General features: G+C 38.7%; 3 protein-coding genes and 1 pseudogene across 9 annotated transcripts in view; 3 read left to right on the top strand and 1 right to left on the bottom strand.

Annotated features, from left to right (window-relative positions):
- Positions 1-11,721, top strand: part of PTCD3 (pentatricopeptide repeat domain 3) — a 28,736-nt gene extending 17,015 nt beyond the window's left edge. The window contains exons 11-24 of the mRNA XM_012644242.1: positions 177-237; positions 526-611; positions 1,280-1,424; positions 2,307-2,357; positions 4,471-4,560; positions 4,862-4,890; positions 5,735-5,841; positions 6,603-6,681; positions 6,779-6,869; positions 7,335-7,420; positions 8,037-8,185; positions 9,789-9,830; positions 10,271-10,429; positions 11,090-11,721. Of these exons, the coding sequence (XP_012499696.1) occupies positions 177-237; positions 526-611; positions 1,280-1,424; positions 2,307-2,357; positions 4,471-4,560; positions 4,862-4,890; positions 5,735-5,841; positions 6,603-6,681; positions 6,779-6,869; positions 7,335-7,420; positions 8,037-8,185; positions 9,789-9,830; positions 10,271-10,429; positions 11,090-11,168 (1,254 nt within the window). The 3' untranslated portion in view covers positions 11,169-11,721. The remainder of the gene's footprint in view (positions 1-176; positions 238-525; positions 612-1,279; positions 1,425-2,306; positions 2,358-4,470; positions 4,561-4,861; positions 4,891-5,734; positions 5,842-6,602; positions 6,682-6,778; positions 6,870-7,334; positions 7,421-8,036; positions 8,186-9,788; positions 9,831-10,270; positions 10,430-11,089) is intronic.
- A 6,010-nt stretch (positions 11,722-17,731) lies between these two features.
- IMMT (inner membrane protein, mitochondrial) lies at positions 17,732-64,602 on the bottom strand. Of its 7 annotated transcripts, none has more exons than XM_012644226.1 (15): positions 64,297-64,602; positions 50,123-50,196; positions 49,120-49,309; positions 43,880-43,991; positions 41,522-41,659; positions 41,058-41,153; positions 36,297-36,433; positions 32,133-32,236; positions 30,755-30,890; positions 30,101-30,230; positions 26,098-26,112; positions 24,262-24,485; positions 21,428-21,559; positions 20,019-20,148; positions 17,732-18,671 (listed from the first exon to the last, which is right to left on the bottom strand). In XM_012644226.1, the coding sequence occupies exons 1-15, from the start codon at positions 64,339-64,341 to the stop codon at positions 18,058-18,060; spliced, it is 2,277 nt and encodes a 758-aa protein (XP_012499680.1). In that variant the 5' UTR covers positions 64,342-64,602; the 3' UTR covers positions 17,732-18,057. The 7 variants fall into 7 exon arrangements, with proteins under 7 accessions (XP_012499680.1, XP_012499682.1, XP_012499683.1 ...); XM_012644228.1 differs by having other exon boundaries at positions 41,522-41,626; XM_012644229.1 differs by having other exon boundaries at positions 41,522-41,623.
- On the top strand, positions 50,897-64,045 carry LOC105810246 (annotated as a pseudogene).
- Positions 64,603-69,413: 4,811 nt separating the features above from the next.
- Positions 69,414-71,831, top strand: part of MRPL35 (mitochondrial ribosomal protein L35) — a 10,093-nt gene continuing 7,675 nt past the window's right edge. Inside the window, exon 1 of the mRNA XM_012644241.1 lies at positions 69,414-69,592. Within this exon, the coding sequence (XP_012499695.1) occupies positions 69,550-69,592 (43 nt within the window). The 5' untranslated portion in view covers positions 69,414-69,549. The remainder of the gene's footprint in view (positions 69,593-71,831) is intronic.

Genomic DNA, 71,831 nt, shown 5'->3' with positions numbered 1-71,831 from the left:
AAATATGTTCAGGTATTACCCAGTGTCCCCTGGGTAGAAGACCACTGCACTAGAGTATAAGCTTCACAAGAAAAGAGCCTGGTCTGTTTTGTTTACTGCTCTATTTCCAAACCCTAGAACAGTAGATATGCAAATACTTGAATGAATTTGATGATGCTTAATTTTTCCTTTTCCAGCACCGAGCTTATGAGCAGGCGTTAAACTTGTACACTGAATTATTAAACAACAGACTCCATGGTGAGTTTGTTTTGAGAACTTCCCTCCATCCCTCTCTCCTTTTCTTTCCTTCTCTGAAGAATCTGTAAAGTCTTTGGATCTTTCCTCAATCATTGGTCTACATTTTACTGTTTCCTGTGACATTGGTGACTGAAGCAGGAGGAAAGATTTAGAGAGGGGAGTTGTTTTCCAGTTTTGTGGAATGTGGTGATTAGCCAAGAGACATATAGGAATGACCACTTTGCCTTAAACTCAGCTATTTAGGGGTTAATCTTCAACCTCAAATTTTGTTATTTTACTCTTTTACAGCTGATGTATACACATTCAATGCATTGATTGAAGCAACAATATGGAGGATGGATGAGAATTTTGAGGAAAAATGGAATAGTACACTGGTAAGGAGAAACTCTCAGTTTATCTTTTAATAGGCCTTAAATGTCCTTTACCAGAAATACACTGGGGAAAGACAGCATTCATTGAGTATCTATCTATATGACAGTCACTGCATAGCAGTTACCTGTTAAACCACCCTTCCAGCAGCCTTATAGGTTAAGTAGCTGTGTCAGACACATGAAAAGAAAAAGTTACTTGACCCAGAGCATATAGCTAGAATTCTGGAAGACCTGGGTTGCTTTATTCATGTATTTCTCGTAACAATTTTTCTGTTACAAAAGTCACACATATTTATTGTGAAGTTCCTATCATGAAGTTCAAAAAATTGAAATTGCTGGATGGACTCTTGTCTGGTAACTTAGGAATAGAAACATGTTTTGTATCCTGGTCTAATGTTTTGCTTGAGTCTTTTCTTGGAAAGCTCTCATAGGTAGAGGAGTGAGGACAGTTGGACACCTTCATCAAGTAGGGTGGATGATTGATTTGGGGGCTTCTCTAAAAGGCAGAATCACTGGTCCTAATTAATAAGCAATTCTTAAAATAAAGATATAGTTACTAACCTGCTGTAGACATAGCAAGAAAGCTAAATCCTCTCTTTTTGTATGAAATACAGATTGTAGGGCAAACTGTCTACCCAGGCATAAAAACTGCTTGCTCTTGATTTAACTAGGAGCTACTGAAACAAATGGTTGCACAGAAGGTAAAACCAAATCTGCAGACTTTTAATACCATTCTGAAATGTCTCCGAAGATTTTATGTACTTGCAAGAGTGCCAGCCTTACGGACCTTACGTGAAATGAAAGCCGTCGGAATAGGTGAGGGTGCATCTTGGGGTCCTCACTGAAGACCCTTCTGACCAGACATTTCAGGGCCACATAAGCGAATGAGACATGTAAATTCTTTTGCTGTTTACATATGTTAGAAATTTCCTTTCCACATCTGGTAAACTTAATTACATCAACTTATTGTGGAAGCGCCTTTATCATCTTCATGTTCTTTACAGAAAATTAGAGTATTCTTTTAGTATTTTAGGCACATTTTAATGGGTCTTTTGATTATGAGAGTTGATCACTTCGAGTTACCTAGTTTTAAATTTCTTGACATTTTTCTAGCATAATTAGGTATTTGAACCCAAGCGTGTGCTTGTATGTTGTGTATTTTTAGCCTGAGCGAGACCCCCGTCTCTACAAAAAAATAGAAAAATTATCTGGGCATCGTGTTGCTCGCCTATAGGCCCAGCTACTTGGGAGGCTGAGGCAAGAGGATCCCTTGAGCCCAGGAGTTTGAGGTTGTGAGCTATGATGACACCACTGCACTCTTGCCCTGGCAACAGAGGGAGACCCTGTCTCAAAAAAAAAAAAAGGAAGTGAACTGTTGTATATTTTTCATTAATTATTTATCGAAGGTTGCTTTGGAAGTCAGTTCACTACAATATGCTTTACTGTTCTCAATGAAGAATCTTATTGGTAATAGGTATTTTGACTTTGTGAAAGTGATATAATCTTTATGATAATTTTTCACCTTTACATTAATTAGGTGAGCTAAAAAATATTTTTATTCAAAGGAATAGAAATGCATCTTTTGCTTAAATAGTAACATTAGTAGGTTTTTAATTCAGTGTGCCTCACTAAGCTATATTTTAGATTGCTGTGTTTTTACTTTATTTCTTATTCTTTCCATCTACCTGGTAATTTGAGAACCCTCGCTTGCAACATATCACCATATTATTCAGCTGTTTTATCAACAAGGTATGTATGGCCTTAAATTGTATTAATTTATGTAGAAAATTGACCACTTCCTTGAATTTATGTGATTAATTGTTGCAAGTTACTTTCTCTGCATATGAATTAAGAAAAGAGAATTCATAAATTAACATGTACAGCCTGAGCAAAAAGCTATACTCGAGAGTAGTAATCTTGTTTTTGATATAAAACTTGAGCTGGAAGGGAGAGGGTTATAAAATGTACTAGCAATTTTGGTGTACAAATAGGAATGGACAGAAGGTATTTCAGTTTGAAGTTCCTTTTGTTCTCCAGAGCTATGCCATTAGCCAATGGAATTTTACTTAATATGCGATTACCTAATGAAATTAAGTAAAATAGGCCAGGCGCAGTGGCTCATGCCTATAATCCCAGCACTTTGGGAGGCCAAGACGGGAGAATGGCTTGAGGCCAGGAGTTTGAGGTTATAGTGAGCTATGATCACACCACTGCACTCTAGTCTGTGTGATAGAATGAGACTCTTGTCTCTAAAAAATATTAAGTAAAAAAAAAAAAATTTTTTTTTTTTTTGTATTGGTGCTTAGTAACCACGTGGCTAGTGACTCCCATACTGAATGATGCAGATATAGAACATTTCCATCTTCTCAGAAAGTTAGTGGACAGTACCACTCTGGAGGAAGGTTGAATTAATTGTGAAGCCTTTTGGGAGGACCTTGAGGCTCCATTTGTCACCCACTTTTGTCAGTTCCAGTTAGAGCTGTGCTCTGTAGAATGGGCATTGGAGCAAGGCACACCTGAGCTGAAATTTCAGCTAGACCATATATTTACCAGCTGTGTCAAAGGGATTGGATACCTATCTGAGTAATCATATCAGGGTGTGGTGATTAAATAAATAACACAACAGTGGCTGGTACCATGCTTGGAAGGCATACGGTAGGCACTCAGAATCTGTTGGTTCTTACCTCTTTGCCCCCAGCCTATGAAAGTACCCTCGGGTTCAGAAGTGACAGTTCTCTTCATTCCTTCTCCTGATAGACTATAAGAACTATAGGTAGAAACTTGATTCTCTGGTTCGAAGGGCTAATTTTGCAGAATCCACATCCTCACCTATATAGGAAAGTTTTTTGTTTTGTTTTTTAATTATCTTTTTAGTGAAAAAACCAAACAGGTGACTGATTTTATCTTGGAAACAGATAAGCAGTTTCCATGATAACTAGATCCTTTAAAACTTTATGAGATTGTGGTGAAATTAGTATATCTGACCTCAAATTCTATTCCTTTCCTCATACTATCATGTATCACTTTGGTTCGGTGCTAACCAAAGTGAAAGGTACTTGTATTTCCTAAATAGTAGCCATGACCATGTGGACTAGGGTGGGGGAAGGAGTGTGGGTTTGTCTTATGTATGTAAATTGGCTGTCTGCCATAATAATTTCTAGGAATTTACCTGAAGGGGAGCACTTAAAATAACATAGAAATAATACATATAAACTAGAATATTATGTAACTAATAAAATCATTAGGAAGGTTAGCAAATGGAAACATGCTTGAGGAAATTGTGAAAATATATCTGTGCTATCATTATAACTATGTTATCACTTACATGTACAAAAGGTCAGGAAGGGAGTATAGATAAGTATTTGACTAGGAATAACATAGGTGAATGTAGGTGGATTTTCTGACCTGTTAGTGTTCAGCTCGTGTGATTTTTAAGAACTGCCCCCATCAATTCTCTGGTTTCCTTTTTCTTGGCCTTCTCATTCTGATTACGTTTAAAGGAACACAAGTGATTACTAGCAGAAAACATGTTTTTTTTCTAAGTATGATGCTTTGGTGAGGGTGTGTGTGTGTTGGTGTCTGCCTCCCACTCCAGTCAGAGTCTGGCTTGTGAAGAAATGAAGAAGGAAGGGACTGAGCACCTGCACAGAGACCTATGTTTGTCACAGATCTAACAGAATTGGATTCTGCAGGGTGCAGTGATTCCTTTCGCAAACATTGGCCCCCTGCCCAGCTCTGTGCCAGGCTTTAGGCTGGAGATGTAAGAAGGAGAAATGTGTCCCTTTGTACTACATGCTGTGAGTTTGGTGGTAGTACAGGAAGTAGATTCATGATAAAACACATTTACTTTCTTGTTCTGTAGAAGGCCCTTCAAAAGGATCATCCCTGATCATCTATGATATAATGAATGAATTAATGGGAAAAAAATTTTCTCCAAAGGACTTGGATGATGGTATGTTCAGAAATTGCTTGTGTTTTCCTCCTCTAAAGACAGGGCTGGTTTTCCTGAGTGCCAGTTATTTAGAGGCCTTGTGATGAGGGCAGGGTTTCCTTTTAGCTTAGTAATATTTGGGGTGATCATTCTGAGAAAGCCAAAATGTCTGGCACATTGGTGTATACTTCCTTTCTTGAGTGTCGATTCCCTTAGCTTTATCTTATACCTTAGCAGTTTTGTTGGATTTTTATTAATGTTACTGACTTGAAAATATATTTTATCCATAGTAACCAAAGGTCTTGTGAACTTTGATTTTCAGATTTGTTTTTTCAGTCAGCCATGAAAGTTGTAAGTACCATCTCTTACTTAACTTCTTTTTCCTTTTTTGGAAGAAGGTTACTATCCATTTCCAAAATTCATCTGTAATTGGAGAGTTCTCCTTGGTTCTTTCACTTCTTCTTAGTTCTGTTCATGTCTTTGCTTTTGTTTTCCTTCTTTCCCTAAAATCTATACTTTTTAATCATATAACATTCCTACCCTGTGTTTACTGTATATATTGCCTTTTTTCATGCCTCTGCTCAAATAAGCTTTCAGAGTATTTCATATTAGGAACTTTTAAAATTGATAGTGGTTTTTATTTCAGTTTTTTGTTTTATCATGCTCATTGTAGGAAAAATTTCAAGCAATTTTAAGGTGAAAAAAATTATCCTACTCCGTAAGGATAATTTAGTATGTATCCTCCCAGGTTTTTTTCTCTGGCTTCTCAAATGTATGTACACCCAGATACACTTCCATGGTGTTTTATTTGTTGACAGCAACCAGTATTTCATAGGAGGAAGGAACTATAATTTAACTCTTCTGTGAGTGGTTTTTAGTTACTTTATGGAGTTTTTGCTAGTGCAGTGGTGGTAGACAGAGCATTCCAGGTGTCTTTTGTGCGCTTGACCAGGTGTTTTTGTACAATTACTTTCTAAAGGTACAATTGCTAAATCAAAATAATTTTGTTAAAAATTTAAGAAAACTTGGTGTTTGTTTCCCCCCACCACCAATTTCTTGTAACTTATTTGCTGTCAACCAATAGTAAATTAAGTCAGCATTTTCACAAGGAACTTTACATTTTTTCTTTATGTAATGAACAGCTCTTTGGCTGACAAGGATATCACTGTGATACTTAATACTTGCAAATTTTCAGTGCTCATCTCTCAGAGATCTAGACCTTGCTTACCAAGTACATGGCCTTTTAAACACTGGAGACAACTGGAAATTGATTGGATCTGATCATCGTCGTAATTTCTATTAGTGAGTGTGTTGGAAATGTATCCTTTTGCATTAATTAGTAGAGTCTGCAAGTGGGAGGCTGTTGGTGGCCCTTTATAGCTCAAGTCTGGATTCAGGCAGCATTCCCATGATTTAATAGTTAACAGGTTAATTGAGCACTTAGAAATTAAAGCCGTGGTAAAACTGCTAGATTTGGAAGTCTAATTTGTATCCTTTGAGATTTTTTTCTTTGCAACACTTTAAAAATCTACGTATCTTTTTCCTTTATGGTCCTCTTATATTTTCAAATGGTTATAGCAGGGTGAGTCCCTAAAGATTTCATCCCAGCCCCTTGCTTTTATATTCAAAGATCAAAGTACTGGAGCCTAGAGAGGTTCCCTTAATGGATTTGCTTTTAGGCAGATAAAAACATGAACTTAAGGAGGTAATCCGTTAACAAGTGTGTGAGGATTGTTTTGTCTGTCTGTCCAAATCCTTGCTTCACACTGAATGTTTTTAAAATGAATACAATATTTAGTACCTGCTTGCCACGACCTAAGAGTGTACTGAGGCGGCAGTCATAAATGACCAGTTGGGGGTAAGATGGTATTAATTGGGAAGTTGAGCACAGGTTAGCAACTTCTGGTTCAAGCACTGGCCTGTGAAACTTTAATTGTTTGTAGATATTTTAAAGTTCTTTGTAACATATCATGTAACTAACTATGCTATAATTTCACTAATTATTTCTCCTCTTGTTACACGTAGGGATTTTAGACTAACTGTACTTTTTCTCTCCATGACAGCTCTAAGTTCTTCACTTTAATTTGTCTAATGGAACAAATTGATGTCACCTTGAAGTGGTATAAGGACCTGATACCTTCAGTAAGATGGTTCATTACTTGTCATTTATCATTGTAGATGAATTTGTGGGTATCTTTGCTGGTTAGTGCTTTAAAAATGTATTTCTTCTCTTAATCAGGTCTTCTTTCCCCACTCCCAAACATTGATAGATCTTCTCCAAGCACTGGATGTGGCCAATCGGCTAGAAATGATTCCTCAAATTTGGAAAGGTTAGGGTTTTTTTGTTTGTTTTTTTTTTTTTCTTTTTTTCTTCTACTGTGCAACAAACTAGGGCACAGAGGCCAGGCAATGGATCAGGGTCAGAGTTTGCTGAGGATGGGCCTGTCATAAATCCAAACCTGTCCATTGCAGAATCTAAATCTGAAAAAAACAATCATAATAACATTGAAAACTTCCAAGTACTATAAAACAGTGTCTTACAATATGGAGCAGTGTTTAATACTTGACTGGGAACCAGTTACTGGCATTGGCTTTCACTACTCTTACTTTTTCTTACTGTGAGTCATCCTGCCAGTTTTCTGGAATCCTGGATAAACCTGGAATAAATAATTTCAGCAACTAATTTTTGCCCACCAAAAAATAAGGTTGACAGCTGACATTGGGCAAAAGCCAGCCAAAAAGAGTATTGGTATTACATGGTAGTGATCACTCCTGTGTTCCTTTTTTGTTTCAAGATAGTAAAGAATATGGTCATACTTTTCGCACTGAACTGAGGCAAGAGATCCTGATTCTCATGGCAAGGGATAAACACCCACCACAGGTAGGTCTGTATTGAAACTCAAGTTTTGTTACTGTTATTAGATATATACTAACTCATATATCTTCTAATACTGAGATGCTTTAAGATTTGGGGGAGGGGGGGTAAGGGCAACATATGTAACCTAAACATCTGTACCCCCATAATATGCTGAAATAAAAAGAAAAAAGATTAGTTTCCTGGGTTTCATCTATCATTGTGGAGAGTTCTGCCACCCAAAACCAGATTTAAGTTATGAAACATCTAAACATATCTTGCTGTTAGCAGAATACCATTCCTAAAGTCACCCTCATTCCTGTAGTCCAAAGCAAGCAACATGAAATTAGCTTTTCTCTGTCTTCAGCTTACTTTTAAAAACAATTTCCAGCTAAAAAGAAAACCCATAGTTGAATTTGAAAGATGTGGCTAACTAATCAAATTATTTATCCCAGGACAGGGTCCTTTTTTCTTTTTACCATATTAGTTGTGTATTGTATATCACGTGAATACACACGTGATATATTCAAATGGTAAAATGGATGGCTCAAAAATTTTAATGGTCCTATGGTAGGTAGTCTCCCTGAACTGAAATTCTCATTAAACCAGTTAGGCAATTTTGCTGACTCTGAAACCCTCTCAGCTTCAGGTGGAGTTTGCTGACTGTGCTGCTGATATCAAATCTACATATGAACGCCAGGATGCCAGACAGGCTGCCCCGGATTGGCCTGCCATCCCTCTTAACTGTATAGCTGTCCTCTTTTTAAGGGCTGGGAGAACCCAGGAAGCCTGGTGAGTACAATACCACAAGTATAAATTAGGATCTAAACATTGGCTCTAAAACATTCACCCAGGTCGGTAGAGACTCTCCGATTTGGCTGTATGACATGTAGTTTATCAGGAGTCAAACTAGAATATATAACAGACACTTGATGGGAAATGCTAAAAAGCAAACTTTTAGAAGAAGACCAACATGCATAATGTACTTGAGAGAAGGTGTGGTTCCAATGAGCTGAGAATTCTCTTTCCATTTCTGACCTTTCTGCTTCCTGTGGGCAATTAAGTCACTTAACCTCATTTGTCCACTTACGTGGAACAATATGATCAAAAAAACGTTTTGAAAATGTTTTGGTCTTTTGGGTTATTGAAGCATCATTTTTGGGTGCTCCTCCTACTCTACCCCTCAGCTTAAAATGTAGGCTCTGTACTTGGATTTCTGGAAGCTTGTGTTTAAGTGCATTTATTAAACATGGCCTTGACTAGCACCCATCTTTGATTTGTGCCACTGTATTCTGCTTATGTTTTTATCAGCACTTTATTCACATGCTAATTTTTAGTGTTTTAGAATGGAGACCTTATGCATATTCATTTTTCCAGAAGTTGACAGAAGGATACTTTGGTAGGGGTAGTCACAGGTGGTTCTGTTGTATCCTGTGTTGTATATGTGTGGGCTGAATCAGTAAGTTGGGGGTACTTAAGCGTGGCTCCTTGTATGAGAAAGTATATGTGGCTATTAACTATCTTCAGCAAAAGATGAAGGCTTTCTGCCTCAACTTGTCTACAGGTGTGGCTCACACGCACACGACCTGTTAGCAGCTGTGCTGCTGCTGGTGACAGAAACATTTGACATTTGCATTTGTTTGTTAGCTTAGTTAACAAAGTGTGTGTTAGCTGGCACACACGTGCTATAATCAGGCTGTGATGATTGGCGCAGGGGTACGGACCTCAGCTGAGTCATGGGAGCTGAATGTATGTGTTTCTCCTTTGTCCTGCACGTGGCAGGCTGATGGTGAGCACTTACATGAGACTGTTGCCTCAATCTGAGCCTGCTCATCATAACGTAATTATGAGAGGGAAACGGACTATGCTCTGTTCCACGCCTCCCCCGACTGTACGTAGGATATATTCCCTCCCTGGGCGGACAGAGATGATCCTATATAAGAGGACAAATACAGGTTTGAGTATCCCTTATCTGAAATGCTTGGGACCAGAAGTGTTTTGGGTTTCAGAATATTTGCATTATACATACCAGTTCAGCATCCCTGGTCTAAAAATTTGGAATTGTGAAATTTTGAGCATCATGTTCATATTCAAAAGGTTTCAGATTGGGGAGCGTTTCGGATTTTCAGATTAGGGATACTCAACCAGTACCAGTAGTTCTCAACACTGGCAGTATATCAGATTTACCTGTGAAACTTGTAATATAGATATATGGAGTTTGTGGGGAGGGATTTTAAGCACCTGAGGTGATTGTGATGTACAGAGTTGGGAGCCAGTGAGGCCACCGATGTGTGTCTTCAGTAGCTAACAGGGCTAGGACAGCTACAGTTATCTGATTGCTTTGTTTTTCTATTAGTTAGTATTTATGATCTTTCTCCTGTCTCATCTTCAACAGGAAAATGTTGGGGCTTTTCAGAAAGCATAATAAGATCCCTAGGTAAGTTGAAATTAACAGCCCTGCTCCCACCCCTCCACCCCCACCCCCTGTGCAGCCTGGAAGTAGCTGCCATGGGTTTGACTCATTGTGGGTGATTGGAATTTCTTCACATACTTCAGCGACCACATTTGGGCAATCCTGTTTGTTTGTCAGTCTCTCCTACCATCCAGGGCATCCTGAGGTAAGCACTGTTTTTTATCAGTGCTCAATTATCAACACATAGGATATATGTTGAGTAGATCCTCAGTGACGGCATGTTGAATGAATGTTCATAATTCTTTGGCCCTTTAAAGTTAGACTTCATGTCTAACTTCATGCCTCCAAAGCTTCTATTAAGGATTTTATTACTGAATTTATACTGGATCTTGCCTTTAAATCTTTGACTGAAGGGGTTTAGGGGCTTAGTTGGAGAATGTTCACATTTTGCCCTTCTTCTACAGAAATGAGTTGCTGAATGAGTTTATGGACAGTGCAAAAGTGTCTAACAGTCCTGTGCAGGCCATTGAGGTGGTAAAGCTGGCAAGTGCCTTCAGCTTACCGATTTGTGAGGGCCTCATCCAGAGAGTAATGACTGACTTTGCAATCAACCAGGAACAAAAGTAAGTGGGTCTTGTGTCCTCACCATAGGGAAAGGTTATAAAATGGTACAGACCATTTGTCCATCTGCCCATTCATGTTTATAGCTTTCTGTCCCCTATATTTCCTAACAAAAAGTCAGAATGTAGTAGTTGAGTGACAATTTCATTTGTCATACAAGTCAGGGAAGCCTATCGATTTGGCTATTGGAACTTTTTCCTTTGTTGTTGTTGTTTGGTTTTTTGTAATTTTTTTTTGAGACAGAGTCTCACTCTGTCACCTTAGCTGGAATGCAGTGGCATCCTCATAGCTTGCTGCAACCTCAAACTCCTGCGCTGAAGGGATCCTCCTGCCTCAGCTTCCCAAGTAGCTGGGACTGCAGGCACATGCATGGCACCTGGCTAATTTTTCTATTTTCAATAGAGACGGGGTTTCACTCTTGCTCAGGCTGGTCTTGAAACTCCTGAGCTCAAGGGTTCCTCCTGCCTCGGCCTCCCGGAGTGCTAGGATTACAGGCGTGAGCTATCGCACCTGGGCTTCCTTTGTTCTTAATACAGTTTCATGCAGCTGCAGGGTCCCTTTTTCTATTTCAAAACGGATAGATTAGAGGTGAGTGTCATATACCAAGAACCCCAGCTTCCGGCTGATTTGCAGTGTAACCCTCCAGTTTCTTTTCCTTACAGGGAAGCCCTGGGCAACCTAACTGCACTGACCAGCGACAGTGATAGTGACAGTGACAGTGACATCAATGAAGACAAATGAAAGTGGGAAATTCAGGAGCAGTAATGGGTTCACCATAGCTGCTGGGATCACACTTGAGAACTGGGATGTTAATATTTAACACTGTTACAAAGAAATAAGAGGATACAGATTTGGTGAATTTGTTACTATGAAGTACACAGTTGATACAACACCAGTTTAGTTAGATTAAGCTCCTAACTTGCTACTTGCTAAACCATCTATTAACTGTAGCATTCGAGGCTTACCATTTAAGCGACAGCACTGTCCTTTTCATTTCTCAGACACGCAGTGAGGTCGGTAGCTCTTGTGGTCAGGATAAGCTCTGTATACCTCAGGTAGTGTTGGGTGACCTCATACTGCCATCAGCTTGCAGTTGCCCTCTCCCTGCCACTGGACTAAAGATTTTGTGGGCCTGATGTGCTGCTACATTGCTGGTCCTTCCTTCATCTGAAGAGACAGTCTCTAATTATAATTACATCATAATTGCTGTTGGGTCAATAGTGTCTAATTTCTGGGATATTTATATGTGAAATTATGCATCTTAAAATTAATTAAACAGGATAATGACAGTTTAGGCTGCACAACTCATAAAATGAAGACTGTAAATAAAATTTGTAATTAATGTACATGTGTGTTATTTCCATTATTTTAATATAGCCTTTGCCATAGTCTTCCAACTAAAACATTCCAGAGTTTTTTATCGCTCCCTCGTTTGTCTGTATGCTGGCACCTTCTTTAGTGGTCAAAATGAGGGCTAGTGATGACAAACCGATGTGGAAAGTCTGGACATCATTGTGTATTGCTGGGAATTAAGTTGGTCGAGAACTTCTACTTTTAGCATTTCTCTTACTACCATGACTTCTAAATGGTGCTGGAAGCCAGTAAGAACTTTCGAGGTCTGCAGGAGCATCCCCACCTTCATAAGGGCTTCCTCCACAGACTGCTCTGCACATACTTGACTCCCAGATTTACTGAGGCACCCTATGAGTTCTCCAGATCAGCAATTTCATCTTTACCCTGCCAGAGTGGACATTTATGAGATGCTGTAGTAACTGACACTTGTTAATGTTGTTCCCATCTGCATTTACCATTGTCATACATCCTTGGAAACCTAACTGGTTCACGTGTTCTAGAATGTCAGTTAAGGCATCTAATTGACGGATAAAAAAAAAATAAAATACCAGTATAGTAACTAGGTTCTTAAGCATCCACACATTGCTCCACATCAAAGCAAATTTGGGCTGGGCGCGGTTGCTCACCCCTGGAATTATAGCACTCTGGGAGGACAAGGTGGGAGGATCACTTGAGCTCAGGAGCTCAAGACCAGCCTGAGCAAGAGTTAAGACCCTGTCTGTACAAGAAATAGATTAGTGAGGTGTGGTGGTGCTCTCCTATAGTCCCAGCTACTTGGGAGGCTGAGGCAGGAGGATGGTTTGAGAACAAGAGCTTGATGTTGCAGTGAGCTATGATGATACCACTGCACTATAGCTGGGGCAAGACAGCAAGACCCTGTCTCAAAAAAAAGAAAAAAAATTCACAGAAGGACAAAGTGTAAATCCGTTATTAATCTTGGTTTACAAAGATAACCTGGTTGCCTGCAAGGTTAACCGGCCCCTTTCCTATTGCTCTCATTCATCAGTACTTGTAGATGCCCCACTTGGCCTTAGCTGTCAGTACAATCCTTAGACGCATAGTATGCCTCTTCCTATCAAGCCCTAACTCTGAGCCGTATCATGTTACTAGGCAGCTACAGTTGACCGGTAAAATCCGATGGTCAATGAGTTTGTGGTGGACTTTCAAAGTGGATTTGTAGCTCAGTGGTTTTGTGCTACAGATGTTCCAAACCCCCACTGAGCAAATAACTGCCTTGAGGTTCTGAGAAAAATTAAGGCCTACATACAGGCTAAGTCTCCAATTCCTCTATAAATGTTTATTTCATCACAGTCTAGCCTCTAGTATCAGTAAAAGATGTTTTTCTATGCCAAAGTCATAAACCTCTAAATTTTGCTTTTGGTCTCAGCTGTCCCCTCAATTTTATCACCTTACTCCAGGCCCAGCCCCAATAGTTTTTACCTCCTCTGATTCTCAACCCTCTGTTCATAAACCTGTGCACATGGATTTCCCTTATAAAGTTCTAAAGTTGACCTTTTTGCAGTGTTCCTTTTACTCCTGATTAGTCTGTATCTGCTATCCATCTACTTCCTCACTACTGCCTGCACATCCATACAATTCAAGTACTGCATCCCTAAAAGGCATTAACAAGTGGTTTCTTAGTGGTACAGAACTCCTTGTTTCTGAAGACCCACCCTCACAGAACAGTATCAGCAAACATTTCTCAGCTGAATGGGGAAAATTTACACAGGAAAAATATATATTTGTGATCTGAAACTCAACGTTTTTTTTTTTTCTTTGAGACACAGTCTCACTCTGTTGCCTGGACTACAATGCTATGGCGTCAGCCTAGCTCACAGCAACCTCAAACTCCTGGGCTCAGGTGATCCTCCTACCTCAGCCTCCCGAGTAGCTGGGACTACAGGCATGCGCCACCATGCCCGGCTAATTTTTTCTATTTTTAGTAGAGACAGGGTCTCGCTCTTAGGCTGGTCTTCAACTCCTGAGCTCAAGCAATCCTCCTGCCTCGGCCTCCCAGAGTGCTAGGATTACAGGCTTGAGCCACCACGCCTAGCCATCATTTCAACAATTTAAACAAAATGATACAAGGAGGAAAGGTATGAGTTATAACCCGATCCAATCAGAACCAGAATCAAGTGTTGAAAAGCCCTGTAGCATTAAAAGGGAATGTGCTGCTTTAATGACACCAGAGCTGACGGGCATTGGCATTAACACTAACAGGAAGCAACGTATGTCAGGAAATCTAAAAGGAGCCTTTTGTATAGTGGGAACTGAGGATAGCAAAACTATTTCTGAGTAACTTTTTAAAAAACAGGAGAAACCAGAGTACCAGAAAAGCAAATGGGAATAAGGACTCCCACGGAATGGCAAGGAGAAAAAGGAAGAGTCCTAATATGTGGAATAAATTCATTCAATGTTGCCTCAGAGTTAGATTACCAATGTGTAGAAATCAGAAACTCGGTTTTTGGTTCCACATATCACTGGACTCTAACAATAAATTGGACTTAAAGCTATCAAAGTATTCAAGCAAAAGGCTCGACAGCACTGAAAGATCCCAAATGTCTTTAGACTCCAACTCAAATCTGGCCCTAGGTACTTCTTAGTAAATGCTTAATGAATTTTAATGAATGCCACCTTCTATGCAAAGGCTTTGCTGATTTTGAAACCTTGCTCATCTGGTATCCTTAGCTGCTGTATAAATGCTATACCAAGCACTAGGCTTAGAGGAAAAGATGTTAGATTGTACTGTCACTGGCTTTATATAGGGTAGTGTTTGTCTTTCAAACTGCAGGGTTTGAAATCAGTTTTGGGCATGATAACAAGAATAAAACAGAGCATGTAAACACATCACAAGTAGTAGTGTCATATTTGTGATGTATTTTTATATTGCAACACAGATATGTGCATGTAGATACACATGCACAAGTGTACCAGAGCATGATGTAAACTTTTTACTGCCGTTCACGGTCAAAAAAGTTTGTAGGCTGGGCGCAGTGGCTCACGCCTGTAATCCTAGCACTCTGGGAGGCCAAGGCGGGTGGATCGCTCAAGGTCAGTTCAAGACCAGCCTGAGCAAGAGCGAGACCCCGTCTCTACTAAAAATAGAAAGAAATTATCTGGACAACTAAAAATATATATATAGAAAAAATTAGCCGGGCATGGTGGCGCATACCTGTAGTCCCAGCTACTCAGGAGGCTGAGGCAGGAGGACTGCTTGAGCCCAGGAGTTTGAGGTTGCTGTGAGCTAGGCTGACGCCACAGCACTCTAGCCAGGGCAACAGAGCCAGACTCTGTCTCAAAAAAAAAAAAAAAAGTTTGTAAAACACTAAAATAGGATATGCTATGAGACTGGGTCATTAGGAGCATGGGTGGGCAGGGCAGATTTTATAGAATCATTTAGATTTGACAGGCATTTTACCAGAGAAATATATGGTTTGGTTGATGTATGACAACATGGGATAATCAAAAGGTACAGAAAGTCTAGGCAGTAAGTCTTTAGCCTGACCTAGGAAGTAGCCTATTTAACAATGTCTACCTGTGGGTTTTATAGAGGACTCAGGACTGCTGGCAATCAAGGCCAAGAATATTTTTCAGAGTTGAGCAAGATGTAAGACTCCTGAAAACTAAGAATGTCCAAGAGGATACAGGTCACGACAGAACTTATTCCTTGAACAGCCTAAGCTTTGCCACTGGCACCAATGGAGTCTGTTCCCACAACAATGGCCCCTTCGCTGGCTCCTGCCTCACAGACCCTCCAGCAGCTCTTCAATGAAACCAACAAGCTAGTGAAGCCTTGTCACCTCTGCACACAGATAAGAGCCATAGTGGCCAGGTGACCCTCCTCCTTGCCCCTATCCTTCGCTTTCTCATGTTCCCAGCCAACCTCAGGGCCCCAGGATACAGCAAAGGCAAAGAAACCAGGGAAGTATAGGCATTTAGTTCAGGGGAAAGGTGAGCGCTGGACCTGATGAACATAATTTGCCTGACATTTAAGCCTTTTTATTTCCCTTCTGTGTTAACTCAAATGATCTGCTCTGCACTGAGTCAAGCAAGCTACTTTAAAACCAGTGGCACAACTCATTTGGGTCTTGGAGACTGCTTTTATCCAGAACCTGTTAGAGAATGCAGAGGGTTTAAATTATTAATAACACATACAAATACACAAGTAGTGTGCCTTTTAAAAAGGCTATTGAAAATTACATTTTAGTCTGTTACATTATTATGAAACTTTAAACAACATGAAAGCAACGATCAGTTTTCATGTTAAATCAGGACGCATGAATTTTAAAATGTTGAACACTGTCCTACAGCAATCAGGAAGAAGGCAGTAAGGTGATCCAATTTAAGGCCAAAACAGATTGAAAGCAGAACGTATGATTTTAACTTTACATGACCTTTATGGAAGTGGCAGTGGTGTGACTTAAGAGAAATATGCTGACGTGAAGCTGACCTGCCCTAACAGCTCAGAGCTCTACCTACCTTTCCCCAAACTTGGCCCTTTGGATTCCATCTCCTCATAGTGCTGAGAACTCAAGTGGTTACTGAGTGGCATCTCGCAAAGATTGAGTTTTACCAGGCAAGAGGAAGGAAAATAAAGGCCTTGGCTTTTCAAAATCACCCTGGTTCCTAATAAGCAATGGGGCAGGGGGCATCTGTTAAAGGAACTACTGAGATTTGAAAGCCTGTGGTCATTATTTTGATTGACAGAGCTAAAATAAACCACTCAGTAGTGTTTACTTCTTGTGAGCTCAGATAATCGCATTTGAAGGAAGTTACTTCAGGGCTCCAAGAGAAACAGATTTCTTTATAATCTATTATATTTTCCAAATCTCATGAATAAAATTAAAATAAAAAGCACTTCTAATTTGACAAATAGGTAAATTTAGCTTTACAAGTTAATGTATTTTTGCAATTTCATGCCATTCCAAAGGGGAAGAAAGCCTGAATTTAGAACAGCTCCATCATCTTCTAGTAAAAACTTAGTCGCCAGGCAGGTGCCCAGAGTGCCTCTACCTCCAGAGATGAAGGCCATTACATAAAGCACGTGTTCTAATCAGAAAAACTAGAGGTATTTTATTGAATTAAGAATCCACTTAGGAGGGAACATAGGGAATATTAACATCAACCTAGGCCAAAGATGGACCAATAATATCTCAAAATCAAAGAACAAGGTCAACGCTATAATGTAACTATCCAAATTTTGGGGCTGGCATACACTTGAAGATACATAAATTAGAGCCTGATCCCCTTCATGATTTGCATATGTGTTGCTTAGATAAAAGTGCCTACTCAATAATCTCTGTGAATATATAAACCCCCAACAAAAAACTGTAATTTTGAAAAAGAAATTGACTGTATTTTTATGTAGAGGTGCTGGTCTTCATGAAGTAAAAAACAAATCTAAAGGTAGTAATTGGTTAGTTTTTATCCAATATGGCAATTATCTTAATCTTTAGAAGGGTGAGCTGAGAAAGTTCTCTAGATTCTACGGCAATCTAGATCAAATACACTACGAAATTAGTTAACCCTTTCATTAAGATTCTAGGTACCCTACCCCCACTTTGAAGAGGTTCACAGTCCCAGGTACTAGAAAGAAGCAAGATGCATTACCAGTGGTTTAGAAATGTGTAAGTTATAGCCATTTGAGGGCTCTCGAATTAATTTGTGGGTAGAAATCGAAATTTTTTTTAATCACCAGACTCCTATATCCCCAATTATAAATACATTAGCATTTTGGCTTGTGCATTACCAGCAGGAATCAATTCACCAAAATCTTCAAAGCCAAGAGGCACGCCTTGGACTTGTGACCCAATTCACAGTCTGGAAATTTCACAGTCTGGAAATTCCATGTGGCCATAAGTTCGTACTTCTGCTATTGCTACTTCTCAAGGAAATTTTCTGCACACACAACAAACTAGACATGGTACTCTCTCGAAAGGGATAAGGTACTTAGTTTTCATCTTGTTGCTTTATTCAGTTTGCTCCAAGGGCAGAATCAATAGTAGTAGGGATCGGATCACAAACATTATTTTGATTGGCCTCACAAGCCTGATCAGTAAAACCTGAAAAACAGAAAATGTTACACAAGTTGCAAAGAAAGCACTTTTGGAGTTCACTGACATGATAGCAAGTGGAAAGAATATAAATGCAACAGGTGTTAACATTTAGAACAGTACTTGTAACCTGCTCATTTCTGGACAATTCTGGGACCCTTGTTGCAAACCCTGCTGATTTTCTTTGACATGAAATATGACTTTACAAAATTCTTCCCTAGACCTTACTCTTGCTGTACTTGAGTGGTTCCTATTCCTACAGCGCTGGCATACGCTGTCAGGATTTCCACTATCTGTTTAGTTTCTAGGGTCATTCGAGCTTCCTTCAGCCAGTCCTGTGTCACTCGTCTGGACTCCCCTTTTAGCTGATTGACAAACTTTGCTGCCAGCTCCAGATCACCATGCTCAATACAATAGGAGGCGTAGGACAATAATTTAAATGTGTTTATATCCTCAGGGGAGAGCTCCTCTGGTGGCTTCAGTTGCTGAGCTGGGAATAGAAGGAGGGACTGCAAGTAGGAGAGGAAGTATTGGTACAAGCTATTCCTGGTTTCATCGATCATTGCTACCCTTCGGGCCAGTTTTTGGACCACATAGAAACGGGCTCTAAGGGTCTCTTCACTGTATACCCCACGGGTCAGGGACTCTGGAGGGATAGCTGCAGTTAAAGCTTGGGTAAATTCATTATCAGAACAGTTGACTCTGATGGCCTCAACTGCACTACCCAGTGGAACAGTGGGCATATCTGCAGATGAGGTCTTCATGCTGTACTTTAAAGCCTCCACTGAAAGCCAGAGTTGGTGGGCTTTTCGGGCTTCCTCTTCGGCAACTGCATGACCTACAAAGAAAAAAGGCGAAGAAGAACATTTTTCTCTGCACCTGACTACTTACATCCACAGAACTAATGCACATTCAACGAGTTAAACCCACATATGTGGAAGATAAGGCCAGAGATGAGAGCCTCTTACAACCCCATCCCACCACTGTAATTTTTAGTATGTTCTTTCCTAGCTGCCCTCTTCATACGAGGCAGTAAGGCACAACACAATTTGATGAGGACTTATTTTTACTGAAGTCACGGAGAAAACTGGGAGGATGCATGTGCACAAGCACAACTAAGTCCCTCTTCCCTCTTCCTGTGACACCCAGGACAATGCAAAGTCAAACAGTACATAGAAGTCATTAACATCTGCATAGTATCTAATCCAGGTATTTTTATCTTTAGTAGTTGAGAAAGAAACATGTTATTTACATTAGGCTAAGACTTATGCTAGAGCCATCAGAAATTTCCTGCAAAGAAATGGGAAACTTCAAAGGATGATCTTGAAATTCCGTGAGTACTGAGTTTATTTTTATCATTTATATAACAAAAAAGGATTCCATAACATCCCAAAGAAACCCACTTTATCAACACCCTCATTGTCGAGACATTTCTTTTTCAATGTGGCACATGGAGGCCTCAGCATAACCACTGTTCATTTAGTGGGTGGGTTTGGCAAATCACTAGCTCTGGATAACCCTCCAGAGCCTCTGGAGGGCCAGTATGGGGCCACGTTGACCATTCCCTCCATTCAGGGCTCACAAGACATAGCCAAAGTGTGTTGTTGGGTAAACTGCCTTGTAAATACTCATCTCATGTTTGTCATATAAGGCTGTAGTCCCCAACACCCGGACTGTTAGGGACCAGGCTGCAGAGCTCTGTCGCCCCTCCCCCACCCCAATCCATGGAAAAATTTTTCCATGAAACTTAGGATCTGGGGTGCCACACAGCAGGAGGTAAACAGCAGGAGAGCAAAGTTTCATCTGTATTTACAGCTGCTCCCCATCGCTCACATCACTGCCTGAGCTCCGCCTTACCCCACAACCCCCCGAAACCATCCATGGAAAAATTCTCTTCCAATAAACCAGTCCCTGGTGCCAAAAAGGCTGGGGACTGCTGAATAAGATACAAAATTTCAGTTTATTTAGATTTAATTTTTAGATTTTAATTTCCTCTCACAACTGTCTATGTTCTAAACTCATTGAATCTGGGATCAATTTTCCAAAAAATAAATAAAATTTAGTAGAGTGACTTTAGTATATTTATGCCCTAACATCATTGCACATACCCCATTATCCTTGTATAATTATCCTAGTAAGCTGCAATGAATAAAATTATCTACAAGATAACATAGATTATGCTCACTCTGAACAGCCTGTTCAATTCCTCTCAGTCTGGCATAGGCAGTGTTTATATCCAGAGTAAAGTTGTCAACTTGCTCTTGACTGAGACGACGAAACTGTAATTCTTGTTCAGATAGTTTCTCAGCCAGGTCCTGAAATAAAACATAAATCGTGTACAAAAAAAGTGATGTTAGGCCGGGCATGGTGGCTCACGCCTGTAATCCTAGCCGAGGCAGGGGGATCGCTCAAGCTCAGGAGTTTGAGACCAGCCTGAGCAAGAGTGAGATCCTGTCTCTACTAAAAATAGAAAGAAATTATCTGGACAACTAAAAATATATATATAGAAAAAATTAGCCGGGCATGGTGGCGCATGCCTGTAGTCCCAGCTAGCTTGAGCCCAGGAGTTTGAGGTTGCTGTGAGCTAGGCTGAAGCCACGGCACTCTAGTCAGGGCAACACAGTGAGACTCTGTCTCAAAAAAAAAAAAAAAAAGTGATGTTACCTCAATGCAAGTCACTTAACTGAATACTAATCTTCTAACAAATCCTACCTCCTGAAGCAAAGAGGGCCATTAAAATCTCAAAATAGTTGTCACGAAACTCCTACATTATGTGTAAGGTTTAGAAATTTTTCTGACTTGTATTTGATGTATACTTGTCTACAAATTTACTGATGGGACCTAATATTAGAGGAAACAGACAGGAGAAGAGAGTAGGCTATTCAAGTCTGAAATAATGTCAATTTAAGGCAATAAATTAACCACATAGAAAACCTAAAGAAGAATTAAATTATATTCTATATCTTCTATTTAAGAGCTTATACATTCATTTTTCTCAGAAAAATATCCATCAAAGAGAATTTCAAATACCTTTTCATGTTGGCATAAATTTCAATTTTCTGGAAATTCTCCTTATTTAGAAAAACTCATTCCCGTTTTGCAAAACAAAATAATAAGTTAATATTATTATAAATGGTTTCCTGTGTAGAAACCAGTTACGATTAAAGATATCCTGATAATTTTCTATGATTTCAAAACTTAACTTCTCTGGAAGTTTCTTCAGTTATAAAATCTGAGCACTACCATTTATGTGTAAGAGTTTGTGGAGATAAACTAGGAGATTACATGTGTCAAGTATTACTGTCTGCATTCCTGAAATTCCCTTTATCAACCCTCCTTAAAACTTTGAAGACTCCGAATAACTAGAAAATATATATATATGAAACTCACATCTGGTCATAAACACACAGGTTTATGTAAAAAGGAGTAGTTTTGCAGCTATAAAAAAGCCCCACTCCAAGATTAGGTAACATTTGAAATCTTTCCCCATTCTTCAACGACTTCAGAATACATTAAAAGGAATGGAAAGCCTGATAATAATGTATGGGTGGGGAGAGGCTGAAGGGGAGTTGATGCTTTACAACAGGTCCTCACCTGCTCAAATTCATACTTCAGTTCCTGTTCTTGTACCCTAAGGACATCTCGTAAGTGATCAGTGTGGGCAGCTGCCTGCCGGCGAAGCTGGGTTCTCATTTCATTCTCCATGGCATCTCTGACTTCCTCTACCTGTGATAGCAAACACAGCAATGATTAGTTCTCAATTCTCCACATATTATTCTAGGAAAACTAAAGACTCTTATCAACAACAATAGCAGCTTCCATATCCTGAACCCTTACTTACAATGTGCCAGGTATGTGTACCCATCCTTTACTTCTACTTCTTAAATGAATCAGAAAGCTGAATATTGGAAGGCAATTCAAACAAGGTTACACAGCTGTGGCAAAAATCAGATTTCAAACAGGGGTCTCTGGCTCCCAAACTTGTATTTTCTCCACATCATCAGGCTGCCTCCCACATAAAACATACACTGCCACTCCTGAATCACACATTACTCCTGAGAAGTAACTAAATCCAGAATAGGGAGAAAAATAACTATTAATACGTAGACTTGGGATCAAGCATAGCTTCATCTGTATGACTCCGGGGAAATTATTTATCCTCTCAAGTTTCTATTTTCTCATCTGTGAAGAATAATGCCTACTTCGAAGAATCATTAAGAAAATTAGTAAGTAGCTGGTAGTTATTGAACATAATTTCTTCTAAACAAAGAAAACCGCTTATTTTTAACAAGAATTTAAATTCAACATGGGCCAACCAAATCAAACCAAAATTGTATCTTGCCTAACAATTAGCCATGGATCATATCACAAATTACTGAACAATGATTATCTGAAATTCAAAACTTATTTTTCCTTAGAAACAATACAATGACTCAATGAATCCATTCAGTTTGTGCATAAATATTTATAAAGTGTCAGCTCTGTGCCAGGTAGTGCCCACTAAATGTATGGATGCAACCGTGCTCAAGGCAGGAAAATTTCTTGCTCACACACTGTGTACATTTCGATGGAGCAAACAGTAAACAAGTAAATGAAAAGGACACCTCAGATTGTGATACTTGCTTCTAAGTATGAATTTGAGCAGGTGAGGACCTATCATAAAGCATCAACTCCCCTTCAACCTCCTTTTTACCTTACATTTAAAATAAATAGGGCAGGCTTGGTGCGGTGGCTCATGCCTGTAATCCTAGCACTCTGGGAGGCTAAGGTGGGAGGATCACTTGAGGTCAAGAGTTTGAGACCAGCCTCACCAAGGAGACCCCATCTCTGCTAAAAATAGAAAAAATCAGCCGGGTGTGGTGTCGTACACTTCTAGTCCCAGCTACTCAAGAGGCTGAGGCAGGAGGATCACTTGAGCCCAGGAGTTGGAGGTTGCAGTCAACTATGATGACACCACTGCACTCTAGCCAGAGCGACAGAGCAAGCCTCTGTCTACAAAAAAAAAAAAAAATATATAGGGCAATGTGACAGAGAGTAACACAGAGGCTCTACTTTAGATTGAAGGTATAGGAAAGGCCCTGCTGAGAAAGTAGTGTTTAAGCTTAGAAAGTGTAAGGTTTAAAGAGAGAAGACAAAACAATGTACCAGGCAGAGCAAGCATAAAGAAGCACAAAGGTCCCAGGGTGAAAGATGCAGTCAAGGCACAGAAAAAAATACTCGGGTGCTTGAAGCAATGAAATGAAGGGGAGCCTGGCTCACACCAGGTAGAGATTAAGAGGCCTTTTTGGTATTGGGTAAGAATTTGGATTTTATATTAAATGAAGTCAGTGGAGGATCTCCAGCAGCATAGTATCTGATTAGACCACTGTCTGTGTAAACAGACATGGAAAGAAGGGTATGAAAACGGAAATATGTTGAGATGATAGCTTAGACTAAGGTGGTGATAATGGAGAAAGAAAAGTGCACAGATTTGGGATTTATTCTGGATGCAGAACTGGTAGATCTATTGGTGAACTGGATGTGAGAGTTGATGGAGGATAACCAAGCATGTTTCTGGCTTGAACAACTGAGTAAACGGTGGTTTATTTAGAAAAAAAAAGTTGAGGGTCTTGAAGACAGGTTGGAGAGAATTAAGAAATTTGTTTTGAACATACTGAGAATGTAATGACTACTGAAAATCCAGCTGGAGATATCAAGTAGATAGGACTATGAGGCCAAAGCAGACGTCAGAGCTAGAGATACAAATTTATCAGATATAGATGTTATTTAAACTTCAAAGTTATAGGACTAGATAAGAGCACTTAGAGAAAGTTTAGTTGGAGAAAAGATTTTAGAACCAATGTCAGGCATACCAGTATTTGAGAGGCTAAGTAGAGAGGGAAGCTAAGGAGTGGCCAGCAAGGTGACAGAAAGACCAGAAGAGTGTGGTGTCTGGTAGCCTAGGGGAAAAAGAGCTTCAAGCAGGAAGAAGTGGTAAACTGTGCTGCTGAAAAGACACAAAGGTGGGATGAGTGGTGGGGTTCCTAAATCAGCCCACGGACACATATTTTACACATGATATGCCCAGAGAGAGGGCTAAAGAAGTTGTTTCATTCATTTTTAACCACTAACCACTTAATAACACTGGCAGAGAAAAATATACTCCGAATCCAACAAAGATTCTTTGATGAGCTAGATAATGCTGGATACCAGTATCTTACTACTTTCTTATACTTCTATATCTGCTCAACATAAAGGAACTCTCCTAGATCAATCCTTCACTAAAAGTTCTGACTGGGAGAATGAGAGTCTAAGCTCTCCTCTAAAGGTGGGTTGGCATGACTTACAGGCAGTATTTTAAAGTCAATGACTGTCAGTATGATCTCCAGAAGTAGACAATCAAATTAGATTAACTTAAAACATTAGGCAACAATTTTCATTTCTTCTACCTTTCTATCTTGTTCAGCTTGTATTTCACTTCTGTGATGTTCTAATGCTTTTGCCACTGCAGAATCAAATGCCCGCTTTTCTTCCAGCTTTTGTTTTTCCAAGGCTAATGTGATATGTTGCTTCTCTGTGGCCTTCTGCTCTGCTAGCTCTCTGTTTAGCTGATCAATGCGACGATGTGCATGAGCAATCAGGGAGTTCAGATCGTCAGTAGAGAGCTTGTCAGCTAAACAGAAAAACACATTAAAAAGTTAATGATTTCACCAAAATTATACATCACTATAAGGTAATTTGCTTCAAGTGATTATAATTTAACAGCTGTAAAAAAAAAAAAAAAAAAAAAAAAAGCAAAAAGTAGCTAACATGAAGAGATTTCGATTCTCCAATTCAATCAGAAGTTAGTATTTAGTGTCCAGCAACCAAGATATTTTCAATCCCAAGCAATGTACATTAGGTAAGCCTTCAGGTAATCAGTTCTTATTCAGGAATTCGCTTCAAATCTGAACCAATTATAAACTGGCTTTCTAATTTACCGTAAGTTTACCTCTAAAGACAAAGTTTATATATACAATCACTTTTGTATTTTCTTTGATGTATAACTTTGATTAGTCATAACAGGCATCCAATAACAGGCATCTCTTTTCTAAAACTCAAAAGCAAATTCAAATTCTCTTGCACTTTTCCTTAATAAGAATTTTTGTTCCTTTTCTTAAACACATATTATCTAGGATAGTGATCTGTAATTAGAGTTTTCATCATAATCAGAGAGCTTTTTAAAATACTTATGCCCAAAGATTCTCATTTAGGCTTAAACCCATTTATTTTTTGTTTTAAATCTCACAATCCAAAAGTGTTCCAAACATATACCATAGGTTAAGAATTATGGCTCAAAAAGCAAAATATAGAATGTGGAAAACTCTATATGACGACTCAATTCCTCAATAAATAAACTGAAAAGCAAAAAACAAAGAGGGGTAAGAGATTTCTTGAGCAAATTCAACATATGGAACATCTATGGATAGTGATTCAAATAAAACAACTGTTAAAAACTCATGAAAAGACAGGGGATATTTCAACACTGAATGGACATCTAAGGAATTGTTAAGTTTTAGGTGTGATAATGGTATAGTGAATGTTTTTAAAACATACTGAAAGTATTCACAAGTAAAAGGATATGTATATTTGGGGTCTGCTTCTATATCAGCTGAGGAAGATGGAAATAGATGAGATGAAAAAGGTCAATAACTGGTGAAGTTGGGTGATAGGTCCATAGAAGTTCATTATCGTTTTTTTCCTATCTTTTTAAGAAATAGGGTCTCACTCTGTAACCCAGGCTGGAGTACAGTGCCACAATCATACGTCACTTGCAACCTTGGACTCTTAGGCTCATGGGATCCTCCTGACCCTCCCAAGTAGCTGGGACTAAAATTTTTTTATAGAGACAGGGTTTCGTTACGTTGCCCAGGCTGATCTCAACCTCCTGGCCTCAAGCAATCCTCCTGCCTCAGTCTCCCAAAGTGCTAGGATTACAGGCATGAGCCACTACGTCCAGCCTTTCCTACTTTTTAAATGTTTGAAATTCTCCAAAGTTTAAAAAAAAATCCATATTATACACACCCCTCACATCTACAGGATTCCAATCACTTCATGAAACATGTTTGTTCATGAGATCACATGGATGCCAAAAGTATCAAATTCAGATTTATCACATGGGATATAATCCTATTTTATATTATTTACATGGTTTAGCATAAGAATCATAGGCACAACAAAAAGACTTCCGTCTTTTAAGACTCAAAACAAAAGCCTTTAAACACAAAATATACATAGTTACTCACCTAGGTCAGAAACACCTACAAAGGAAATAGAACAACGGTTTGAAAAAAAGAATGTATTACTTCAGTTACTGATCATTAAATAGGAACATCCAAAAGAAAACAAGAAGGAACCAAAAACTAGTACTAGGAAAAGCTTATTTGAATATTGGAGAGCAAAATAATAACACTTATTTCCTAAAATTTAAAGGGATTATAAAACAATATAAATCAAGGAAATTCTAACATTTTAAAAAATAAGAGAATCATTGATATTAAAAGTAGTTTTGGTTTTAAGGGACTTATCACTATTTTCATTAAAACTATAATTTTCTTTCATCCTCTCCCCTGTATATTAGTTGATAAACTATTTTGCTAAGTCACAGTCCTGACTGATTGTTCTCAGAACTAGGCTTCTCCTAACATTTTAAATACTTAATAAATTAATATTTTTTCTTTGGAAATTTTTAATGAACTCACATTAAATTTACATTTAACCTGTGCTAATTAAACTAAGAACTACGACTATCTGATCTGAGGGTAAGAAAGAAAAAAATAACATTCTGAATAGTTTGAATGATGCACCCCACCATGTTTACAAGTACCAGAGTGTGAACATTTGACAGGCGAGGGGACTCAGCCAGTCTCAGCTACTGCTTCTCAATATGAGTTTCTTAACTGTCCTGAGCTTTTTAATGACTCTCGGATTTAACAAGTTCAAAGACAGGTATTTTTCATCCAAAAGGGCTCTAAAATTTAACTGTTTAATCTGGAGTCCAACCAAAGAAAGAAGGATCTGTCCCAAAATGTTACAGGAAAGACTGGCAAAGTTGGACAAGGTGAGAGATATTAAGTCAGTCTCAACATGGCACATAAATATGTCTATACGTACTATAGTCTATAAGCAATAAAGGAACATGCCCTGGGAATACTGACAATCCACAACTTCCCCCTCATGCTCCAAACCTGCCCACATCCTGGGTTGCACCTTCCCAATGGCTCCCTACCTCCTTCCCCCACAGAAGTATCTACTCTCTCAATTTGGCATCTATTCTGTGAAGAGGGACTTATGTGAATTTAAAAAATAATAAATTTTTATTCGTGTGCACTTTTCGTTCCTGTGCTCTTTTCATTCCTTTTATACTTGACACATGTGCATCTTAAACAATATATGGTTTTGTTTTGCATGTTCTTAAACTTCATATAAGTGGTATCCTATTCTATGTGGTGTTCTGTAACTTTTTGTTTTTCTTAACACTTATGTGTGAGAGCTGTAGTTGTAGTTCGTTCATTTGCACTGCCATATTGTGAGAGACATTTAACTGTTTCCAATTTTTCTGCTCTCACTAACAGTGCTGCAGCACACATTTTTACATGAGTCTCTTTGAGTACCTGTGAGAATTCTTGAGCACATACCTAGGAGTTGAAATGTTGGATCAAGGCGTATATACTTCAACTTCCTCATGTACTGTAACTTATAGTTGAACAAACCAAGTGCTAATCGACTGCTTCCTAGTGTCTTTCCTATTCTTCATTTTCAGTGTCCCTGGCACACACACTAGGTGGCCCGTATCACTTCATCCTCAGATTACTCCAGTGGCTTTTAATCAGCCTCTTTGCCCTTTGGCACTTCTCAAAAAGCCAAAAGAGAGTCCATGCTACTGATACAAATCAGGCAGAGAACAGTGAGGTTAGTGGGTAAGAATGAAACCTGGCTCTACCCCAATCTTGGACACATTGCTTAACTTCTCTGTATCTCAGTTTTCTTACCTATAAAATGGGGATAATAATAAAACTTACCTCGTAAGGCTGTCGTGAACTTTAAATAAGTTAATACATGTGAAGCACTCGGAACACAGTGCCAGGCACAAAATAATGCTCGATAACATTAGCTATTATTATATGTTTGGCACCTTGCTCAGCTATAGAGAACACAGAAGGAGTATTGGACATAATGAATATTGCCAGTACATACAAACTCTAGGGAAATAAGAAGAGCAAAATAATTCATAACACAAATCAGTACTAACAAATTTCATAGGTCTTAAGTGCATTCTGATTTTAGAGGTGAGGACATCTATTGAGGGCTGGGGTAAGACTGGAATAATTACTATCTTCAGAAGTACACAAGGTATCAGTAATACTGGTTGACCCTACAGAGTTGACCCTACAGAGGAAAATCAAGTGGCTGTGGACAGGTGGAAGAAAAACTTCACCAAATGCCACTTGCACCTTTCAAATTTTGTATCATATGAATATATAATCTATTTAAAAAATTAATAAAAATTTAAGTGAAGGTTGCTCAAAGAAATAATTCAGAGATTGCATTGCAAGGGACTTTCACTTTCTCAACCCTGGCACTACTGACATGCTGGGCCAGATAATCCTTTGCTGTGAGGGGCTACTCTGTATACTATAGGATATTCAGGAGCATCTCTGGCCTCCACCCACCACATGATAGTAGCACTCTCCAGTTGTGGCAAACAAAAATGTCTCCAAGTACTGCCAAATGTCCTCTGGGGTAGGCAAAAATGCCCTTGGTTGAGAACTACTGCTTTAACATTTTCATGTTTTACAGTAGGTACTTCAGGCAAAAAGAAGAGAAAAAAAGTTAAAAACTTCAGAGTTGGCTTGGAAAAAATTATAGGATTTAGCCTACTGGGAAAACCAAAGACAGAATGCAAATTCTTAGGGTTGATGCCCATAACTGATTCTCCACAGGCAGAATCTGCTCTGTCCTTTCAACCTTATTTCGGCCAACCTAGACTCCCTATTATCATGTTTATGCCAAGGAGCTTACATCTAATGGAAAGAGAGAACACATACAAACAAATGAATAAGACTTTCAAAAAGATAAAATAAGGTAAAATGGTAGAGAATTTGTGGAGGAAGGTGGTCAGGGAAGGTCTCTGAGGTGGTTACATCTGGTTCAGTTGTAATCTAAATTCTGATGAGAAAAATGATGCAGATGTGGCTCATTTATCCTGCTCAAGGATAAACTGTCCACAATGCCCTTTTTGCTAGCTAATAGATATTCGGTTTAAACAACAATGTGCAACAAGATTCACTGTTCCCAGACTAAACTTTGTGTGTTTTTCTACTTTATCCTCTCTCTCACAAATCCTACTTTTTTGATAATAGTCTGATATCTTCCTTTTGAGTTAATTGCAATCAAAAAACAAAACATCTGAGTTATTTTTTGACAGCCTTGACTCCACTTCTTGTCTTTAAATTTCCCTAGTTGGCCATTGCACAAATAAAATTCCTGCATTGGTCTTTATTACCTTAGCTCCTTAGACCAGTCATGGCTCTATGATGCAACCCTGATACCTTCAGCACAGAGAGACCTATAACATGAGAAGTTTAGTTTTTAAGATGCTGGCATTGAAATAATATTTTAATTTTGCTGAGACTGCTCATCTCTGTGATTCTTAGTATTTTCACAGCACTTGAGAGAAATGTAACTACTTCCTGCAGTTACACTATATAACTGCTTCACTGTCCAAATTCTCTGCAGTCTGAGCTTTTGTAAATGGATAGCCAAAAGGCCAATTCCCTTCTCACGGCAGGGTCTCTAGGTGAATTCTCAACAGTGTTGCATTGTCACAGAGCAATCATAAGGTGTGCCTTAAATAATTCATTACAAATACTTTTAAAGTATCACAGGCTTTAAATAATTTTACATATATCATATATATATAAAATATTTCAATGGAGTCAAGGTTGTAATGCCACTCTCACTCATTTGGATTCCAAACTATTTTTTTGAGCAGCAGAGATCAGAATGGAATCATGGAATATAAAATTAAACAATGATTGGAACCTGTGTGGCTAAAACATGGGAGTACTGTCACAGGTGTGTCATGACTACGGTTAAAAGGAAATGCCAAAACAATGTACCATATACCAAAAGAGATATGGATGCCAGAGGGATTTGGACTAGATGAATGGAGTTGAAGCAAGTTTAGATTAGTTGATCAGTTCTTAAAAAACAAAAAAAGTGCCATTACTTCACAGTTGTACTTACTCATTCCTTTCCATCCAGGAAGGACTTCTGGAGTAATACTGTCCAGTTCTCGTTTAAAGTCATCCCGGGCTTGGACCACCAGCTCATGATACTGAGATACGACCTTAGCCTCAGACTGAGCTGCTTGGACCTTTGCAAATATAAAGAGTGTATCATAAAACTAAACACAAAGTAGCATAACCATTCCAAGAAACAGAAGTAACATTCCTTTATTTATGTTTGGTTGGGAATGCGTAAAAAATATATGCATAGAAATCTGAAGCTCAGAAAAGGAACATAAGCCTTGTCTTTGTTTCCTTCTAATTCCTATTCAAATGCCAGGGACAGGCTCTTTTCCACCCTACTGCATCCTTTTCCCCCTTTCTCTGGGTCATGGGAAATTACCCACACAGGTCACACAAATACAGACAAAAGATCTGCTTCAAAATGGAAATTTTCATAAGTGACAATAACCATGACCAAAATGTCACCTATTATAGAAAGTATCAACAAATCTGAGGCTAGTCTTTAAAAATAGTAACAGCTAATATTCTTTGCAGGGGAAAAGGAAGACAGATGGCAGGAATCTTACTATTTTCCTGAATTCTTAAAATTCTTTGACTAAAGGTTTATATTCAAAAATATAAAACATTGTAAAAGACCTAGGAAATGTACCTTTTTGACCACATTATCCAGATCAACTATCATGTTGTGAAGTTTCCCCTCTGCAGCAGTTATATGAGGTTTAGCCCCAGCAACCTCTTTTTTCTTTGCATTTTCAATCACACTTTTCATCTTCTCTAACTCTTCTCTGGAAACCAACAAAACAAAACAAAGATTTAGTATAATTCCTCACCAACTTTATTAAAGAGTTTTGAAGTCTGTACAATATACAATTGTTAAGTCAATGACTAAAACATAATTTGAAAAAAATTACTCGATGCTTTTTTATAGTCAATAAATGGAGAAACTTTTCTCACCAACAACTGAAAACCCCTTGGTCAGAATCTAGATTTAGTAGGTGAACCAGGGAAGATCCAGGCTTCAGAACAAAACAGATCTGAATTCAACTCCCAGATCAGCCTCTCATTTGCTGTAAGCTCTTGTGTAAGGATTAGAAGTAATTCATGAGAAATACCTGGCACAGTGTCTCCCATATCATGAGCACTCTATAAATAGCAGTTCTTGCAAGCATTAGGCTGACTCCCCTGCCAATGAGAGGGAGGGGAGGCAAAGGCACAGGAGAAGGCCAAGGACCTCACTAAGCAAATAAATGAGCCTTGGAGACTCCACAATTCAGAATGTTTCACAGGGCAGACAGACTGTGGTCTACCCATCACAAAACACAGAACTCAAAGAACCCTGGCACATAATCTAGTGATGTGAGCATAATGTCTTAAATCTCCTAAAAGAGATGTTGGTTTTATTAGAAGACATCTCTTTCTCTATCAATAGTAAATATTTTGTTAAAAAAGTCAGCAAAAGTTTGAATGACAAATAACTATTCCATCCTGTTAATGAGAATCTTTAGTCAAATGTAGGTTTCCATCACCAAGAGGTTGATCTCATACTTGGGTTTGCTTGCTTAATCCTAGTTTTAGCCAAATTCCAGAAATCAAGGTCAAAGTGGCATAAAACTAGACCTACTATTAATATTATACACTTACTACTTTGATAGTTAAGGCAAACAGATTATGACATACTTTCCAAATTCTGATAAAACTGCCCAAACCATGTCAGCAAAATCTTGAAATTATAACAGAATCTCAGTAAATCTATAGAGATACGTCACCTAAGCAATGATCCGAAGTAAAACTGATTTTTATGTAAGATCCTTTATATAAGTTTCTGCCAAATTTATTTTTGCTTAATTACATTTTATTCCCTCTTTTTACACTTTTGTGTTCCTGATGCCAATTCACATCGAACACAGGTGGAGAAGGGAGAGAAGGGTTTCTCTGCCTCCTCTTTACACAGACAGTACAAAGAAAACCCAGCCCCAAGAAAACCACCAGGAGGCCCTAATTACTTGTTAAAGTCCATGAGTAATTACTTGGCTTTGAGAAGGGCATCGGCAGCTTCGTCTACTGCCTTTCTGCGTTCCTTCAGTGCACCCTCTACTGTGCGCCACTGAGCAGACTTCTTTTCACCTGCAATCTAAACAAAAAATTTTAATTATATAAACATAATAATTGCCATTACTGCCATAGGATAGGCCAACAAGATTAAATACAGAAATGTGTCATTAAATTCAAAGGTAAAATTTTTTTTTTTGAGATAGGGTCTCTCTTTGTTGCCTGGGCTAGAGTGCAGCGGTGTCATCACAGCTCACTGTAACCTCAAACACCTGGGCTCAAGGGATCATCTCACATCCCAAGATGCGAGATGGGAGTACAGGTACACACTACCACACCTGGCTTATATTTCTATTTTTTGTAAGGATGAGGTCTTGTTGTGTTGCTCAGGCTGGTCTCAAACTCCTGGTCTCAAGTGATCCTCTCTCCTCCCAAAGTACTAGGATTACCGTTGTAAGCCATTATACCCAGCTAAAGGTAAAAAATTTATATACAATATTTCTCCATGGTAAGGACTCTTAATCTAAGGCTTATGGGTTTGGCACAAAGAAGTCCATGCACTATCTCCCATCAACTATCCTTCCACAAAATAGAAAAAAAAAAATTTGTGTCTAATGTATATAAGTATTTTCTAAGGAGAGATTTTTTTCAATTAGATTCTCAAAAGGGCATATAACCTGAAAAGATAAAGAACAATAGCTTTTCATGAATTGCCTGTTGATTAAATCATTCTGCAATAAAGTACCAATACTTAAAATTTTCTTAATGGTAGGTCTGACTACCAAAATCAGAGTTTAAGGATAAGTCAAAAGCTTACACATTTGTAGTAACATTATTCCACCAAAACTTAATTTTAAAAAATGATCCTTCCTAATTTGTTAGGTATAAACTGACTACTGTCAAAAACATCCCTTGAGGCAATTTTATGGTATGTGAATTGGATATTCTAAAAAAAAAAGTTTCCTTAAAAATGAGACAGGACCTGTTAGGTCCAATATATTTTTTCTCTAACTATGGAACTGTCACTTCTTTGAGCAGAGCTGGCTCATATTTAAGGGACATAAATACTAAGAAAAAAAAACTTTCTAACACTACAATCACTCAGCACAGCAAGACACACTAGGAGGGGTAAATGGGAACCCAGAACACTGCGGGCTTCCATCCTTCCCTCATTCTGCAACATATACATGAAGAGCAGAATGTTACTGGGAACTGTCCAAACTACTTAAAATTAGTTTAAAATGAACTATTTTAAATGATGTTTTTCTCTTATTCCAAATGCATATAGTTTAAAATGAATGTGTTACGTGTACTATGAAGCAAAACCACCTTATATCTTTAAAGGACACTGTGCTGGGACCCTGGAGATGAACAGGATAATACTGAATTATTGAAGAATAAGATATTTTTACCTAAGAAAAATGACTAAATTGTTTCAGTAATTATGTTTCAAAAAATCCAAACAGGGATATTGCAGAAGGGGCTGCTGCACACCCAGATGATGACTGCTGTCTCAGTAAGGTGTCTCTGGGCTTGGAAGCCCAATTTGTATCTTCCCTTGTTAGAATACAAGCAGCTCTACCTCTTCAGCCCTAGGTTGGTACTTTGGGAGGAGGGCTCAGTAAAAATAATGCCCTCTGGTTTGAGTCTTGCAGAACTCTCCTCTAGCACTAATTCTGCACACTGTGCCCCCAGTGACATCTGACATGGTCTCCATTTTAAAGGTACACCAATTATCAATGGAGAATTTAAAGAACCAGTCCCCTTAAGGCAGAGATAATCATTTTACTGCCACTGGACCACTGTGGCAGTTTAAGGAAGTTTCTCAGAATATCATTTTTGGAATTAGAAATCCAATGTGTTATCCATTGTGCCACAGAACTTCAGAATACCATTTTTAAATGCTTAAAATGAAACAAAAAAATTACAAAGGAACCCAACTACACTGAAATATAGTCATAAATTTTTTTTTTAGTTTTGTGAAATAGTAACCAAGACCTAGTGGTAGAACTAATAAATACCCTAATTTGGAAGTAGTGATGAACACAAAAATATTTTAAGAGATCTGCGAGTACCATAATGTGAATTGAAAATCGCATTATGAATATGAAAATATCTGTGCTTTCTATTGGTGACAAAGTCACAGATACTGCTAACCCTATTACAGTTTGTTGCCAATACTCATAACTGAAGGAAATGGTTTTAAATTTCAATTTGAGGCTAAGGAAGATAAAGATGTTTGCATCCAAGTTCAATGAACACCTGAATTCTATCCATCAACCCAACTGCAGGTTAAGAACCCCTGCTTTTGTAAGAAATGTTTGGCACTGCTATATTCATGTTTCACTTTTTTTATGTTCTATGTAAATTGTTGCAAAATGACAAAGCAAATTAAATTTTATGATATGAAAATAATAAAGTTGATGCTTCAGTGAATTCCCACTTTGGCCATCTTGCAAATAAAATACATCAAGAAAGGATGCTAATTTGAGCCATACGAATATCCTGTCACGTATGATAAATTTTCCAAGACTCCAGAGTATGCTGTTAGAAGAATCTGGTTTCATATTAAAAGAATTCTTCATAATAAGGTTCCCCTACAATCAAGTCAAATCCACTGTTTCCAAATACTGCTTTGAGACAGTAATTTGGTATATATCATGAACCACACATGCACCTACAGCTTTTTTTACAACGAGAAACAGAAGCTAGAATCCATTTCTAACATTTGAAAACATGTTTATATGTTTTTCTGATTATTTTGTAACATCAGCTAATACTAATCTTAGTTAACTGCTTCTGTAGGTTGCAAAATCTTGATTGCAATAGATGGTTACACTAATCCACACGTACCACACATTATGTGTTCATTGTGAAAAGGAAATACCCTCTCAAGAAGCCTTCCACCAAAGTAGTACCATGGACATTTAAAGCTTCTAATCAGCATCCTTCTGAAGGACACTGGTCCATTTGGGTTTGAACCCAAGTCCCTGATACCATGCAACTTCCAGCCTTCCTATACTTGTGTAACCAGCATGTTAAATATCCTGTGTGGGTTCCATTTTGCCTCCTGAACTCTGATACTTAAATTTTTTTCTTAGATCTCAAATAAAATGGAATTTTCTTTTAAGTTTTCAAAGTCTGTAGTTTCCAGCTATTAACATCTGAAGTCTAATGTAACTCTTTTGTGATGTAGTACATTTGACGAGAATAATGTAAGGTGTGTGTAAATTTTTTAAAAACTACATTGTTACGGTGGCAAAGGAAACTTACCAATCATGCATGATCCTGATGCTTGAGATTTACAGTTTCCGTATTTACTTTTATTTTACTCTTTAAATGACTGGGTATTGTGATACATTTTTATGTACTAATTAACAATGTTATTCATTATTTTTATTTTTTAGAGATAAGGTCTCACTCTGTTGCTGAGGCTGGAGTACAGCAGTACGATTGTAGCTCACTGTAACCTTGAACTCCTGGACTCAAGTGATCCTCCTGCCTCAGCCTCCTGAGTAGCTGGGACTACAGGTGCACGCCACCATGCCCGGCTCATTTTCCCATGCTGGTCTTAAACTCCTGGCTTCAAGCAATCCTCCCACGTTGGCCTCCCAAAGTTCTGGGATTACAGGCATGAGCCAGAGCACCTGGCCTGAATGTAATTACAAAGGAAATCTACTGAGTCCTAGTATTACATTTTGAAATCAATGTTATTACTTTATTCTTTGAAATGTTTGATATAAGTTAAACAATCAGCATGAACATTTAAAATAGCTGGTATTTAGGAGAATATGGGATCTCTCTGTATTATTTCTTACAACTACATGTCAATCTAAAAGTATCGCAAAATAAAAAGTTCATCTGAAGAAATGGTTGGCAATTTTAAAGCAAAAAAATAAAAGCAAGCAACAAATACATTAAGCACTATTAAGATAAAAACTAATTCTTATACCATATCAGTGTTGTAAGATAAAATAAAGCACCATATATAAAATTAATTTAAAAAAACAAAGGATTTTCTCAGTTTACTTTTTAAAGATAATTAGTCTAGGCTGTCTTTGCTTAGTGAGAGAGAATGTCCACACCATGAGGAAGAAATCAATCTATGAAACACTGCATGCCTAATTATTCCCTTGGCTCACCTCAGAATTGTCCATGGCTGCTTTCAGTATGTTGGAGTGTGCGTTGACGGCCTGGACTGCAGCATTCTGAGCTGCAATAGCCTGCAGAGTGATGCTACCAGTTTGGCTCAGAGCATCTTCTAAGCTCTTGGCTAGAGCTGAAAAAAATTAAAAGAACAGCTAAAAAACGAATCTCATAAATGACTTTAAGCTTTTCCTCTTCTCTTGAGTCTTCTATTGCATTTCCCAAAAAATGTAAAAAAGAACAACAAAATACACATGGGACTCAAATTTATGGAATTAAAGTTTCACCTAAAAGTATGGTAAAATATGGATAATAGTTAAACCTAAATAATGAATCTATCAGGCTTATTATACTACTTTTACGTTTACGTATATCTAAGTTTTTTCACAATAAAAAGTGTTTTGGTTTTTTAAAAACAGGTGTTTAAAGAAGGCTAACATATTTCAAATGGGAGAAACAAGGTTTAGGACACTACAACCCCCTTTTCCTAGTAGAGGGTATAAATTCAGCAAAACCATCATTTTCATTTTAAATAATAATATCAACCCAGAAGGAAAAAGAGGCTCCCATTTTCATCCCCTCAATAAGAATAAAACAGCAAAAAAAGACACAAGGAGATAAAAGACAGACAAGAGAAAGAAAAAGACAAACAAGAAAATATGCAAACAAGAAAAGCAAAAGCAGCTTGAAATGGACAGTGTTTTTCCACAAAAGGAATCACAAATGTTCAAGGGGCTACCACCTATTAAGAAAATATTTCTAGGCCGGGCGCGGTGGCTCACGCCTGTAATCCTAGCTCTCTGGGAGGCCGAGGCGGGTGGATTGTTTGAGCTCAGGAGTTTGAGACCAGCCTGAGCAAGAGCGAGACCCCGTCTCTACTAAAATTAGAAAGAAATTAATTAGAAAACTAAAAATATATAGAAAAAATTAGCCAGGCATGGTGGCGCATGCCTGTAGTCCCAGCTACTTGGGAGGCTGAGGCAGGAGGATTGCTTAAGCTCAGGAGTTTGAGGTTGCTGTGAGCTAGGCTGACGCCACGGCACTCTAAAAAAAAAAAAAAAAAAAGAAAATATTTCTATATGCTGCATCAGGAATACCAAAAAGCAAGCAAGGAATAATTTAGATAATATGATAAAATGGAAAAATGGCTATTTGAAGAAAAAAGGCCAGTGAGAATACTAATTTAATAATAACTGATAACAGAGATGACAAAGAAATGGACAATGTATTTGGTAGATGAGACAAAAACATAAGGTGACTTTGAGCAAAAGAAGCATAAACTAGCGATGAACAAGTGGACCTGATGAACCACATGTGGTACCTCTGAACAAAGGTAAAAGGAGAAAGCTAATGAGAAACTACCAAGAAATTACTGTGATACTGAAGTTAAACTGAACAGCAGGGGATATAAAGAGACAAAGACGCAAGGGAGAGAAAATGCAGTATTTGGCACTCATGGCATGCTTGAGTTAATGGTGGACATCTGTGTGCAGATGGCAGGGAGCCACTTCACAGAGGCCACAGAAAGCAGGCTGCAGGGAGGCTACCTGCTGCTTCAAGTTCTCGTCTATACACTGTGCTCTGATCCCTGATAAAAAATTACACACATGCACGTACACATTTTTAAAGTAAAGTTGGGGAGAAAACTACAAGGTAACAGATAAAATCCTGAAAATTTTCACTTTGCCCAAAATGGCAGGGGAACAGGACAAAGAAAAAAAAGATCACCAGGCATCTCCATTTTAAATGTATAACTTAATTCAAGGTGCCTGTATGGTAAAGTGAAAAAAGTGAAAAGTGAAGAAAAAATATGAATAACAGAAAGAGTTATCTTGTAGTAGTAGAGAATTAAAGAAAAATGAAGAAATGAAAAAAAGTACAGAAATATTTCACTTATTTAGAAGTCATTTATTCAACATTCTCAACTATTTGTAACACGGCCCAAAACTCAGAAGAATGCAAAAAAACAAACACAAAAATCTAAATCTAAATAGCCAAACTAATACCCGACATCTATATTCATTCTGTCCCTTCTGTTCTTTTATACAATCCTAACAAATTCAGCTCCTCAAATTAGGGCAGAACGAACATATTATTAGAAGGGAAGCAGGAATAAACAGAAATAAGTGACAGGGAGACCAAAAAAGTATAAATGACTGCCATGAGAATTTAAAATAACTATCTGTCCAGCAAAAGCTACACACCCTACTACCTCAGAGATATCGATACACTACAGCAAAGTACAATAAATAAATTATGTTCCAGGTGCTTTGTTTAAGACAGGAAAGTACATTTTTTGGTAACTATTATCTTTTTTAAACCATCAAAAAACTTAACATAAAATTGCAACTTAGCTCACCAATGTCAGATAAGAGCACTACTAGAGTGAGAGTCCAGAGGCTAGATGATAAGGCAGAGTGTGAGCCATTCTAGCTCCAACAAATAAATTTACAAGTTTCACAATTAAAAGCCTCCCAAGCAAGCTGCTAAAACAAAAATAATCAATTTCTGTCTCCCAGAGTATGATGAATCTCAGCACTAACCATAATAAAACACATGGAGAAAGTATGTGTATCATTTGGAATATTCACCAACTATATATTAGGTCATTAAATATGAAATGTCTGATTTCAAATCAAAAATATAGTTTATTATATTTCAAACAAGAAGTACAATTGGCTGGGCACGGTGGCTCATGCCTGTAATCCTAGCACTTTGGGAGGCTGAGGCGAGAGGATCGCTTAAGCCCAGGAGTTTGAGACCAGTCTGAGCAACATAGTGAGACCCCGTCTCTACCAAAAATAGAAAAATTAGCTGGGCATGGTGGTGCACACCCTAGTCCCAGCTACTCGGGAGGCTAAGGCAGAAGGACTGCTGGAGCCCAGGAGGAGTCTGAGGTTACAGTGAGCTATGACGACACCACTATACTTTACCCTGGCCAACCTTGGGAGACTCTATTTCAAAAAAAAAAAAAAAAAAACAGCTGTGGGCAAAGCAGCAGTACAATTAATCAAAGTATGCGCCTAAACTATATACACAGTTTTGCCATCTTAACAGTAGCTTGTTTATGCCAGCAGCAAAGAAGCACGGAGAGCAAGTGGTGATGAAATCTCAAAAGGTGTTTTCCACAGCTTGTTGAGAGTTGAGTATTTTTCCTTGCAAGAAGTGATCTAAAGCCTGGAAGAAGTGATAGTCAGTTGCTACAAGGTCTGGTGAATATGGCGGATGGACAGTGTTTCCAAGTCCAGCTTCTGTAGTTTGAGCAACGCTGTCTGTGTGACATGTGGTCGAGTCCTGTCTTGCAAGAGGATTGGCCTATATCAACTGACCAATCTTGGCTGCTTAATTGCAAGCGTCCTCATTGTTTCGTCCAACTGGTTCCAGTAGACATTCACTATAATCAGTTCGCCAGGTTTCACGAGGCTGTCATAGATAATACCAGAGCTGGACCACCAAACAGACACCAGTAGCTTTTTTTGATGAATATTCAGTTTTGGACTGTGTTTTAGCACTTCATCTTTATCCAACCATTGTGCCAAACACTTGCAATTGTCAAAAAGAATCCATTTCTCATCACGTATAACAATATAATGTAGAAGTGGTTCACCTTTATGTCATGACAGCAAAGAAAGATAAGCTTCGAGACGATTTCCCTTCTGACGTTCATTTATTTATTTATTTTATTTATTTATTCTTTTTTTTTTTGAGACAGAGTCTCACTCTTTTGCCCGGGCTAGAGTGAGTGCCGTGGTGTCAGCCTAGCTCACAGCAACCTCAAACTCCTGGGCTCAAGCAATCCTTCTGCCTCAGCCTCCCAAGTAGCTGGGACTACAGGCACGCGCCACCATGCCCAGCTAATTTTTTCTATATATTTTTAGTTGTCCGATTAATTTCTATTTTGAGTAGGCTCAGGCTGGTCTCGAACTCCTGAGCTCAAACAATCCGCCCGCCTCAGCCTCCCAGAGTGCTAGGATTACAGGCGTGAGCCACCGCGCCTGGCCCTGACGTTCATTTAATTCATGTGGAACCCATCTATCCAGACTTCTTTACCTTGTCAATTTGTTTCAAATGGTCCAATATTGTTGGAATAGTAACGTCAAACCTTGCTGCTAATTCACGCATAGGTTAAGATGGATTCACTTCCACTACAGCTTTCAGCTCATCATTATCCACCTTGGTCTCAGGTTGCCCATGTGGCTCATTTTCAAGATTAAAACCACCAGAACGGAACTTCTCAAGTCATCGACATACTGTGTGTTCATTAGCCACATCCTGCTCAAACGCTTATTTGATATTTTGAGGTGTCTGCGCTACACTGGTTCCACGACAGAGCTCATATTCAAAAATAACAGGAATTTTTAACTTATCTGTGGTTTCACAAAAATTGGTCTAAAAAAATTTGAAAGATAATCACAAGCCAAAACATGTGTTTCAAACCCAGAGGATGTACCTTCACAAAAAAATAAAACAAGAAATGTCAAAGTGAAATGTCAGCGATATCAACTGTCAGACAATACTTAAAGAAATTGGACATTTCATACTTAACAAACTAATACTAAAGAGAGCTCTTGACCCTGTGTAAAAGAAGTTTAGATGGAAAGAACACAATAAAATGAAGGTGGTGAATAGAGCAATGCCACTAAAATAACAAAAGAAACTACAACTAGCTGATAGAAGACAAACTCGTGCTGATGGTTTAAGAAGAGAGCAATTGAGAAATGACCCAAAGTCCTTAAGAAGCTGTTTCATTTACATACACTCAAGTTTAACTTGTTCTTGTTTTTCCTGTTGTGCAAGGCGAGCTGCAACTTCTTCAGGTGGTCGCTCCCTTACAGAAGATGAGGATGCTTCCTCTTGCAGCAAAAGTAAATAAGAGGAAATCAAATTTCAGCATAGAATTTTAACAGCTAACAGGGACATAAAAACATCATTTGTACTTGCCAGTTACATCAATGCAGGGAATTCTTCTGGTAAGGATTCTAAAACCACATCACCACTCTTAATGATTCCAAAATGAAGAAATAGGCATCAGGAATCAGCTCTTAACTTCCTTGTTTTCAAAGATGTTATTCAAACTTTTAAATTTTAAAAATTTCCTAAGCAAGCCTAAAGACTTAAACCCAGTATAAATGTATACTTAAATAGTGTCTAGGTGTTGCCTAGGCCTTAAATAGTTTTGATGAGCACATCATGCACAAAAGAACAAATAGAAGTAAACTACCTGAAAGTGCAGGCGTAGGTTTTCCTTCACCAGTTTCACGGTGATCAGTTTTTATAGCTTCTTCATGCTGAACAGCAGGGGCTGGGATTGATGGTGTATCATCTGCTGCAGAAATAATTTGAGCTGCCTCTGTTGGTGCTATAAATATATGTCATTCAGGGTATTTATACTTTCCTGGGTTAACAGAGAAACACACGGGAATCTACTACTACTACAACCCACTTCACATCTGACTCCTTAAAGGCACAAAAACATGTACTGTCACATTTGAACAACACTCAAACAAGGGCACAGTCCACCACACGTACAAACTCACACAAAATGGACAGTGGTTGGGAAAGAACAAGAGAAAGTCTTGTCTGCATCGATCTGCATTTTAACCACCATTATGCTCAGGCAAGACTTCTAGTAACAGTATTAAATCTTAACATACAAGAAGTGGACCTCAGATTTACGTAACACAGAAAAAGAGTAACAAAGGAAAAAAAGAGCCTATAATAAAGATAGACAAAAGAAAGCAATTAACCTAAGAATATTTTTTAATTGCTTTCAAGAGAGGTAGAAATGAAAGGAGAGGTGTGAGCAGGAACAAGGTCACAGTGTTTTGTTTTTTTTTTGAGACAGAGTCTCGCTTTGTTGCCCTGGATAGAGTGAGTGCCATGGCGTCAGCCTAGCTCACAGCAACCTCAAACTCCTGGGCTCAAGCGATCCTTCTGCCTCTGCCTCCCGAGTAGCTGGGACTACAGGCATGTGCCACCATGCCCGGCTAATTTTTTCTATATATATATATTTTTAGTTGTCCAGATAATTTCTTTCTATTTTTTGGTAGAGACGGGGTCTCACTCTTGCTCAGGCTGGTCTAGAACTCCTGACCTTGAGCGATCCACCCGCCTCAGCCTCCCAGAGTGCTAGGATTACAGGCGTGAGCCACCGCGCCCGGCCCAAGGTTACAGTTTTAAACACAAAGAAAGTTCACAGTGAAGACCATAAGTTAGTGAAGAATAGAACTTAATTAAAAAAAAATTATATATTTTTAAAGAAAGGAAGGTTAGAAAACCAACAGCTTATAAATTATAAATAAAAGTGTTAACAGAAGAGAAAAATAAATAATTCTAGAGATGCAATGCGGGGGGGGAGTAACAAAATAGATACAAAAAATTTTAAATGAACTGAAGGTCCCACATAAGAGACATAGCTGGATTATCACAAAACCCATTAACTGGTCTCCCTGCTTCTGCCCTTGGTCCATTACCTATTCACAACAGCCAGACGATTGTATTAAAATAAAAGTCAGATATCACTCCCCTGGCTCAGGATCCTCTTCCTGTCCCACTCAGAATACACAACAAAATCCTTACAATGGCTTCCAAGGACTGCTATGATAGGCTTTCTGCTCCCTCTCTGACTGCATTTGCTCCTGTTCTCCCGTCACTCAATTCACTCCAGCCTCATGTGGCCCTTACTTAAATATGCTGAGCCTTTGCACTAGCTAACCCAACTGCCTGGGATGCTTCTGCCCCCCAGCCTGTTACATGACTTTCTCTCTCTCTCTTTCTGGTCTTTGCTCAGATGATCCCTTCCAGGTGAGGCTTTCTTTACCCACTCCTTTTAAAACTGCAATATTCCTTCCCACACTGTCTGACATCCCATATATTTTACTGTTTATTTTTATGATCTCCCTCACCTCATCACACCAAGGAGTATTAGCTGAGATTTTTTTTTTAAACTATGTTATTCACTGCCATATCCCTAGTGCCTACAAGAACACCCAGCACATAATAGACACTCAGTGAATATCTGCTGAAAGAAAGTAAGTCAGGAGATTTAATCAAGGACAGAAGTAACAAAAGAGAACCATAAGAAGTTCAAATATATACTGAACAGGTTAGAGTTGGGCAAGTGTTGTAAATTAAGGTGGGATGACTGATAAATTCTGAAGGCAAAAGTATCTACAGTGACCAGAGCAAGACTCTTTCAATACTAAGACAGGAGAAAGAATCAGTGAAGTGGTAGAAAAAAGAGAAAAGAGAATAAATTTAAGATCCAAAGAAGGGAAAAGGCTAGAAGTCAGAGAAAAATAAAGTGTAGAAGGGAAAAATAAAGTCTGTTGCAGTCAAGACACTTCTTGCTGCTACCCTCACTCAACAGCTGTTCACAATAAAGTCCAATTGCCCATCCCATTCAACCCCTCAAATGAAAGCCAAAATGGCAGGTGAGAATGCTCCTTCCCCCAGGATAAGAGCTGGAGGCCATAAGAGTCTTTAATGGGGAAGAGCCTTCCTCTTGACTGTGGGTACAAATACACTGGAAAAATTAATTTACCTATAATTTTAAAAGGATGATTCTAAATATAAGTACCTGTTGACGAAGCTGGAGTATCTCCCTTTTGTTTTTGGAGTTGTGAGGCAGGTTGTTTAGATTCTTTCATTACTTCTGATACACTAGAGATTTTTAGTGGAGCAGACTGAATCTTGGAAACAAAAAACATTTACATTTCAGATATAATACTATTTTTTTAAAAAGTAACATACAGTAATCTGCAATATTTTAAAAGTCAAGTCTTTCAGGCTTTTAACGTAAAACTATCAACACTTTACATATGTATTTTATTAACCAAAGTAAGAGAACCCATCATTATTAGAAAAATGCAAAAATTTCATTCCAAATGACTAGCTCATATTTTTATAATAAGTAATAAAAGCTTCTCTTAGGGTGACTAATAAAGTCCATGATGGATGACCTTCCTATTAAACACCATTCCTTTTATATACACAATACTAAGAAGGCTTTATCATTTCCTTTCTAGATAAAATTATGGTGTCTTCTGTATACACTCAGAAGCAAATGATTTTGAGAGGCTCTGAGTAAAAATAAAAATCAGTTTTTTGTTTCTTTGATTTCCAGGATTGATGCAATTACACACTAAGATACATGGACCAATTTATAAGTAATGACCACTTTTCTCTTTCCCAATTATTGTCTGCCTTAAGTTTAAGGCCCTATTCACTTAAGAGGACTGCCAGATGATATGCCAGAGAAAACTACTGAGTAATAGAAATATTTTTATTTCTAATGTTGTCCCACTTTCTGCCAGAGTTTGGCAGTGGGACTCAGATATCCCTAAGATGGCTACTTAAACATAACAGAAATGGTTCTGAACTTTGTCACTACCAGAAGCTAGAAATATATCCACTTTCTTTGTATTCAAATGTTATTATTTTTAAGTTATAAAAAACATGTTAGCCTGGTGCAGTGGCACACACCTATAGTCCCAGCACTGTGGGAGGCTCAGGTGGGAGGATTGCATGAGCCCAAGAGTTCAAGACCAGCCTGGGCAACATAGCAAGACTCTGTTTCTACAAAAAAACAATTAAAATTAGCCAGGCATGGTGGTGGTGGGCGCCTAGCTACTCAGAAGGCTAAGTTAGGAGGATCATTTGAGGCCAGGAGTTCAAGGTTGCATCAAGCTGTGATCACACCACTGCACTCCAGCCTGGGCAACAGAGCAAGACCCTGTCTCAATCAATCAACCAATCAATAAGAAAAACAAGTAATAAGCAAATACCAAGATAGATCGGTGGTTTTAACTTGTCTCTTCACTGCTCCTTTCCCATCTAGCTCTCTCAGGTAGCCACTGCTAATAGCGTGAAATCTAACCTTCTACTCCTAAGCATAAGCCCGACTATATAAACATATACCGTTTTTCACTTCCTCAAACAAACTAAAATAGTGTTATATTATACAAATTACCATGTAACTTGCCTATTTTTTTTTTCATTTAACAATATATCATGGACATTCTATTTCAGGTCAAGAAATTCTCTTTAGTTGTATGATATCCTCATGTAAGGATAACCCATAATTTGGTCAATTCCTCTATTTACAGACATTGAGGGGTTTTTTTGTTTTGTTTTGTCTCTACAAACAACATAGCAATGAACATCTCTGTCCATATAACAGAAAAGTACCACAGTGTAATATCTGTGGGATAGTTTCCCAAAAGAGGAATTACTGGGTCAAAGAGGTTGTATATTTTTAACAGATGTTAACAGATTACTTTCACATAAGGTTCTAGAAACTCACAGTCTCACAATAAACGTGTGTGTGTGTGTGTGTGTGATCTGTTTCCAAATTTGGTTGTTCTGTTCCTCTAATTTCTTTTCCTGTTTCAAAACCTTATTTTATTAAAGTAGCATTATAACAAAATCAATATCTGGAAAAGCAAGCGTCCTCTGAGCCCTCTCCACCCCTTCTGCAAAATGTTCTTGACTAGTCTTACACATCATTAATTCTTCCATGTGAACTTTAAAATCATATTGTCTGGTTTCTTACCCTCTAGAAAAATCCATTAGAATTCTTACAGATTTGTGTGTGTGTACACATATATCATGAAAACATCATTTCTCTCAAATATATACATGTTTAAGAGAAATCTGAGACAAAAACATATTTGAGAGAAATGACAATTTTATGACATTAAGTTCTATCCAGGAACTAATATTTATATCTATTTAGGCAGGTTCTTATTCCATGTCCATCAAAAAGATTTTACGCATATTAAGAAAATATTTACTAACTATGTATAACTAATCATGTTGGAACTAAAGAGGTTACCATAAAATGCCTAGCTTTTGAAAGCGACAAGATGGTAACAATGCACGACAGTAGAGAATGCCGAATAAATGGTAAAAAATAAAAACACCAACTGCTATTGTAATTCAGAGGTGAGAAAATTCACTATAGGTCTGTGCAGTGAAGGACGTAGGCCTTGAAGAGAACATTAGAGGGCAAAGGAAAGGAAGTCATTCTGGGTAGAAGACCACCATGAAAAAAGTTGTGCAAATAGAAGGGATCTTTGTTGAGTTCTCTGCTTTGATCAAGGTCCTTGGAACAATGCCTGGAACATAATATTCACTTGAATAACATCTGTTGAATAAATGAATGAACGGAAAGCACAAGACATATTTACAAGGTCAAATGGCACAGACCTAAGGATTTATATGCAGGACATAAGGCTAGAAAGGCAAACAAAGTGCCAGACTACCAAGGGTACAGAATGTCAACCTAAGAACAAGCTAAGACTACAAATTACAGAAATAAAGAAACCCAATGGCTAGTTCCTAGGCTGACATTTAACTACTCCTGGCTTCATTTTCCTTATTCAGAATGTGAGACAATCCTTAAGTTCTCTTGAGTTCTTACATTCTGCAGTCTTCTGTCTTTTAAACAATAGGAAATGTTTGAAAGTTCCTGATAAGGGATGTCATGAAAATATGAAAACCGAATTGCACTCATTTTATTTTTATTTTCTTTAAATTTTTTTTATTTCAGCGTATTACGGGGTACAAATATTTCGGTTACACATATTCCCTTTGCCCCATCCAAGTCAGAGCTTCAAGCGTGTCCATCCCCCACACAGTGCACATTCCCCATTCCCATCTGCCTGACACTCGATGAATGTTACTACTATATGTGCACTTAAGTGTTGATCAGTTAACACCAATTTGATGGTGAGTACACGTGGTGCTTGTTTTTCCATTCTTGTGATACTTCACTTAGTAGAATGGGCTCCAGCCCTGTCCAGGATAATACAAGAGGTGCTAGATCACCATTGTTTTTTGTGGCTTAATAGAACTCCACGGTATACATATAGCACATTTTATTAATCCACTCATGTATTGATGGGCACTTGGGTTGTTTCCACATCTTTGGAATTGTGAACTGTGCTGCTATAAACATTTGAGCAATTGCACTTATTTTAGAAGATTCTCTGGTATTGATATGAGGGTGACCTAGATTTCGTTAGAGGGAGCGATCTTGGGGGCGGAGACTGGCAGGAAGATGGAAAAGACTATGTGTGTGGGGAGAGCAACGGGCCTAGTTTTCAGAAGATAATTTGGATATGAAGTGATAAAGGTCAGAAAAGGGGTAGGAATAGTGATAACGTAAGAAAATTAAACAAGATAGGAGAGCTAACAAAATATGGGCAACTATAAAGAAGTATCTAAGAATTCTAACCTAGCTACCTTACAGCTTGGTACAATCTTTAATACAAAAAAAGCAAATCAGGAAGAATGTAATTTGGAGGTGGTACAGTACGAACATGCTGAGTTATTAAGCAGAAATGTCCTGCAAGGTAACTAAGGTGGAGTGAAGAGAGACCAAGGCTATCTAGAGAAAGAAAGGATTCATCTACAAAGAATGACATCTGAAGTCATGTCAAATGAGAAAAGAACACTGTCCTGAATTTTTCAGCCTGACTCCATGCTCCTAGAACTGCTTCCAGCTAATTCTCCTGGGTCATGAAGTCTAAAATAGAACCAAGATTTTAGAATAAATCCACGGGGAAATCCATAGGATTCTGCTCCTTGATTACTGAAGCTGCAAAACTGTCTCCCTCAGCCAGTGTAGGAAAGCTCATATGGAAGAATAAATGATGTACAAGACTAGCCAAGAACACTCTGAAACAGCATGGTTGGGGTGGAGTATGGCGAGGCAGTCAGAGGTCGCTTGCTTTTCCAAATATTAACTTTGTTATACGATTGGTCTCTAGACCATGCTAGATCCTAAAGAACAGAAATCCACCCATTTTCTAAAAAAGAACTGATCAGCCATGTCCAGCCTCATAGCATAAAAAAAAGTCCAGTAACAAACAGCCAAAAATCCATGCTCTTTTAACAGATTTTGTTTACAAGAAGCTGTGTTTGAAGAAATTCTTAAGATGAGAGTTTAAAAAAATTGGGGGGGGGGAATAAAGAGTGAAAGTCTGAAGAATATGCACGAAGTTTCAGAAATATAAGATATCCCTATCAAGCAATCAGCATGTAGCTGAAAATTCTGTGACTGTTTTATGGTCTAAAAGGTGCCATTACTAACCATAACATGTTGGTTCTGGGTCATGACCATTCCACATTTATGTTCATAGTGTTCTAAGAAAGACCTTGATAGCTACACCAGTGTGGGCTGATATAAAGATCCCCCTCAGTCCACAGAGCAGCCACAGTTACCTCCACCTAAACTGTCCCCTCCATTTACCCTTGCACAATTACTTTCTATGTGGTATGTACTAACTGAGAATACTTACGGAACTCCAAAAAGATAAAAATCCATCTCTACTCATTACTATTAGTTCAGTTTAAAGAGAACTAACAAACACACAGCTGGTAAGTTGCATTGAATTATACATACAAAATATAGTTGCTTCTCCATATCCATGGGTTCCACATCTATGGATTTGACCAACTGCAGATCAAAAATATTTTTTAAAAAAATTGCATCTGTACTGAACATGTACAGATTTTTCTTGTCATTATTCCCTAAATAATACAGTATAACTATTTACATAGCATTTACATTGTATTAGGTATTATAAGTAATCTAGAGATGATTTCAAGTATATGGGAAGATGTGCATAGGCTATATGCAAATACCACACCATTTTGTATCTGGGATTTGAGTATCCATGGGATTTTGGTAATTGCAGGAGGTCTTGGAACTAATCCCTCACGGATACCAAAGACAACTGTATTTTGAGATGAAAACAACCTGCTTTTAAAATACTCCATTGGATAAATTGCAACATTGTTTAAAACTCTTACCGGCTTCTTTGGCAATGGAACATTATAAGGTGCAGAACCAAGAACCACTTCGAAGAGTTTGTCTGAGTAAGGTATGGTTTTCTCTACACTTTCCCGGAAATGGGAATCCCATTTGGCATATAGGATAGTGCCACCAATACCTCCACCAACAAACAAAAGGCCAGCTCCAGCAATTTTGCCAGTAGTCAACCTAAGTGAAAGAAAACAGGAAACACATTTCTATTGCTTGGCTCTCCAATACCTACTTTCCTATACCAATGTAAGAGTCTCAAAGACCTCTAACCTCTACTTCTCTACCACTAACTAAGATCATAGCAGCCAAGTTTACCAGAACAGTAGCACATCACTTTTCCATGATTTGTTTCTAACATGTTTACAATAGAAAATAATAACATTTAATTATGAAAACTAAACATTTTTATAAACAAAATATCTAGGATAGAAAGAATGGAGCAATCTACCCTTTAACACTTAAATCTCAAGATGTTCACAATCGTGAGATTTCCTTTGAACCATTAAAAGAAAAACAATTATCACTAACTTTCAAGGCTCCCCTCCCTTGATTAAACATTTCTGTAAACATAATAAATTCTTTTTAAAAGATAATAAAATATTAAATAGAACAAACAAATACTTGTTTAAGTTACAACATGCTGAGCTCTGGAAATAAATCTATTTCCCACAGCATGGAAGACAGCACACAGTAGGGAGGGTCTGCCTTGTGCATCACCCAATTACCAAAAGATGCATCATCAACATAGTTTACCTACAAATAAACAACACTCCAGAAAGTACCCCAACAATAATACAGCAAAGCTTTAGGGTCATATACTAAAAAGAGGTGTTAGGCAGCTATTCCCCTATTTAAGGAAAACACCCTCCTAAGCAGCACACAGTGAAAGGCCTGGTTATTAAATTGGTAAGAACAGATACTACACTTGATCTTAGCCAGAAGACCGAGAAGCAATTGAAAGCCCTGGTTATATGGAGACATCCTACATACCCAGAACTGCCTGAAGTAGAGTATCTACGGCATGGTCGCAACGGACGGAGGACAAACTTCCCACAGAGACAATTCTAAAAAAGAAGAAAACATCACAACCAATATAGTTAAAGGAATCTGGGGAGCTATTAAGGTTGGCAATATAGAAATAATACTTTTTTTTACAAATGTCTTCATTAAACAAAAAATTATTTCATATTCAGAAATCAATTTATCATCAAACAGTTAAAAGAGTGAGACACTGTCTCAAAAGTGGGCAAGACACTCTCCTGCCCAGGCTAGAGTGAGTGCCGTGGCATCAACCTAGATCACAGCAACCTCAAACTCCTGAGCTCAAGCGATCCTCCTGCCTCGGCCTCCCGAGTAGCTGGGACTACAGGCATGCGCCACCATGCCCGGCTAATTTTTTCTATATATTTTTAGTTGTCCGATTAATTTCTTTCCAATTTTAGTAGAGACGGGGTCTCGCTCTTGCTCAGGCTGGCCTCGAACTCCTGAGCTCAAACAATCCACCCGCCTTGGCCTCCCAGAGTGCTAGGATTACAGGCGGGAGCCACCGCGCCCGGCCTATAATTACTTTTAATATTTAAAAAAATTATCAGACTATAACTAGCACGTTTAAGTGTTATGTTTGCTAATTATTTCTTGAATACAATTAGAATTTGCCATATGCTTTCTTAATTGGCCAAAACCCCCGAAATAGTATAAAATATCTATTTTTACTTTGTAAATTTAATTCAGACATCTGAAAAATCACCCACAGGGCTGAGTGCCATGGCTCACGCCTGTAATCCTAGCACTTTGGGAGGCCGAGCTGGAAGGATTCACCTGAGGCCAGGAGCTCAAGACCACCCTGGGCAATAGCGACTTCGACTCTACAAAAAATAGAAAAATTAGCTAGGCATGGTGGCATATGTCTGTGGTCCCAGCTACTTGTGAGGCTGAAGCAGGAGAATTGCTTGAGCACATGAGTTTGAAGTTGCAGTGAGCTACGATAATGCCACTATACTCTAGTCCAGGCAACAGAGCAAGACCCTGTCTTAAAAAAAAGAAACCCCTTCCCCTAAGTGGCCTGAGGTGATCTGTGAAAATAGTTCTCTATTCACTTGACCCAGAAAACACCACAAAATCACGCAAGTCAAGAGGTTCAAATCTTTATGTTCATTTTAAGAACACTAGTAAAACTGCCCAGGCCATCAAGGGTATGCATATAACAAAAAGCCACCAAGTATTTGAAAGATGTCACTTTAAAAAAACAATGTGTACTGTTCCAAAATTACAATGGTAATTCTTCAGGCCAAACAGTGGGGCTGGACACAGGGTTGGTGGCCCAAAAAGAGTTAATTTTTGCTGCACATGCTTAAAAATGCAGAGAATAATGCTGAACTTAAGGGTTTAGACGTAGATTCTCTGGTTATTGAGCATATCCAGGTTGAACAAAGTGTCCAAGATGCAAACTTACAGAGCTCATGGTTGGAAGAACCCATACACGAGCTCCCCCTGCCACATTGAGATGATCCTCACTGAAAAGAAACAAATTGTTTTGAAACCAGAAGAGGAGGTTGCACAGAAGAAAGATAATCCAGAAGAAACCGAAGAAATAAAAACTTATGGCACCAGAACAGATGCAACATAAAATAAATGCAAATAACAGTAAAAAAAAGAAAAGAAAAAAGAGAGAGAGAAAAAGAAAGGAAAGAAAGAAAAGAAAGAAAGACATCACCCAGACTCCAGCTAAAAACGCGGTATTATAGGATACATACTAAAGGGAGAGATCTCATCTCAGCTTAATTTATCCAGAAAACCACGTTGCCCATCTCTAAACTAACTATGTAGCCAATAAACTAGAGGCAGTCATCTAGAAGTTCATTCTTGGTTTATACTATTGTACTGTTAGACTAAAAGTCAACAGTTTTGAGAAAAATATTTTAACTAATGTAAATGCTCAAATATACCTATTCTCCACATAACTAGTGTATCCTTATACAAAAGCAAATGATCAGGGCTATGCTTTGTAATTGGTTGTAATCAAAGTAAAACACACAAACCTAAATATTTCTTTTTTTTTTGAGACAGAGTCTCACTCTTTCGCCCAGGCTAGAGTGAGTGCCGTGGCGTCAGCCTAGCTCACAGCAACCTCAAACTCCGGGGCTCAAGTGATCCTCCTGCCTCAGCCTCCCGAGTAGCTGGGACTACAGGCATGCGCCACCATGCCCGGCTAATTTTTTCTATATATTTTTAGTTGTCCAATTAATTTCTTTCTATTTTTAGTAGAGACGGGGTCTCGCTCTTGCTCAGGCTGGTTTCGAACTCCTGAGCTCAAACAATCCACCCGCCTCGGCCTCCCAGAGCTAAATATTTCTTAATAATATGTGGATCCCTTAAATTAAGCAAATAAATCTAAATACCATTTGGGGAAGGTTTTAATGAACTTAAAACCATTCATACCTATCAATTTAAAATTTCAAACTTATCCATAAATAAAATTGTTTTTTATACCAAGTAGAAAATCAAACTGCAACAAGTCAAGGGCAAACAATGCTTTCTCTAAGTTCTTTAATTAAATTGTATCTAAGGAATATCAGAATAACATAAACTTCCTTTTTAAAATACCTTTAGTTTCAAGAAAATATATCACACGATCACAGAACATATGAAACTACTATAGAAATACAGTTGCAATTTACATTCCATTTGCCAAAGCCTAGAGATAAACATTTAACTAATGTATTAAAACATTTTGAAAAACAAATAAACCAGGTATTTTTTTCTCTCAACCAGATGTTTTAAAACATGTAAAGTAGATAAAATTGGCATTAAAAAGTATTTCAATTATTACCTAAAGTGTAGAATTCTCAACATTTCTTAATTGCTTTTAACAGAAAGGGTGTTTTCCTTCTATTCTGTGAAGCAGGTAGCATGAAACTGTAAACTATTTTTATATGTCAACAACTCCATTTTTGTGACTTAGGGAGAAAATATTACGAGACCATTGAAGTTGTGTTTTATTTAAGGTTGCATTTTTGACTGGTCTATGTATAAACAGGTATTCAGGTCAACAGTTATGGCACTGATAACAGTGGATAATTAGCTAACTGGAATATCAAGCAGCAAGCAAAATAATGGATAACTGGCTCCAGGTTAATACAGAGACAATTCAACACCAGAGTTTGAGTACACCCTAATTCAAGCCAATATTTTTAAACGTGTTTCTTTATCCATCTTCTACTTTCTTTTATCTTGGCCCTCTATCCTCCCTTTCACAGAATGTATTTTGACTCTAAGTTAATAGTCCCTAGTATTAAACAAATTTAAAATCTAAAGTTTTAAATCAAAATTCAAAAGTGAAATCTCCCTCATACTTCTTTCCCCAGCTACCAGTTCTCCACAGGCAACTGGATGCTATCGGTTTCTTGTTTATCATCCAGAGATAGCTGATACGTATTTACCCACATGTACCTATTTTCCTGACCTTCCCCACCTTTAAACAAATGATACCATAATATACACCCAGTTCTCTACTAAAGTTCACTCGAGAATATATATTTTAGGCCAAGTGCGGTGGCTCACTCCTATAATCCCAACACTTTGGGAGTGAGACCAGCCTGGGCAACACAGCAAGACCTTGCCTCTACAAAAAATTTTAAAAATTAGCTAGGCATGGTGGCATGTGCCTGTTGTCCCAACTACTCAGAGGCTGAGGCAGCAGGATTGCTTGAGCCCAGGAGTTCAAGGTTACAGTGAGCTATGATTGTGCCACTGCACTCCAGCCTGGGCAACAGAGTGAGACCCACCTCTTTAAAAAAAAAAAAAAAGAATATATATTTTAGATTGTTGTATATCAATACACGAAAAGCTTCCCAGCGATTTTATAGCAATTAGGTGTTCCATTACATGGCTGCTACTTAACATATTGTTAACCAGTCGCCTCCTGACAGACACTGAGGTTTTCTTTAAATTTTTTTTATAAGAAACAATACTGTCTGAGCAACACTAAACATACATAATTTGGGGTCAATTCTTAAAAATATTCTCAGAAGTAAAATTTGCTTTGTTGAGAAATACTACTAAATTAGCCAAATTCCACTCTAGTAATATAAGAGTATGTGTTTTCCCACATCTTCTCCAACATACTGAATCAAGTTGGCTTTTTAAAATCATTGACAATCTAAGGGGTGAAAATATGGTGTTTCAGTTTAATTACAATTCCTGGCCAGCATGGTGGCTCATGCCTGTAATTCCAGCAGTTTGAGAGGCCAAGGTGGGAGGATCACTTACGTGAGACCAGCCTAGGCAACACAGTGAGACCCCCATCTCTACATAAAAATTTTTTAAATAATTAGCCAGCATGGAGGTGCGCACCTGTAGTCCCAGCTACTTGGGAGGCTGAGGAGGAGGATCGCTTGAGCCTAGGAGTTGGAGGCTGCAGTGAGCTATCACCAGGCCACTACACTCCAGCCTGGGCAACAGAGAGAGACCCTGTCTCTAAAAAAAACAAAACAAAAAGACTTTATTATGATTGTGCATCTTTTCATATATTTATGATCTATTATTTCCTTTTCTGTGAACTGTCAGAGCATATTGTTTGCCAATTTTTAAAATTATATTGATCTTTTCATATTTCTTTATCCAAGTGCTCTTTATATATGATGATAAATTAGCTATATGTCTGTTAACTGCAAGTTCTTGTGCAGTTTGTGATCTTCTATTTATCTTTGCTTATGGTAGCTTACGCCATGCAGAAAATTATTTTTGTCTAGTAAAAATTCAATCTTTTATGCCTTCTGAGTTTTCTCATATTCTTAGAAAGCCACCCTTAGATTATAAAATAATCCTTCCATGGTTTCTTCATGAAAGGATTTTCATGGCTTTTTTTATTTTTAAATTTTTGAAACTAGCACAAAGTATGAAGCATGGATTCAACTTTATTTTCTTTCAAACATCTATTCAGCTGTCCCTAAATCACAGACTATCCAACAATTTGAAATGCCACCTTTAATTTTGTTTTTTGTCTTTAGCCAGTCAAATTTAGCTATGGGGGGGTTGTATACCAACTTTAGTGATGCTAAAGTTATTAGTAAGTTCTGATAACTCACTACCAGACCACTTTTAAAATATACTAAATTCTTATATGAACTTAGACTTTTTACTTTGTTCCACTGATCTAGTTATGAATACACAAATACCACACTGTTTTAAGTACTGCACCTTAAAAAAAATAAACAAAAGAAAAACAAGAAATAAAAAAGAAGTATTGCATCTTAGAAATATTAACAGGTTTTAATCGGATGGGACTAATCTTCTCTTCTAGCACTATTGTTTTTCAAAATTTTCTGGATATTCAATATTCTTTTAATTTTTTTAAGCTGGGATTAATTTTTAAGCTATCTTATTTCATCAAATACTAAAACAAAAAAATTTTTATGTACACCTAAAAAAGAAAAAATGCTTTCAATCAAATGGCACACAATCAATTGTAAAATGTACCCTGATTCCAAAGAGAATAAAATATGGGAAAAAATTCTTTTATGTCCAAAAAGTGGTAGCAATAAAAAGTTTCATACATCTATATGAAAAAGAAATAGAAATCAATGACTTTGTCATGACTCAAATTAATAGTTTTTATCTCAAATAGTGGTTCCTGATTTTTAAAAATTCAAGTATCACATTCATTAGCCTATCTTCATATTCCAAGTAGTATTTAGTATCCTAAGTAGAGCTTTAGTAGTCAAAAAATGTAAGTTTTTTATCATTTTATCACCCAAGTACGAATTCCTAGATACCATAGTTTTGTCTCACCTATTTGGAAAAAAAAAAAAAAAAGGGATGTCTTCTAAGTTTTCCCTGGGTTACATGTTGAAGAAGCTGGGTTTATTGACATATAGAATTTTCCATAGACTGGATTTTGCTAACAGTACAATTTAATAAGTTACTGTCCTGTGTATTTCCTGCAGACTGGAGTTGGATCCAGATGCTTGCTCAGATTCCAATTTGCTTTCTTTGAGGAGAATATAGTAGGTAGCGTTGTGGACATCTCTGTTTTTGCCATGTTAGATAACCATGTTGATGTACAATGTCTAAACCCATTACTTTTTTGGAAATTGCAAAAGTAGTATCTAATTCTATCATTTCTCATTTATTAGTTAACAATTTTATAAAGAGATGCTTTCCCTCATCCACAACTTGGTTAGCCAATAGTACAGTTTGTATAGAAAAGGCAATATAAATGCTGGATTCTTTCTTTTTATATTTCACCCAGTTATCCTCTGAAGACCAATTTTTTTTCTTTGCTAATTGTGGCAGATTGTATTTTCTAAAATTTGAGGTCTCGTGAGAGACCTCGAGAACCTCTTGACAGAGCCCAGAAATCCTTAGAACAGAGAGGCAATAAATGTTTACTTATGTATTAATATTTATATAATAAATGTTTATTTATACATATAAGTATATAATGTAAATATAATTTTTATTTATATAATTTATGTAATAAATGTTACTAGCATAAAATAATAATTATGTTGCTAAGTTTAGGGTGGTCTGTTACATAGCCACAGATAACCAAACATAAGTTTGTACCTGGAATGGGGTTCTGCAGCAACGAAATATAAAACATACGGTAATGACTTTGGGACTGGTGGGGGAGGGGAGAGGAAGCTAGAAGGAACTATTAGCAGAAGCCTAAAGGTTTTCACAGAGGCTGTTGGTGAGGGCTTAAAGGAAAGCAAAAAAATATTTATGTATTTTTGGAACCCAGAGGAAAAGGGTATCCTTGTTAAATAGTGACAGAAGTTTATCAAAATTGTAATCTGTGGTGAAAGATATGGTAAACAGAAAATCAGGTACAGTTTCAGCTACACCTAATGAACTGATGGATTTAGCTAAAGAGTTTCAAGTAGACTATTCAAAAGTGCTATCCTCATGTTGATGCTGCAATGGCATGAGACTTCAGAGGTCCGTGGAAAAGGACGTGCATATATTTGCATGTGGGAGGGATATCAGCTGTGGACAAGTGTATTACCAAAAATTGACTGCAGCAATATTTCCTGTACCACATGCTCTTCCAGAAATCTGACCGCTCCCCCAATAAAAATCAGTTCTATTTACCCTTCCCTTAAAGAAGGGCAGGCCTTTGTTACTAATTCACCAACAAAGGGCAGTGAAAGTGATGCTCTGTCACTTCTAACACCAGACGATAAAAAGGATACAGCTTCTGCCTGGCTGCATGTCTCATTCCTCATACTTGCTCTTGGAATCTAGCCACCAAACTATGAGGAAACCCCAGGCACATAAAGATGCCAGATGTGAGTGGTCCAGCCACAGTCCCTGCTGAGGTGTCAGCTGCAAGTAGTATTCACTGCCAGACATGAGAGGAAGATGTAGAGATGACTCTACACCCAGCCACCATCTGACTGCAACTTCCTGAGGGTCACTGAACAAGAACTGCCCAGCTGAGCCCAGGCAATGCCCCAAATTGAATGAAGCAATAAATACTGTTATTTTACCCCAAGCTCAGGGTGGCATGCTATGTAGCTATAAGTTATCAGAAAAGTATCTTTTTTTTTTTTTTTTTTTGAGACAGAGTCTCACTCTGTTGCCCAGGCTAAAGTGCAGTGGCATCATCATAGCTCACTGCAACCTCAGACTCCTGGGCTCAAGCAATCCTCCTGCCTCAGCCTCCTGAGTAGCTGGGACCACAGGCATGTGCCACCACACCCGGCTAATTTTTCTATTTTTAGTAGAGATGTGGTATCATTCTTGCTTAGGCTGCTCTCGAACTCCTGAGCTCTAATGATCCTCCCGCCTTGGCCTCCCAGAGTGCTAGAGTGCTAGGATTACAGGTATGAGCCACTGTGCCCAGCCAGAACAGTGTCTTTTTAGAATTCATGGATTTAAACACTTTTGATGGATTTCAACCAGTTGCAATTATTGTCTTTTTAAAAACTTGATTATCCCATCTTGAGCCAATAGAACCCTCTTCAAGTTTGGAGGGGGCGGTGTGTATGTGTGTCTAATCCGTCTCCGTACTTCAGGCCATCTGCAAATACCTGGTGGCAGGTTTTTTTCTGTGTGGTAAAATTCCCTTAACATAAAATTTACCATTTTAACCATTTTAAAATGTACAATTCAGTGGTATTTGGTATATCCACAATGCTGTACAACTACCTTCATATCTAATTCTAGAACATTTTCATCACCCCAACAAAAATTCCATACTCATTAAGCAGTCATCCCCATTTCCCCCTCTCCCCAGCCCCTGGCAATCACAATCTGCTTTCTGTCTCTATGAATTTGCCTATTTTGAATATTTCACATAAATGGAATCATACAACATATGGCCTTTTGTGCCCGACCTCTTTCACTCAATATAATGTTTTCAAGGTTCATTCACATTGTAACGTATCATGCAACATGTATCATGCATGTAACATGTACTTTATTTCTTTTTATAGCAGAATGTATTTCACTATATGGATATACCATATTTTGTTTATTCAGTCATCAGCTGATGGACATTTGGGTTGCCTCGCTTTTTGGCTATTGTGAATAGTGCTGCTATAAATATTCATCTCGAAGTTTTCGTTTGAACACCTGTTTTCAATTCTTTTGGGGGGGACTAAAGGGTCATATGGTAATTCTATGTTTAAATTATTGAGGAACTGCTGGTTTCCATGGCAGCTGAACCATGTTACATTCCCACCAGCAATGTATGAGGGTTCCAAGTCTCTAAATCCTCACCAACACTTTTTATATTGTTTTGATTATAACCATCTTAGTGGGTATGAATTGAGTGTCTTGTGGTTTTGATTTGCATTTCCTTAGAGTCGAAGTATGTTCAGCATCTTTCCATGCGCGTCTTGGCCATTTGTGTATCTCCTTTCGATAAATGATTCGTCAAGTCCTTTGCCTATTTTTTATTTGGGTTTTCTTTTTTGTTGTTGAGTTGTAGGACTTTTTTTTACATATTCTGGAGACTAGACCCTTATCAGATATGATTTCAAAATATTTTCTCTCATTCTTTCCACTTTTTTTGTACATTTGTTTTCTAGTTTTAAAAAATTTTTTAATTTGAATTTCTTACTAACAGCAGACTTCTCAGATCATTCTTTTCACTCTCGAATGTCCCTCTGATGTACAAAAATTTTAAATTTTGATGAAGTACAATTTATCTTTTGTTTCTGGTGCTTTTGGTGTAAAAAAAAAAAAAACATTGCCAAATACAAGGTCTGCCTCCAGAGCTCTCTTTCTTAAGCATCAAACTATACTCTCTCTTTATTAATATAACCTAAATATCCTACACTTCAACACACAAAATATGGGCTACTTCTTTGTCCTGGAAGTCCTTTTTATTAATAATGACCTATGATAGAGGAAGAATGATACTGTTTCAAAGCAATGTGTCTTGACAAATTTAAGAAATGTGATCCTTTGTAGTTCACAAGCATGATAACTGGGTTTTCACACGCATGTGTAAGATACGCCTCCTTTAAACCTTTCACAATGTCGACCTATTACCCATCTGATGTGGAAAAAAATTTTTGTAATTAAAAAATATTTTCTCCTTGCAATAAATGTTATAAGGTTAGCATTGCTGCTTCTAACCTGCAGAAATAAGGTTTTAAAAAACAAAAACCAAACCAAAAAAAGGAAGAGAAAACATACAATTCCCATGTAATGTTCTTACACAGACCATCTATTCCTTAGCTCTACCAAACTAAAGTGAAGACCTATAAAGAAACCACAATCCAGCATAACCTGGAAATGGAGACAAGTAGTGAAAGTCCCCTCATATGAACCCTAACGGGAGGTTCCAGATTTCATCTACAGACTTTGCTGATTACTGTAACCAACAACATTTTGGTGCATTTTGTCATAAGGATTCCTCTCACACAAACAAAAGGCACCCAGAAGTTAATGGCCAGTTCTGCATTTGAAATTCAAATTAGTATGCAATGAACTCTTTCTACAGTTAACTTAAAATATTTTATTAGAATCAAGCATTAAGTTCTAAGGAAAGTCAATCCTTTCACTTTGTAAGGAACAACAACAACAACAAAAATCAATCTTAGAAAAAGAAAAGAGGCTGGGCGCAGTGGCTCACACCTGTAATCCTAGCACTCTGGGAGGCCGAGGCGGGCAGATTGTTTGAGCTCAGGAGTTCGAAACCAGCCTGAGCAAGAGCGAGACCCCGTCTCTACTAAAAATAGAAAGAAATTAATCGGACAACTAAAAATATATAGAAAAAATTAGCTGGGCATGGTGGCACATGCCTGTAGTCCCAGCTACTCGGGAGGCTGAGGCAGAAAGATTGCTTGAGCTCAGGAGTTTGAGGTTGCTGTGAGCTGGGCTGACGCCACGGCACTCACTCCAGCCAGGGGAAAAGAGTGAGACTCTGTCTCAAAAAAAAAAAAAAGAAAAGAAAAGAATCAGACATTAAGGTTAAAAAGTAAATCCCACCAAAAATCCAGTTAAGTTGGGCATTGAAGCAGCATTATCTTTCAGTACAACCACATTATATATCTAGGGAAAAAACTGCTCTTCAGTTATAGAAATGACAGATACTAATCAGTCTGGCAAAAGCAGGAACTTCTTTAGCTTTTCCTGCATATATGTGTGAATATATTTTATATATTCTTACTCGGGTATACTAAATTATCATGGAAGATATATTTCAAAATAGTTTCAAAGCCACTGGTCTACCGATACGAAAATGAGCAATAATGAAGAAGATTCTAGCGTGGGTAGAGGCAAACAGCATGCCGCATGATCTACTAAACTACTTTCTAGCACGTGTGGTTGGCCACCTATCTCTGTTACTGAGTAACATACTGTTTTATAACCCTAACAGAAAGAAAGAATTCTAGAAGATGATAGCTCATGTCCACACACAAGTTCAATCCTAAACTAGTCAGGCTATTAAACTTGGTCTTGGTTAAATAAGCTGCCTTGGTTGATCCTCAAGAACAATAATGTTTCTTCCTCTTGTTTCAACTTACAAGCAGAAAAGATTACTGCATATGCAAACAACCACTTCCAAATCCCAAGTTTGGGAGAGGGCTGGCCTATGCTGAAAGCCCAGGTCCTCTAAACCCAGTGCCCACCTCAAAAAGGTGGGGCCTGGTGATGCAATACTGCGACTAAGAGAAGAAAGATAGAGTTAGGACTGGGAGGAGGGAGGGGTGGAAAATGAGGAAGGACCAGAATTCTAAAGCATATTTCTGGAAAACAGAATTCATTTTTACTGAATACCCATTTTAGGCAATGCAAGGATGATCAGCCCGAACATAAAGAATAAGGTAGATAACCATCTGTGATGGTTAATTTTATGTGCCAACTTGGAGGATGTTTAACATTTAAATTGGTGAACCGTAAGTAAATAAGATTGCCCTCCATAATGTAGGTGGGCTTCATTCAATCAGTTGAGGGCCTGAATACAAAAAGCAAGAGGGAGTTCTCCAACAGACTGCCTTCAGATTGAAGCTGCATCATCCACTCTCCTGGGTCTCCAGGCTGCTGGCCTGAGGACTGAAGCTGCACCATTGGCTCTCCTGGGTCTCAAGCCTGCCAGCCCCACTGCAGATTTTGGACTTGCCAATCTCCATAACTTCCTGAGTAATCCTATAATAAATCTTTATATATATGTATACACACACACACACACACACACACACACATACAAGAAAAGTTTAGGGCAAAAGAAACACCAACTAAAAAGGCAGTGAGGCATGTGCTGGAGATTACCAGAAGAACAGAGTGAAGCAGATAGAAAAATGCAATATGGAAAGAGTCAGATCATCAAGGGCCTGTAGGTTTTATTCTGAATGTGATGGGTTACCACTGAAAGGCATGACATTGTATGTTAGCTTTTTAAAAAGCCTTTACTAACCACTATGCAAAGACTCTAGGAGAGAAATGGTAAAAGCAAGAAGACATTTAAGAAGATGGAGTGTGATGAAGTGGAAAGAATATTGACAAGTGGAAAATTCTGGATAAGGTGACAAAATCAAACAAGACTTTCAGGCTGGGCATGGTGGCTCACTCCTGTAATCTCAGCACTTTGGGAGGCCAAAGAGGGAGGATCGCTTGAGGTCAGGAGCTCAAGACCAGCCTGGGCAACATAGCAAGACCCCATTTCTACAAAAAATAAAAAAATTAGCCAAGCACGGTTGTGCACACTATTCTGCAGGAGGAGGCAAGAGGATCACCTGAGCCCATGAGTTCAAGGCTGCAGTGACCTAGGACATGCCACTGCAATCCAGCCTGGGCCACAGAGTGAAACTCTGTCTCTAAAAAATAAAACAGACTTCAGAAATTTGAGTACAAAGCTAAAAAGAGGAGGCTGGAGAGTCAAGAGAGTCATCTGCTTAGGGATTAAAGTTCTTACAGTTGATGTAATGCCAAATTAGAGACTATATAAAGAGATGGGAAGGGGTGTATTTAGAGATACAAGAAGCAGACTTAGTAAAGGAAAATGAGGAGAGAGTTGAAGGGTAAGATGGGATCCAAGGTATTACATGGGAGAAGCCAAAAGTACAGACACTTTCACAAAGCAATAACATCAAATGCTGTAGAATGACTGAGGAGATAGTGGGAATAAACTAATGAATTTTACAAGTTAGAAATTTCAGGAAGTTTAGACATCTTGGTTGAGGGCTAGAAAAGAGTTCTTATTTTAATACAAAGTTTTAATTAGTTTTCTTCTTATTTCCTAATTGGGATCCCAAAAAGTTGACTCTGAACTAATTGAAAAGCAGGTCATCCAGATGAGCCTAACCTAATCATATAAGTCTTTTAAATATGGGTCTAGAGGGCAAAGACAGGGAAGGGAGATTATAAAGTCAGAGAGATAAGCCACAAGTAGCCTGCAAAAAAAGAACCATCCATGTTATGAATGGCCTCTGGGTGCTTTGTAACAAAGAACTGCAGGCAGCCTCTAGAAGCTGAGAGCATTAACTAGCAAGAGCTATTAATAGCAAGAAAACAGGGACTTCAATCCTATAGCTGCAAGGACTGAATTCTGCCAACGAACTGCATGAGCCTGGAAGAGGACCCTGATCTCTAAATGAGAGCCACAGCATGACCAATACTTTGACTGTAGCCTGTGTGACCCTGAGCAGAGAATCCAGATCACTCATGCTCAGACTTCTATCCTACAGAAACTGTAAGATAATCAAGAGGTGTTGTTTTAAGCTGCTAAATTTGTGGTTTTTGTTAAGTAGCAACAGAAAACTAATACAGGTCTCACCTTCCTATGAAAGTGGCTGTTTCTCCTATCCTAGAAACAAATAAGAAGTGAACCAAACTTGAAAAAACAAAGCTTGACTTTTATGATCTGAAAGTCACTATGCCTAGGAATTTTGTTCAATTACTGCTTAAATCACACTGTTGTGTAGTATACATTTTGCCAGAATATCAATTTTCTGAAAATCGTGAGTAATGGAAATAGGGTTTTTATTTTCAATTTTAGAAAGTTATTTTCACAATTGTAACTGGGGTGCCAAGGCTCCTTGAATGTCAGCCAAAGTTGTCCTAGTGCCTAAAGACACAGATCCCCAACCTAATCTCAGAAATGAGCCCCAAGGTCATGACTCCTGTCTTTGCTTAAGGAACAGGAGTTTGAGCTTCATAAACGACAATCTTTCGCTTCTGCTTAGCCTAAGAATAGTCCAGACATGTTCTCGGCTATGAAAAGAAGGGCAGTCCTTCCCGAATAATTACAGCCTTGACCCCTAAAACGAGGACTCTCTCTAGTAGTCCAGGCACCTCCTTATTAAAGATGCAACAAGCCACGGCTACGCAGGTCCTGCTGGGAACTGTAGTTCTCCCCCTCTCGACCTTCACCACTGGAAACCTATCGCGCGCCCAACCGGCGACTTAGACGCCAGCAGCCAGGATTGGTCCTTGAGTGGGGCAGCGCGGTACTGATTGGGTGACCGGTAGGAGAAGCCGCGCCTCCCAGCTACCTCTCCACACCCTACCCTGCTTCACCAGAAACCCTCAAGTCACCCCAGTAGGGCGAGCTGCCACACAGGCCGGCCCGGGCCTCTTGCGATAAAGGTGGCCCCGAGACACGCCTTTGTCCTGGGGCCTAGGTAGCGGCAAAGCCTCCCCCGTTTCCCATTTACTGTCCCAAGTCAGCTTCCTCACGCGCTGTCTCGGGGAGCGTCCGCACTCACCTGCGCGGCGGCGGTCACGCTGGATAACTGACAGGCCCGCAGCATCTCGATAAAGTGAACGGCGCCGCTGGAGTAAGCGGGAGCTGCTGCGGCGGCGCGAGTAAAAGAAAGCGTGCGTGCGTGTGTGCGTGCCTACGTCTGTGCCGCCTCTCCGCGCGGGGCGCACCGGAAGGGCAGCCATCGCCACTGCGCACGCGCAACCCCTTCTTTCGCCCCAACTCGGCGGCTCCTGCGTTAGGGCGCTGTCCTGGCTGCGGAAACGCAAACTCCATATGATTCTTTTGAGAAGGAGGTGGGAAGGGCGGATTCTCCTTCCGGGTCGCGCTCCGGCTACAGGTTTGCTGCCCTAAGTGGAGGTTACTAGGTGAACGGAATCGGGCGTCTGAAGTTCGGTCTTCGCAACGCAAAAAATGGATAACTGTAACTCTTGGAAGAATTAAAGTGAGAAAGCATTTTAACCGTCTCTGTGAGCTGGATATTTCGTAGGAAGGAATCGATTTGGCCAAAGTTACGTAAACAATGGAGTTGTCTCAGCGCGTTTGTTTCATGGGACAGCCCTTCTTCAGTGAGTCATCCTGATTGCTGGAGACTAGACGGGAAGAGCACTGGAGGGACCGATGTGCGAAACCTGTCAAGTGGCAGAGCCGGGATAGGAACCCAGATTCTTTGGGCTCCACAGCTTCTACTCTTTCCAGATTAAACCACTGCTTTCTTCGCCAAGTTTTTATTTTTGAAAGATAATTTTGGCCGCTATCTGTGGGATGAGTTGGAAGATAAGGAAGTAAATGCAGAAGCACTGTTTAAAGTATTCTACTTAGTCCATAATCAAAATAAAACACGTTAAATATTGGACGTGGTATTAATACTCCGTGTATATTCCAGTGTAGTATTAATACTAATACTATTAGCATTTGATCACAATATCATAGAAAATAACTTGTATATCTTCTATTGAGTTTGCCGAGTATTTTCAAGTCTTAACTAGATAATTTGTTACAATATGGTATTCTCTGTAGAGGAAACCGCACCACTACTACTCCCATTTGTAAAATGGAGAGACGGATTTGAAAATTATCTAAAAATCAAATAATTACTTATGTTTGTGTGTGTCCTGTGGTTTTCGGGGCACTATTGTAATGCATTATATTCTATTTCATTTCTCTATCACTTATCCTCCAGAGCATCAGTCGCTCATCTTTTCTCTCTCTTCTTTTTTTGAGACAGTGTCTCATTCTGTTGCCCAGGCTAGAATGTAGTGATCACGCCTCTAATCCTAGCACTCTGGGAGGCCGAGTCAGGAGGATCACTTGAGCCCAAGAGTTTGAGGTTGCAGTGAGCTGTGATGATGCCACTGCACTGTAGCCTGGGTGACAGAAGGAGACCCTGTCCCAAAAAAAAAAAAAAAAAACCTGAAACCTCAAAATTGGTTTCTATAGTTTTCTAACCCCTTATTTAACGAAGTCTTTAATCCTCACCCTCTACATATAAGTTATGAGTATTTTTACTTTAAAATATTATCAGGACTCTCCTAAAGTAACTCAGAAATTTAAATCACATCACTCCCCGGTTCAAAAGGTGCAGTGTGGCTGGGCGTGGTGGCTAACGCCTGTAATCCTAGCTCTCTGGGAGGCCGAGGCGGGCTGATCGTTTCAGCTCAGGAGTTCGAGATCAGCCTGAGCAAGAGCGAGACCCCCGTCTCTACTAAAAATAGAAAAAATTAGCCGGGCATGGTGGCACATGCCTGTAGTCCCAGCTACCTGGGAGGCTGAGGCAGGAGGATCCCTTGAGCCCAGGAGTTTGAGGTTACTGTGAACGAGGCTGACACGGCACAGGCAACTGTCGCAGCCCGGATTGCAGAACGGGGGATGGACACAGAAAGAAACACACAGACACACACAAGACATACAAGACTGAAGTGGGGATTCCACCAGTCGCTTTATTCTTGTACTTTTCTCTGTCCGGCAGCTACTTCCTGGCACGTGACTACCTTGGGCGCCCTGAGGAAAATACATTTTCATTCCTTCCAGAGGATTGCTTAAGGGAAGCAGACGTTTGCATCTTAACTTCTTTATCTCAATGAGATACCTTGGCTTGTTTGCAAGACCTCAGGCGCTTGGTTATCTGTCATAAAGCTATCTGTCATGAGGAATAGTTCTGTTTGATCAACAGGCCGGGCCAGGCCTATTGACCTCTGGCGCCAAGGAGAGCACACCCAGTTTTGCTGACTCTGGGCTTAAGCCAATTTTTGCCCAGGGACGGTCCCTACAGGTAACAGAGTGAGATTCTGTCTCAAAAAAAAAAAAAAAAAAAAAAAGGTTCAGTGACTCCCACTGCTAATTCAAAGAGCTTTTACAAATGTCTCAACATACCCTTCCAGCATATGTGGATGTTTTTGGACTCAAAGTGGCCACCACCATAGGTGGGAGATCAAGATTGCAACAACAGTGTTTCAAGCTCATCACCTACTTACATATCCTATGTCTCAGAAACCGATATATAACCATCTCAGAGGTTCTTAAAGTGTGATCCAGAGACCCCATCGGGAGCCTGAAACCCTTTCAGGGGGGTCCATAAGATGAAAACTATTTTCATAATAATATTAAGATAGTATTTGTCTTTTTTCCTCTCATTATCTCATAATTATACAGTAGAATTTACTAGAGGCTACCTGACATATGATATTTCAAGATATCGAATGCAGAAGCAAATTTTAGAATCTAGGTTTGTTTTTTTTTTTTGAGGATGAGGTTAGTGTTGTCCCAATTGACTCCGCTAGCCCCAACAGAATCCAGGTTTTTTTTTTTTTTTTTGAGACAGAGTCTTGCTGTGTTGCCCAGGCTAGAGTGCCGTGGTATCATCCTCACTCACAGCAACCTCAAACTCCTGGGCTCAAGCGATCCTCCTGCCTCAGCTTCCCGAGTAGCTGGGATTACAGGCATGCGCCACCATGCCCGGCTAATTTTTTCTCTATATATTTTTTAGTTGTCTGATTAATTTCTTTCTATTTTTAGTAGAGACGGGGTCTCGCTCTTCCTCAGGCTGGTTTCGAACTCCTGAGCTCAAACAATCCGCCCGCCTCGACCTCCCAGAGAGCTAGGATTATAGGCGTGAGCCACCGAGCCCAGCCCAGGTTTTTTTTTAATGCTGGACCTTAAAAAGATTTGCAGAAAGGCAAACGACACCGCCCTTTTTTTTTGGAATAGTTATTTTTCATTAACATACTTATGTTAACATACAATGAGTTTATAATTGTTGTTTTTAAACAAATTAATAAGTGTGGTAGGCAGAATAATGATTCCCCAAAGATGTCCATGTTCTCCTACTCTCTGGAACCTGTGAATATGTTACCTTATAAGAGGACTTTGTACATAACGATTACGTTAAGAATCTCTCCAGATGAAGACACTATTCTGTATTAACGGTGTGGGCCCAATGTAATCACAAGAGTCATGAGTACAAGAGGAAGGCAAAAGGGACAGTCAGAGGAAATGTGACAATGGAAGCAGAGGTCAGAGAGATGCAATTGCAGTGTTTCAGGATATAAAGAGGTTATGAGCCAAGGAATGCAGGCAGCTTCTAGAAACTGGAAAAGGGAAAGAAAAGGATTCTCCCCTAGAGCTTTGAGAAGGAACACAACCCTGTGAATACCCTGATTTTAGCCCACGGAAACCCGTTTTAGACTTCTGACCTACAGAACTGTAAGATAATTTGTGTCATTTAAGCCACTAAATTTATGGTAACTTGTTATAGCAACAATAGGAAACTGATACAATAACTTTTTAATTTTTCACAATTTTAATTTCCTATACAGTAAATACCAATATAAGTAAAAGCTCTTTGGGATCCTCAATAATTTTTAAAAGCACAAAAGGGTTCTGAGGCCAAAAACTTTAAGAACCACTGGTCTAAATAAATCCTGTGCTTTTCTGTCTTGCTTCCCTCTCTTTTCACCTTAGCTCTTGCTGTTCTTAATTGCCTAGAATGCTCTTGCCTTTGTTAAAATCTTCCCCATTGCTTAAGATCCATCTTATAGTCTACATCCTCATCTCTGATTGCTCCAATCAGAGCCTTCCCTCCGTAACTTTTTTTAGTGCTCCAATGAGTCATTTATCTGCCTTGTCTTATTTTTATTCTGTGCTTGTCTCCTTACTAAACGTGAACTCCTTGAGATCAGGTGATTGACCCTTACCCATTCCAACCAGTCAATAATGTTGTATATCGTATCCGCATGGAATAGCCCTGGATTTTCCCTGCGGAAGAGATCTTAAGGCAATGGGATGGAATAGAAGAGTTTTGTTGTTGGGTTTTTTCCCCTATTTGGAAGAACATCAGAAGAAATATGTACGATCACTAATTCTCAGGAATAAAATAAGGAATGCAGAATTGTTCCAGCGGAGTTGAGATGCTGTTCTACCTACAAAATGACAGTGTTACTGGTTTTTAAGAATATGTGTGTGTGTGATAGCCTTAGGATATTTACATTCATTTGATTATAGTTGGTATGCTGTTTTTTTCCAAAATGATTTTTAATAATACTACTATTTTTTCATTAAATTATCATAACGTCTTCCAGTTTTGGTAGGTTAACAAGTATTATTCTCTCAAATTAATAAAAAGAGCAAAAAATTGTTTCAAATATGTTGTGTACTTTATTTATATTTATTTATTTATTTTTAGAGACAGTGTTGCTCTGTTGCCTGGGCTAGAGTGCTGTGGCGTCATCATAGTTCACAGCAACCTCAAACTTTTGGGCACAAGAAACCCTCCTGCCTCGTCCTCCCAAGTAGCTGGGACTACAGGCATGCACCAGGCCCGGCTAATTTTTTCTATTTGTAGTTGCCCATCTAATTTTTTTCTATTTTTGGTAAAGACGGGTCTCGTTCTTGCCGAGGCTGGTCTGGAACTGCTGACCTCAAGCGCCATCCTCCCTCCTGGGCCTCCCAGAGTGCTAGGATTACAGGTGTGAGCCACCACGCCGGCCGCCGTTGTGTACGTTAAATAGCTCTTTCAGTGACATGCTCAAAACAATTTTTTTTTGCAAACCTACTATATCCCAGGCACTGTTCTATATGCAGTTGTTTTACAGCGGGAAAGGACAGAACCTGGCGTATAGTATGCATTCAATAAATGTTGAGTTAACCACTCCTTTGCTCTTTTCCTCTCCCTTGACTCTGCCCGGGTTGCTTTTCCTTTATTCACTTTCGCTCTGGTGCTTTTAAACCCAATGCGGCCGCCGTAGGCGAGGAGGGCAAGATGGCTGCCTCTGCTTTTGCCGGTGCCGTGAGAGCAGCTTCAGGTCAGTGCAGAGCGACACGCTCCATTTGTATTTTCGCAGAAGTGCGTAGTGGCACGCGATGCAATCAGCGTTTAGACTAGAGGTTAACAGGAGGGGAAAAGTCATTATTTGAGGCCAGAGGGTTGCTCCGAATTTTCTCTGCGGCGGCGTGACCGACGGCCCGCACCGGGGTCCCGGACTTGTGCCCACGCGGGCCTGTGTGTCCCGGGTTTACCCGCTTCCTTACCGGCTTCTCCTGCCCTAGAAAACAAACTAGAGACTGGGGCGGAGGGGGGCGAGGGAGACCGAAAAAGTCTCTCCTAACTTTCTGATTTAGAGTCTATCACCCGGCATTCACGACCTTCGACCTTGAGAGTTATTTAATTTCTTGCAACTTTAGTGTCTACAGTTGTAAAGTGGGGATAATACCACCTACCTAGGGATTAAATGAGTTTATGAGCGTAAAGCGTTTTGCTTAGTGCCTGGCACAGAGCATGAAGTGTGAGACTCAACAACGTGTGTGGCTATCGTGGACTGTGGTTGATTTTGTTTATAATTACAGCCCCTGGCAAAGGACTGGCATAAGGGTTTCTTAACTGAGAGAGAAAACAGGAGTGACATGCTAAGCACTGTTGCAAATGTTAAAAATAGTTCAAATACAATAGGATGATCAGTAAGTTGCTTTCGCACAAAATAAATTAGGATAAAATTTTGTGGGAAAAGACAAGAAATAACAAGATCAAGAAGAAAAAAAGCAACGATGTAAATTTTCCTGTTAGAGAAGAGCTTTTTTACGTGGGGTATTTTTGTGTGTGTGTGAAATGTACATATAAAGAAAATTTTATATAAACATGCATGAATGGTTTAACAGTTCTAAAGCAGACACCTGTGTAACACTCAGGTCAAGACATGGAGCGCTACCAGAAGCCCCTTCTCCTACCCTCTGCATCTCCTCAATCAAAATTCCCTGCTTCCCCAACCCCAAACATAAACTCTTCTCATTTTTATAATTACTGCATTACATTTCCTATTTTTCTTATAGTAGTTTTAGCATCTGTATGTGCATCTCTCAGTAACGTTGTTTAGTTTTGCCTGGTTTTGAACTTTACATGAATGGAATCATACAGTGTGTACTCTTTAGTGTCTGGCTTCTTTTATTTTGTGAGATTCATTCATTTTGCCTGTAGCTGTAATGCTTTCTTATTACTATACAATATTTACTTATGTTACTGTTCCACGACTCTCCATTCTGTTGATTTGGGTGTTTCCAGTTTGGGGACAATTATGTGCAAAGCTAATTGACCTTGTGTCCTGGTGCATGAGTGCAATAGTGTCTGTAAGGGTTGTGTGTATGTGTATGTGTGTGTAAAACTAGCTGTGGAATTGCTAGGTTGGAGATTATGTATATATTCAGCATTGCCTGATATTGCCAAACTGTTTTCCACAGCCATATGCTTACTCCAGCAGTGAAAGCTCCGCATCCTCACCATCACTTGGAATTGTCAGACCTACAAATTTTTGTCAATCTGCTGGCTATGTAGTGGCATCTCACTGAGGTTTAAATAAGTTTTTCTCTGATTAGTAATGAACCTTACTAAGTATGTTTACATATGCATATTGGCCTTTTGAATTTCTTTTATGAAATACCCATTTATTTTGCCATTTTTCTATTAGGTTGTCTGTCTTATTGATTTATAGTAGTTCTTTATATATTCTGGATATGTGTCCTTTTTCATTTTCGTGTGTCCAGTGTCCTCCCTCTCTGGCTTCTCTTTTTTACTTTATTTGCAGTGCCTTTTGGTGAAAAGAAGTTCTTATTTTTCATTTACTTGAATTTATACTTCTTGTGTTTTTTTAGATTATGTAGGTGCTTATCAACTCACTATGATATTTAGATTGCATTGAAAACATTTCCAAGAATGATGTAACAGCTTATTTTTAAATGTCAGGGTTTTTTTTTGTTTTTTTGAGACAGAGTCGCGCTCTGTTGCCCAGGCTAGAGTGCAGTCGGTGTCACCGTAACTCACTGCAAACTCAAATTCCTGGGCTCAAGGAATCCTCCTGCCTCAGCCTCCTGAGTAACAGGTAGCTGGGACTACAGGTATATACCACTACGCCTGGCTAATTTTTCTATTTTTTGTAGAAACGGGGTCTCACTCTTGCTCAGGCTGGTCTTGAATTCCTGGCCTCATGCAATCCTCCCACCTCAGCCTCCCAGAATGCTAAAATTATAGGCGTGAGCCACTGCACCTGGCCCAGT

This window comes from Propithecus coquereli, unplaced genomic scaffold (genome assembly GCF_000956105.1).
Source record: "Propithecus coquereli isolate 6110/MARCELLA unplaced genomic scaffold, Pcoq_1.0 Scaffold208, whole genome shotgun sequence".
NCBI classification, from domain to species: Eukaryota; Metazoa; Chordata; class Mammalia; order Primates; family Indriidae; genus Propithecus; species Propithecus coquereli.
This window is presented reverse-complemented; position numbering and strand designations above follow the sequence as displayed.

Bases quoted from the DNA above. Each gene is read 5' to 3' on its own strand.
- IMMT (XM_012644226.1), bottom strand. From the start codon at position 64,341: ATGCTGCGGGCCTGTCAGTTATCCAGCGTGACCGCCGCCGCGCAG. The intron at 41,154-41,521 runs GTAGTTTACTTC...TTTTGCTGCAAG, and splicing joins ACCTACGCCTGCACTTTCAG to AGGAAGCATCCTCATCTTCT. The intron at 36,434-41,057 runs GTATGTAAATGA...AATTTTTTTCAG, and splicing joins AGAACAAGTTAAACTTGAGT to CTCTAGCCAAGAGCTTAGAA.